We start from the raw sequence: 72,089 nt of genomic DNA, 5'->3' as shown, positions 1-72,089 counted from the left end.
TCTAAATTCTTCATCTAACAGTTCATAGATCTCCATTTCTTTAGGATCAGTTCTTGGAACTTTATTAGTTTCTGTTGGTGGTGTTATGTTTCCCTGGTTTTTAATGACCCTTGATTCCTTATGTTGGCATCTGCACATTTGAGTAAGCAGTTTCCACTTCCAGATTTTACAAGTTCACTTTGGCAAAGACAGTCCTTCACCAGTCAGCTCAGCTTGGGGTTGGGATGGGTCAGCTAGTAGTGTCCTTGGGCAGGTGTGGCTTACAATTGGGGTCTATTTTTGAAAGAGGTCATCAACTGAGTTCTGAGGTTTGGGAGGGGTGCTACTGGCATGGAAAAGTTGGATAGGATTGCTGGCCTAATTTCCTGGCCAAGCATGGCTGTAGAGTGGGCTCTGTTGTTACTCGTATTCTCTGGTCAGGCTTCCTAGTTGGGCAGAACTGGGTACTATACTCGGCAGGAGTTAGGGTTTTTAATTACCTTCACTGGCTGGGTGGGGCTGCAGAATAGGCTCAAGGCTGGAACGGCTCATTAACTGGGGACCTGAATCATGCAGAACTGCACACCAAGTTCCCTGGCCACATGGGGCCACCAGCTTTGCTCTGCAGATAAGCAGAGCCACTGGCTGGGCTCTCTGCTCAGGTGCCCCTGTATGTGGGGTTATAGAATGGGCAATTCAGCTTCCCAGGTGTTCTGGTTAAGTCTCCTGAGCAGGTAGGGCTGAAGGCTGTATTCCACAATAGGCAGGGCTATGAATTAGCTTCTCTGCCCAGGAAGCCAGGGAGAACAGGCTCAATGGCAAGCATATCTTGTTTGGGGTCCCAAATCAGGTAGAACTGTGCACCAAATTCTCTGGTCAGATGGGGCTGCAAGCTTGGTTCTGCAGATGAACAGAGCCACTGGCTAAGCTCTCCACTCAAGTGTTTCTGGTTTAGGCAGCTTCCAGGATGCTCTGGTCAGGTTTCCTGGTTGGGAAGGGCTGGGAACAGCACTCAGCAGTAGACAGAGCTATAAATTAGCCTCCTTGCCTAGACAGGGCAGCAGAACATGCTTCAAAACTGGCCAGCATCATTATTCAGGGGCCCAAATTAGGCAGCAGTGTGTACCAAGATTCCTGGATAGACAGATCCACCAGGTTGGCTATGAAGAAGGTCAAAGCCACTGAACAGGCTCTCTACTTGAATGCTTCTGGGCTATGCAGATTCCCAGGGGCTTCAGCCAAGTTTCCTTGTTGGGAAGGGCTAGGAGATACACTTGGCAGTAGGTAGAGCTATGAATTATCTTCCTCGCCTGGGTGGAGTGGCAGAATAGGCTCCAAGGCCAGCAAGGTCAGAACTCTCGTGTTTGACTTGGCATAACCATGTACACTGAGTTCCCTGGACAAATGAATCCACTGCCTGGGCTCTGCAGAAGGGTAGCACTTCTTGATAAGCTCTACACTCAAGTGATGCTGAACTACACAGTTTTGCAGGTGTTCTGACCTGGCTTCTTGGTTGGGCCAGGCTGGAGGGTTACACTCAGCACTAGACAGGGCTATAAATTTGTTCCCCTGCCTGAGTGGGGAATCAGGACAGGTTCCAAGGCCAGCAAGTCTCATCATCTGGGGTTGCAATTCAGGCAGAACTCCCTACCAAGTTCCCTGGTCTGATGGGAGCACTATCTAGGCTCTGCAGATGTGCAAAACCTCTGGTGGGGGTTTCTATCTGGATGTCACTGCAAAAAGGAACTAGTGTGCCAAAATCTGAGCCCTGGTGTCTGAAAGTCCTGCCAATCTTCTCCATCACAATCTTATTCCCAGTGGTCAAAGCCCACAGATTCCCTCATGACCTCTGGGAGTGAGACCAGAGTGGACCTCCCAAGAAGTGACCCATAATTCTGAGTGAGCTGGATATCCACCTTGGACTTCCTTTTTCCCAGTGGGGACACCATTGGCCAAGAAGGTCTCTCTTAGTATGCTACTGGATCAGCAGGTGAAAGGGGTGATGCACACAGAGTGTAGTTGCTCCTCCACTCTTCTAATATGGTCCTTCTTGGTCTCTATGTTTCAAGGGGGTGCTTCAGCACCTTCCCCATGTTCGAGGATTTTCACAATGGTATCTTGTTTATGAATAGTTGCCGGTCCTTTTCCTGATGAGGAGGATGAAAGTCAGGAATGTCCCATGTTGCCATCTTCATGATGTCAATCAGAACGAAAACTCTAAAGTCTGAATCCTTAATCACAGTACTTTGCTGTTTCTTAGGTCACAAAATATCCTAAAATTAAGACAATAGTTTGGGCCAATAGTGAGTTGTACTAGCCTCCCTTTGGAATAGTTGTCAGTCAATCTTTAAATATCTTTTAATTTTCATGAAACCTCATGAAATAATCAAGAACATGAAGCACCAAGAAGGTACTTCTTGATATTCAAGATGGAAAATTGAGGTGTTTCCATCACGACAAAGTATTTCCCCTTTTCCAGTGTTGAATGGAGGAAAAGAAATGGCACATACAATTCTTGTAATGCTATCATTTCTCCTGAATCTTGTCTGTTTTCTAATTTTAGGAGCACCAAGCCAATGATAGGGGGAGGAAATATTACAGAGATTACCCATTTCATCCTCTTGGGATTCTCAGATTTTCCCAGAATCACAGTAGTGCTCTTTGTTGTATTCCTGTTGATCTACATTACAACTCTGACGTGGAACCTGAGCCTCATCATCTTAATAAGGCTGGATTCCCACCTCCACACGCCCATGTATTTCTTCCTCAGTAATCTGTCCATCATAGATATCTGCTACGTGACCTCCACAGCCCCCAAGATGCTCTCCAACTTCTTCCAGGAGCAGCAAACTATCACCCTTGTGGGTTGTGCTGTTCAGTACTTCATCTTTTCAACCATGGGACTGAGTGAGTCTTGTCTCATGACAGCCATGGCTTATGACCGATATGCTGCCATTTGTAATCCACTTCTCTATTCATCCATCATGTCACCCACCCTCTGTGTTCAGATGGTACTGGGGTCCTATATGGCTGGACTCTCTGCTTCTATATCCCAATTGTGTGCCCTGCTTCACCTCCAATTCTGTGGGCCTAATGTAATCAACCACTTCTTCTGTGACATGCCCCAACTGTTAGTCCTGTCCTGCACTGACACTTTCTTTGTACAACTCATGACTGCTGTATTAACAATGATCTTTGGGATAATAAATGTCTCAATTATCATGATATCTTATGGCTATATTGTCATCTCCATTATGAAGATCACTTCAGCTAAAGGCAGGTCCAAGGCTTTCAACACCTGTGCTTCTCATCTGACCACAGTGGCCCTCTTCTATACCTCAGGTATGTTTGTCTACTTGAGTTCCAGCTCTGGCGGTTCCTCCAGCTTTGACAGGTTTGCATCAGTCTTCTACACTGTGGTGATTCCCATGTTGAATCCCTTGATTTATAGTCTGAGGAACAAGGAAATCAAAGATGCCTTGAAGAGGTTGCAAAAGAAGAGAAAGTATTGCTGAGGTCACAGATTATGAGATTTCTTACTGATTTGTCCTGCAGAATCACCTTGGCTGACAATAATATGCATAGATAGACTATATCAAAATTCATACGGCCTTTGGGCAAAGAATGCTTAATTTGGCAGAGATAATATGCCAAAATGAGACAACAGTTGATTTGATGCCACGCAAATACTATATCTTTAAGCCCTAGAGGTTCATCACTTTCACCCTACATGATGAGTGGCCTCATCATTTGTTAATCCATGTTCAATTATTCGTGAAACATCAAGCTTTAGAAACTTGTTGCTTCTTTTTGCTTCTTAGACTAAGCCCTGTTCAATTTCAAGCTTCTGACCCTAAAGAAGAGATACCTGACAGAGGCTCCTGGGATTAGAAACCTTGTCTCCCAAATATTTTGATGCAGCCTAATCCAGACATGGTGGTAACCAATGTTTGTTCTGTGTTTCTGACTAGAATGGGAATGAACAGAGAGAGAGGTTGCCTTTGGACAGAAAGAAAGCTATACAATTTACCTGGTTGTGCCTCTTGGGAAGACCACTCTGTGATAGCTGATGTTTTTCTAAGGCCTCTTTCAATGGAAATCATCTAATAAGTGTCAGTTACATCCTAGTCTCCACTAGCTGTAGTCTAAGGAAGGAGGAGGTGATCTGAATCATAAAAAGGAATACAAAAGATGTATGTGGTCCCTTCATTGCCATTTACTTATGAATCTGATGATTTAATTTCTTGCAACTAATTTCCAGTGGGGATTTCTGAGGAATAACAATGTTCAAACTCCATATCACAGTCAATAGAAGTTTTGCTATTCTGGGACTCAAACCTCTTTTTCTCTCTCCCATTAAATCTAGAAAATTTAACATTGATTACTATAGCCAGTGGGATCATACCATCAAAATTGTTTCTGATATTTTAAAAATCTGTTCAAGTTTAGTGTGAGGAAACTTGTGTGAGAATGCATTGTAATCATAGAGTCACTGAATATTCAATATTTCAGCGACTAAGAACAAACATGAAAAACTGCTGTATGTATTTTCTACTATCAATGTTCGTTTTACAACCTAGAGATTTATGGTTGTTTGGGATGATATAATGGTTGGAGTAGAATGGATAGAGTTACTTTAATGCTGATATTTTCCAGGTAGCCTCGAGTACCAGAAGAGGAAGTAGATACTGATAAGCAGGGTTTTCAGCTCTTCCCAGTTATCACTACCTGAAGGAGAAAATAAACCTTGTGGTTCTAGTGGTCTGGTTAAGAAGAGGAACAAGATGTGACAACATTGATGTTGATTTGACAGATTTCCCAGACTTGAACAAACTGATATAAAACAGATATCATTACATTTATATATTATCCTTGGAGGTTCCTTGAATTCTTAATGAATATTTTGGGAGTTTCAATTTCAGTGAGTCACATGAATTATTCTTTTTAATTAAAGATTGTAAGTGAAGAGGTATTTAATGCCTTTGCCAAACCTTCCATGAATTTACACATAGACAGGATTAAGAGCAGGGCAATTGTTGAATCTCTGGGAGAGAATATGAAGTCTTCCCCCACCCCAAAGACAATGTAATATGAATAAGGGATGTTTGCCTCCTACTTAGGCATAGATGTGCTCTTTGAAGCATTATCCTTTAAAAATGTTTAAGAATATATATAAGTATGTTCCTAAGTGGCCATGAGAGCTTCCTTACTAGACAGAAATTTGCTAGATATTAGTGGAGGATACTTCTATAATACTGTACAGAAGTACCTCTTTATGGGTTCAGATGAGCCAAGGGAATTGATGAGTAGGAGATGCTGATGGTAATTGGAAGTTAACTTCTGGAAGCTACTGTAGATGGATGAGGTACCTGGGAATTGCTGTCTTCCAAGAACTGCCTCCATGGCCTCTGTTGAGAACTGTTAGCTAGAGATACTGATGGGAAATGCCATTAAAGTATTATTTTCATGAAAAAAACCTAGGAAACATAAAGCACAGTTATTCAGATTTGCCCCTGAAGAATATTTAGACCAATGGTATACTCCAGATTCTACTCTTAGATGAACTACAGATTCTAAACTAGGTCAGTCTATGAGACTAAAAGGATAGTTTAACTTGCTCACAGTAATTTCACAGAGATTTGGCTATATAGTATCACAGGGGAACAGTCAATCTGCCAGCTCTCACAAGGGTTTGCTAGACAAATACATCAGGGTGGGTGGTAAGGATGAAGAGAGAAATAAGAAAGATTTCCTGCCCTCATATCTAGTTAGGAGACAGACCAATATATAAAATAATGAATTATACATTTTAGGTGTAGTTCAACGCCAAATGATTGAAAGAGACCCACAGGCAAAGACAGGTGAAAAGAATAAGAACTCACATGAATTATCAGTGGGTCAATGGAAGGTTCAGTCAAGAGGAAGTTGACCTCATTTTGCAGGAATTTTTTTGACAAAAGAGAAGAGAATTCCCAGTAGGTGGAGTAAGTAGCAAAGTGGAGTAGGCTGAATATTCAGAGGAGTATCATTGGGATCCATAGACGACAAGGATGAAAATTGGAGCATGAATTTTAGCATAAAGACTCATAATTTCACTTTGTGTTTAATCAAGTGAAAGAGCCTGAATCATTGAGATTCTAGGGATTGATTATTTTTACTCCTTCTCATAACTGACCTCTTGGCCCAAGTAACCTTCCTCAAACAATCCTAATAATATCTTTAAGGTACTGAATGCTTTTGTCTTTTTCAAATATTTTCAATGATGTTCAATATTGTACAAAGTAAATATCAAAACCATTATACATTAAAATAGTTTTAGAAAGACTCTTTAGATCAAGAGATCAGTTATGCCAATGAGTATAAATTTGCATCCCAAGAAGCTATATCATCAATTTTGAAATCTCACATGCTCACAGACACTGATAAGGTCTAAATAATAGAGAAGGAGAATCAGAGCCCTAGAAGAGAGTAGGATTGATTTGAGACACACATATGATTCATTTAATAGATCCCAATTCCCCAGACTTTTAGGTCTCCCTGAAATATGTAGCTGAGCCTTTTCTCAAGATAAGAATTTAGGTTTTAGCCCTCTGGGGGATGAATGATTGAAATTGTGCTTCCTGATAGGCAATCAAGGAGAACAAATTTGGAAGGTATTTCAATGACAACGTTGATAGGATTAGAGTTAAGAAAGTGAGTTACAGTAATGCCATTTTGAAATTTCTTTTCTTTTTTTTTTTTGAGGAAGATTAGTCTGAGCTAATATCTGCTGTCAGTCCTCCTCTTTTAGCTGAGGAAGACTGGCCCTGAGCTAACATCCATGCCCACCTTCCTCTACTTTATATGTGGGACGCCTACCGCAGCATGGCATGCCAAGCGGTGCCACGTCCGCACCGGGGATCCCAACTGGTGAACCCCAGGCCACCCAAGTGAAACGTGTGCACTTAACCACTGTGCCACTGGGCTGGCCCTCTTTTATTTTATTTTAATAGTTATTTTTAATTTTTTTCAATCCAGTTGATATATAACATTGTGTAAGTTTAGGGTGTACAATGTTTTGATTAAATACATTTATATGTTTTAATACAAAACCACTACAGCTTTGCCTAACAATTCTATCACATCATATAATTATTGTTTCCATTTTGTGGTGAGAACATTTAAGATCTGGTCTCTTGGCTACTTTGAAGTATATAATACAGTATTGTTGACTAGAGTCAATAGACTGTGCATTAGATCTCTAGAACTTATTCATCTTTTAGTAACAACTTTGTACCCTTTATGAACATCTCCCCAATTCTCCTGTCCCTAGCTCCTGGTAACCACCATTCTACTCTCAATTTGTGTGAATTGGGCATTTTTTTAGTGTATATTAGTCATATCATACAATATTCATTTTTCCCTTTCTGGCTTATCTCACTTAGCACAATGCCCTCAAGTTCCATCCATGTATTACAAATGGCAGGATTCCCTTCTTTCTCACAGCTGAATAATATTTTCTTTTATATATATATGTACACATCTTCTTCATCTATTCATTCATTGATGGACATAGATTGTTTCTATATATTAGCTCTGTGAATAATGCTGCAATAAACACGAGAGTGAAGGCATCATTTTTATATTCTGTTTTCATTTCCTTTGGGTATATACTCAGAAGTGGAGTTGCTGGTATATTTATTTATAAATGGTATATTTATTTTTAATTTTTTGAGAAACCTCCATACTGTTTTTAATAGCGGCTGAACCAATTTACATTCCCACCAACAGTACTCTAGGGTTCCCTTTTCTCCACAGACTCACCAACACTTGTTATCTCTTATCCTCTTGATGACAACCGTTATAACAGGTGTGAAGTGGTATTTCATTGTAGTTTGAATTTGCCTTTCCCTGATGATTAGTGACATGAGGCATCTTTCATGTGTCTGTTGGCCATTTGGATGCCTTCCTTGGAAAAACATCTACTCAGTTCCACTGCCCATCTTTTAATTGAATTGTTGTCTTTTTGTTATTGAGTTATAAGCTGTTTACATATTTTGGCTATTCACCCCCTAACTGATAAATGGTTTGTAAATATTTTTTCCCATTCCATAGGTTGCTTTTTCATTTTTTGTGTGTATTTGTTAACAAATTATAATAGTTATAGTTATTTTTAATACTCTCTCCCTTAACCTTTATACTGTAGTTCAGGGGTCAACACACCTCATATTGCAGAAGTAGAATGTTGCAATTCTGACTGTATATTTACCATCATCAGTGTGTCATATATTTTCAAGTGTTTTCCTGTTACTATTTAGCATCTTTTCACTTCAGCTTGAGGAGCTCCTCTCAGCATTTCCTGCAAGGCAGATCTAGTGGTGATAAGCTCCCTGAGCTCTAGTTTTTCTGTAAAAGTCTTTATTTCTTGTTCCTATCTGAAGGATAGCTTTGCTGGATAGATTATTCTTGGCTGGAAATTTTTTCTGTCAAACACAATTAATGAGATAAAACATAACATAGGAAGCATAAAAAGTAGAGTAGCCCTTAAAGAGGAGAAATTAGTGACCTTGAAGATAGAAACCTAGAAATGCTTCAGATGGAGAAGGAGAGAGAACTAAGATTAAAAAAATAATAATAAATTCGTCGAGAAATATCCTACTCAATTAAGCATAGTAACATAAGGATTAAAGTTATCCCAAAAGGAGAAAATAGGGAGAAAGGAGCAGAGAGCTTCTTCAAAGAAATAATAGCTGAGAACTTCCTAAATCTGGGGAAAGAACTGGACATAAAATTAAATGGAGCCAATAGAGATCCTAATTATATCAATGCAAAAAGACTTTCTCCAAGGCAAATAAAAGTCAAACTAACAAAAATCAATGACAAAGAAAAAATATTAACAGCAGCAGGAGATAAGAAAATAACTTACAAAGGAACTCCTATCAGGCTTTCAGCAGATTTCTTTGCAGAAACCTTACAGGCTAGGAGAGAATGGAATAATATATTCAAAATACTGAAAGACAAAAAAATATCATTCAAGAATACTCCATCTATTGAAATTATCCTTCAGATATGATGGAGAAATAAAATCTTTCCCAGATAAACAGAAGCTGAGGGAGTCATTGCCACTAGACCTGCCTTACAAGAAATGATCAAGGGAGCCTTCCTATCTGAAACAAAATGGCAAAGATTTAAAAAGCTTTGAAAAATGAGATCAATAGACAGAAAAAATCAGAAAATTGCAGCTCTTTATCAGAATAGGTCAGCAAATACAATTAAAACATGAAAGATAAAGGGAAAGAAAACATCAAAAAGTAACTATAACCATTTCAGTTTGGTCACAAAATAACAACGCAAAAGAATAATTTGTAACAACAAAAACATAGAAGGGGAAGAGGAATAAAGGTAAGAGGCTATCAGAAAATGGACTATCTCATCTATGAGATCTTTGATACAAACTACATGGTAACCAAAGTACAGAAAAAATCAGAGCAGAGACACAAATCATAAATAAAGAAAAAAATAAGAAAACAATCAGAAAAAAAACACCAAACTGAAATGGCAATGAGAACTACAAGGGAAAAGAAACACTGGAAATACAGAACGACCAGGAAACAAGAGATAAAATGGGAATGTTAAGCCCTCATATATCAATAATCACTCTAAATGTAAATGTATTGAATTCCTCAAACAAAAGACACAGAGTGGCTGGATGGATTAAAATATAAGGCCCAAAAGTATAATGCCTCCAAGAACTACATCTCAGCTCTAAAGACAAACATGGGCTCAAAGTGAAGAGATGGAATTAGGTACTCCAAGTATATGGAAAGCAAAAGAACGTGGATGTAGCCATACTTGTATCAGACAAGCTGATTCAAGGTAAAAAAGATGAGAAACAAAAATGAGCATTATACAACGGTAAAAAGGACATTCCACCAAGAATATATAACACTTAATACCATATATGCATCGAATACAGGAACACCAAAGTATATAAAGCAACAATTAATAGACCTAAAGGGTGAAAATGAAAGCAGCATAATAATAATAGGGAACCTCAACACCCCACTTACATCAATGGATAGATCATCCAGACAGAAAGTCAACAAGCAAACAATGGCCTTAAATGAAACACTAGACCATATGGACATAGCTATATATAGAACATTCCATCCAAAAATAGCAGAATACACATTCTTCTCAAGTGCACATTAAACATTCTCAAAGGTAGACCATATGTTGGGAAACAAGGCAAGCCTCAATAATTTAAGAAGACTGAAATCACATCAAGCATCTTTTTCAACCACAATGTTGAAGAAACTAGAAATCAACTACAAGAAGAAAGCTGAGAAAGTCAAAATATGTGGAGACTAAACAATATGCTACTGAACAACCATTGGATCAATGAAGAAATCAAAGAAGAAATAAACAAGAATACCTAGAGACAAATGATAATGAAAACACAACAAACCAACTCTTACGGGATGCAGCAAAAGCAGTCCTAAGAGAGAAATTTATAGCAATATAGGCCTTCCTCAACAAACAAGAAAAATCTCAAATAAGTAATCTTAAACTACACCTAAAAGAACTAGAAAAATATGAACAAACAAAGCTCAAATTCAGGTGAAGGAAGGAAAAATAAAACTGAGAGCAGAAATAAATGAAATAGAGACAGAAAAACAGTAGAAAGGACCAATGAAACTAAAAGCTAGTTCTTTGAGGAGATAAACAAAATTGACAACACCTTAGCCGGACTCACTAAGGAAAAAGAGAGAAGACTCAAATTGACAAAATTAGAAATGAAAGAGGAGAAACTACAATGGATACCACAGTAATACAAAGGATTATAAAAGAATACTAGGAAAAGCTATATTCCAACAAATTGGATAACCTAGAAGAAATGCATAAATTCTTAGACTCTTACAGAGTCCCCAAACTGAATTAAGAAGAAATAGAGAATCTGAATACACCAATCACAAGTAAAGACATTGAAACAGTAATCAAAAACCTTCCAAAAAACAAATTCCAAGACCAGATGACTTCTCTGGTGAATCCTACCAAACATTCAAAGAAGACTTAATACCTATCCTTCCCAAACTACTCCAAAAATTGATGAAGACAGGGTGTTTCCTAACTCATTCTATAAGGCCAACATTACCCTGATACCAAAACCACACAAGGACAAGAAAAAGAAGGATAATTACAGCCTGTTATCACTAATAAACACAGATGCAAAAATCCCCAACAAAATATTTGCAAATTGAATACAATACATTAAAAGGATCATAAATCACAATCTAGTGGGGTTTATTCCATGGATGCAGGGCTGTTCCAACGTCCACAAATCAATCAATGGGATACACCACAGTAACAAAACGAGGAATAAAATCACATGATCATCTCAATAGTTACAGAGACAGCATTTGACAAGATCCAACATTCATTTATGATAGAAGTTCTCAATAAAATGGGTATAGAAAGAAAGTACCTCAAGATTATAAAGGCCACATATGACAAATCCATAACCAACATCATACTTAACGGTGGAAAACTGAAAGCCATTCCTCTGAGAACATTGACAAGACAAGGATGCCCACTCTTGCCACTCCTATTCAACATAGTACTGGAAGTTTTGGCCAAAGCAATTAGGCAAGAAAAAGAAATAAAAGGGATCCAAATTGGAACAGAAGAAGTAAAACTCTCACTGAGGCTGGCATTCTACATATAGAAAACTCTAAAGAATCCACCAGAAAACTGTTAAAAGTAATCAACAACAACAACAAAGTTACAGGGTACTAAATCAACATACAAACATCGGTTATGTTTCTAGACAATAATAATGAAATAGCAGAAAGAGGAGTCAAGAATACAATTCTATTTACAATCACAATAGAAAGAATAAAATATCTAGGAATAAATTTAACCAAGGATGTAAATGACCTATACAATGAAAACTAGAAGACATTATTGAAAGAAATTGAAGAAAACATAATAAAATGGAAAGATATTCCATGCACATAGATTTAGAGAATAAACTTAGTTAAAGCAACCATATTACTTAAAGCAATTGACAGATACAATGCAATTCCAATCAGAATCCTAAGTATATTCTTCACAGAGATAGAACAAAGAATCCTAAAACATCTATGGAACAACAAAAGATTCCAAAAAGCCAAAGCAATTCTTAGGGAAAAGAAAAAAAGCTGGAGGTATCACAGTCTCTGACTTCAAAATATAATGCAAAGCTATAGTAATCAAAATAGCCTGGTACTGGCAGACAAACAGATATACAGAACTGAAAGCCCAAAAACAAACCCACTCATCTGTGGACAGCTAATCTTCAACAAGGAAGCCAAGAATATACAATGGAAAAAAGAAAGTCTCTTTGGTAAATGTTTTTGGGAAAACTGGGCAGCCATGTGCAAAAGAATTAATGTATACCATTATCTTACATCATGCATAAAAATTAATTCAAAGAAATTAAAAACTTGAATGTAAGATCTGAAACCACAAAATTCCTAGAAGAAAATATAGGTAGTACACTCTTTGACACTGGTCTTAGCAGTATCTTTTCAAATACCATGTCTACTCAGCCAAGGGGAACAAAAGAAAAAATAAACAAATGGGACTACACTAGAATGAAAAGCTTCTGTAAGGCAAAGGAAATCATGAACAAAATGAAAAGACAACCCATCATCTGGGAGAAAATATTTGCAAATCATATATCCAACAAGGGGTTAATCTCCAAAATGTATAAAGAATTCATACAGATCAACAACAAAGAAACAAACAACCTGGTCAAAAAATAGGCAAAGGATATGAACAGACATTCTCCCAGAGAGGATATACAGATGGCCAACAGGCACATGACAAGATGTTCGTCACTAATTGTTAGGGAAATGAAAATCAAAATACAATGAGATATCACCTTACACCTGTCAGAACTGCTCTAATTACCAGGACAAAAAATAGCAAATGTTGGAGAAGTTGTGAAGAAATAGGAAGCCTCATACCCTGCTGGTGGGAATGCAAACTGGTACAACCATTATGGATAACAGCATGGAGGTTTCTCAAAAAATTAAAAATAGAAGTACCATGTAATCAGTTATCCCACTACTGGATATTTATCCAAAGAATATGAAATCAGCAATTCAAAGAGATTTACACATCCCTATAGTCATCACATCGTTATTCATGATAGCCAAGATGTGGAATAACCCAGTGACTCATCAATGGATGAATGGAGAGTGAAGATGTGGTATATATATATACATATATATACAATGGAATACTACTCAGTCATTAAAGAAAGATGAAATCATCCTGTTTGCAATGACATGGATAGACCTTGAGGGCATTATGCCAAGTGAAATAAGACAGACAGAGAAAGACAAACATCAAATGATTTCACTAATATGTGGAAGATAAACACATGCATAGGGAGAACAGATTAGTGGTTATCAGAGGGAAAGCAGAAAGGGGAAGGGCAAAAGTGGTAAACAGGTACATATATATCATGACAGATAGAAACTAGACTATTGGTGGTTAACATGATGCAGTCTATAAAGAAACTGATATATATTAATGTGCACCTAAAATTACACAATGTTATAAGCCAGCATGACCTCCAGAAAACAATTTAAAAAAATAAAAAGAGATACAGCCAATGCTAAATCAGAGGTAATCTTATTTTGAAAAGAAATAAAGTAACAAAGCTCTCAGTTGAAGGAATTTAAAGAAGACTCTCAATACAAACACTAAGGAAAACAGGAGGAAAGGATAAGCAGAAATGCGTTTGGAAAGAGAGGAACAAAATTTATAACTCAATTGACAGGTCTTCAAGAATATAGATGAAATAAACCGGCTTACAGAATGTTTTGTAAGAAAACAGCATAAAAATTTAGAGAAAGGACTAAATGTGAAAGAAACTTAAGATTTTAAGAGAATGTATCCACAATGGTAATATGGACCTAATGTTTATGTCCCTCCAAAATTCATATGTTGGAACCTAACCCCCAATGTGATGGTATTTGGAGATGGAACCTTTGGAAGGTAATTATGGTTAGAGGAGTCATGAGGGTGGGGCCCATGTGAGAAAAGGAAAAGAGTGAGATCTCTCTCTCCACATGCATGAAAAGCCATGTGAGGACACAGGGAGAAGGCGTCCTTCTGCAAGCCAGGAGGAGAGCTCTCACCAGATCCTAAATATGTTTGGCACTCTTATCTCAGACTTCCACCCTACAGAACTGTGAGAAAATAAATTTCTGTTATTGAAACTGCCCAGTCTGTGGTACTTTGTTATGGCAGCCTGGGTTGACTAAGACAAATGATAAGATAATGCTTAAGATAAAAATGGAAGAAATTGAAGATATTTTTCCAGAAAATCCTGTTACCAAGATTGACTCAATTACTAGGAAACAAAAATGTACCAATAATCAGAAGATAAAATTGAAGTTATCAAATAACTTTTGCAAATAAGCTATTGGGCTGGATGATTTTCTTGGTTTTAAGGACAGCTCATGACAATGTCATGGGAAAACTCTCAGAACGTTGAAAATAATCAAAAGCTACCAATGTATTTTAAATCTGGCTTTATTTTATCCAGGAGGATTGTCCTCTCTGACAGAGTATAGATTTAGGATAAACAGTTAAGTTGTTAGAGGGGAAAGGAAATACCTGACTGGCTAACCCAATAAGTCAAATCAATCCTGGAAATATTTTTCTCTAAGTCAGAATTCCTACTCAATGAGTGGAGGTTGGAGCAGTGAACCTGGTCATCCACTTTGTGTGGGGTCTGTGGTTATAATATGCATGGTCACAAGGATAATGGTGAATGGCATGAATGGCAGGCATCTGAAAGAAAAAAAATTGGAAAATTGAGGCAAGGAAGTCAGGAGTGGAGACATTTGGATGGACATATGGGAGTGAAAATGAGTGTAACAATTTTCGTGTCATATGTGAACACCCACCAGAGTAATTCACCATAGAAGAGACACTAAACAACCATGTGGACAGACTAACTCAGTTAGTTGACTTCAGTCAGCCTTGACCATTGGCCATGTGATGGCCACATGATGGAAATGACCATGGCTGGAGACATGGAGATTATTCATGGACTCAATACCATAGGTTTTCACTTAACCATGCTGATTTTCTACTGTTGCTGCCAAATAGCATGCTTCAAAAAACTCAATGTTGTGAATATTTTGATTCTCCCCAATTAGTGTGTGGATTCAGTGAAATCCTGGTCAAAATTCCAACATATTTGTCTGTAGAAACTGATAAGTTCATTATAAAATGAATATGCAAAAGAAAAGGGAAAGCATATCCCAAGATATTCTTGCTTTATGAGATATAAATTACTAAGAAGCTATATTTTAATTACACAGAGTTGTATTGTTTCAAGGACAAAGAGATCAATGGGATAAAAGAGAAAGCCTAAAACTGACTCGCACACATAGATGCTTGATTTATATAGCAAAGTGGGTACTGCAAGTCAGTAAGGGAGGGAAAGACTTGTCAGTAAATGGTGCTCGGACAACTGGGTATCAAAGTAAAACAAAATAACATTGGATCTTTACACACACCATGCACAAAGATCATTTCCAAGTGGATTAAAAAGGTAAAAGTTACGGTAAAATGAAAACTTGAACACTAGCCATGGGGGAAAGATTTATAAATTCAGTTACACTAAAATTAAGAATCAACTTCTACCAAAAGATAGCACATAAGAGTGTAAAAACAAATCAGAATCTGGGAGAAGATACTTGAACACAAATGCTTGACAAAAGACTAGTGAGTGTCTAGAATATCTGAAGAAATACTACAAACCAACAAGAAAATATAAGACAACCCCCCCCAAAAAATGAGCAAATAGGGGCTGGCCCCGTGGCCGAGTGGTTAAGTTCGTGCTCTCCGCTGCAGGCGGCCCAGTGTTTCATTGGTTCGAATCCTGGGTGCGGACATGGCACTGCTCATCAAACCACGCTGAGGCAGTGTCCCACATGCCACAACTAGAAGGACCCACAACAAAGTAATATACAACTATGTACCAGGGGGATTTGGGGAGAAAAAGGAAAAAATAAAATTTAAAAAAAAAAGAGCAAATATTCAAACCAAGCCTGTCACAAAATAGGTAAGGTAATTCAAATTGATTTTAAATGTATGAAAAAGTGTTCAGCCTAATTAATGAGCAGAGAAATGAAATACATTACCATAATTTGATATTTCCTTAGAGAGATGAGATGGGCAAATTTCAAGCAGTCTGATGACACAAGTGTTGGTAAGGGTATGGAGCAACAGAAACTCTCATGCACCACTTCTGAAAGTGCAAAATCACACAATCACTTTGTAAAGTAAGTTAGAATTATCGAGAAAAGTTGAAGATATGCATTCAGTCCAACCCGGCGATTGAACTCCTGTATGCACACAGTGGGAAAACTTATATACATGTGCAAGAAAGGCACAAAAATGAATGTTTATAGCAGCATTATTAATGATAGCCCTATAATGTAAACAGTAAATGTCAAGTAACAGTAGAGAGGATAAGTTGGCATGCAATCACATAATGGAATAATACACAGCAAGAAAAAATGAGTGAATTACAGATGCACACATAGCAACACGGATGAAGCAAAGAATATTTAGGGCAAGAAGGCAGACACAAAAGAATACATACTAAAGACTTATATTTATATTAGATTTCATTTATTTAAGGTACATTATATAAAGTATATGTTCAATGTAAATGCATCATAAAATTATTAAGAAAATCAAGAATATGATTTTCACTAATGTCAGGATGGTAGTTTCCTCTGGATGATGGGGATTATGTTAAGGGAGAGGTTCAGAGTGTTTCTGGGTCATTGGCAATGTTCTGTTTCTTGACCTGGTATTAGCTTTAAAAATATTTTTTAAATAGTACATATATATTTTTTTTGTACTTTGTGCACTCATCTGTATTTTTATTTACAATAAAACTGAAGGCATAAATAAACAAAAGTGGTGCAATATTTCTGAAAAGGCAACTTTGTAACAAGAGCCTTTAAAATACTCTGATCCTTTTGTCACATTAATATCCATTCAAGGAAATATATCCTTATAAAATGCATGTACAAAGCTTACACACTAGGTTAAAAACCAGACTCTAGAGTCAAACTGCCTGACTTTGAGCCCTGGCTCTGCCACTGATTAGTGAGGGGGCCTTGGTCAAGTTACTTAACCTCTCTATGTCTCAGTTTTCACATCTGTGAAAAGAGCATAACAGTTCCCATCACCCAGGCTGTTGTGAGCCTTAAGTTAATATTTGTGGGTATTAAGTTATATATCCTGAGAGCTCAGAATAGTATCTGTGCATGGAAAACACTATAAAAATTATAACTCTTACTTGGATCATGAGGGGCCCTTGAAAGTATTGAGAAATAAGACCAGCTGAAAAAATTTCCCACGAGTTTTCTTCATCAAAAACTCTTAAGAATATCTTGTCTTCTGTTAGTTGTCTCTTCTCCTTCCTCAATGGACCCTAAGAAAACATTTAAGAGAATCCCTAGTTGGAAGCACCTCTCTTGAAAGAACCCTATGCTTTCCTAAGGATGAAGGGTGAAGCTGCAACACAGGACCAAGGGAAGACAGCAGTGTGGGCAGCACCATAGATTTCACCCAGGCACAGAACTGTGAAGACTATTTGGGTAAGAAACATTGCCAGGGATATTCTAGAACAGTTTGTCTTCAGTGCTCAAATTCACCATCGCCACTTGCCTTACCCTATTCTGTAGTTTTCCTCCTTCCTCTCACTGATCTGCTATCCTAACCCACCAGTGGGCTCCAAGTAAAAATGTTTTGCTCCTCCCTCCATCATCATCTAACCCTCTTCCCCTCCCAAATACCTATTATTATACTCCATTGTTTCATATTACCTCCACTTCTCCCAACACAAGATGACTTGTATTTTAACAGAAACCAAGATCTTTCAGCTAAAAGCAAAACATCTTGCACAGAATATTAAGCATTAACCATTTTGTGGAGTGGGGATGGAGGATGGACATTTCCTGAGATCACGGCATGTGGGGCCATTGGTTCCAAATTCACATTACCAATGACCTGCCTTTGTTGCTTTTATTAGGTTTAAAAGATTTACCTATCAAACTGTTTTTAAATAATAATGATAATAACAATAATAGTAGTAAAAGTAAAATAATAAACTTTTGCTATAATAACAACTATTAGTCAAGAGCCTGCTGTGTGGCAAGTACTGATTGTTCCATATCTTAACTAAGCTCTAACATCTCTACAAGTTATGTATTATTACCACTTTATACAGGATGAAAATAAAGCTCAGAGAGATTAAGAAATTTAGTCATCAGGCTGGCCCAGTGGCATAGTGGTTAAGTTCACCCACTCCACTTTGGCAGCCTTGGGTTTGCAGGTTTGGATCCCCGGCACAGACCTACACACGGCTTAAAAAGCCATGTTATGGTGGCATTCCACATACAAAATAGAGGAAAATTGGCAACAGATGCTAGCTTACGGCCAATCTTCCTCACCAAAAAAAAAAAAAAAGTGAAAAAGAAATTTAGTCAAAAGTTGCATTATGGACAAGTGTTGTAGTTTCTCATTTCTCTTAATAATTAATTTCCCCATTTTTATTAAAGGAAATCAAATCTTCTTCTTAGTTTGAAATATAGTCATGCGTCACTTAATGACAGGAGTACATTCTGAGAAATGCATCATTAGGCCATTCTGTTGTGAGAACATCATAGAGTGTACTTACACAAACCTTGGTGGTATTGCCTACTACACACCTATGCTATATGGTGCCAATATTTTGCGACCACAGTCACATATGCAGTCCATCTTTGACCGAAAAGTTGTTGTGCAGAACATGACTGTAGAGAAGCCACAGTAAATTGCTACTGTTACTATACAAAGCAAAGCAATTTGGTGGTTTAAAATCTGTGTGTCACGTAATTTTAAAATACACACATTTTTATTAGCTTTTGAAATATTGCTAATGGATTTCTATTGCCATTTTTGTAGGAACTAGCAATTGGTGACCTTTCTGATTCTTGATGTAGGATAATTAACTAGTTAATTATCCTACATCATAATCAATTAATATTGGACCGTCATGTCTCTGACCCCTTACATTATTTTTTAATTAAAATCAATATCTCAGATATTATTTGGTCTCAGACATGTCTAATGTGTATATTTCTCCAGAAAAATCTTGGATGGTGCTAATTTAAGTCTATTTAAAGGCAGGAAGATGGACAAAATAGAATCTGAAAATTCCCACTTAGTACCAGGAATGTGATATTACTTTCCAGCAATAAGAAAACCCAATTGTTCCATTTAGGTTGGAAGGGTTCACTTTACTCTTAGGCTCGGACAGAAGCTGTTTATTCCTACAGGAAACTCATGCCCTCTCCTCTAGAGCTGGAAGTGTTCATAAAAGCAACAGGAGTGAATATGGTTCCATTTTGGAATGAATTGGGCTACTTGGTGGGATTTTCAGTTTCAAAACAGGTCTCTGTACAATGAGGAAATCATGTCACTTAAATCATTTATTTGAAATTTTTTTCTCGTTTTTACTTTTTATTGTAAAGCTATCACATGTATACAAAAAATACATACAGCATAAATGTACACTATGATGGTATAGAGAGATCAGTAGTGTAACCACAAGTGACGTCAGGAAACACAGCATTATCATCATCTGAGAAGCTAATAGTACCTTTGAGAATCAGAAAAGCCTCTGTCTTCCCCAGATATAACAATTTCATTGCTTTGCTTTATAATTTTACCAATTGTGTATATATCACTAAACAATGTAGTTTAGTTTTGCCTGTTCCTAAACCTTTGATTTTTGAAATCCTGTTGAAGTGTTATTTTGTGTATTGCCTCTTTTACTTCCTGTTATATTTGAAAATTTCTTCCATGTAATTGTGCAACTATACTTGGTTTTTTTTCATTTTGATCTAGCATTACAGTATATGATTCGACCACAATTTACTTATCCACTACACATTGACGGAGATTTGGGTAGTTTCCAATTTGAGGCTGATACAATGTTGTCATGGGCAAATTCACGTGTGTCCAGCGCATATGTGAATCTATTTCTTTAGGATATAGATCCAGAAGTGGAACTACTGGATCATAGAGAATTGGTGTGCTGTTGAGTATATCTCCACCTTTCCTACTTTTAAAGCGATTGTCTCAAGTTGAGATCCTTAGGAAACAAGCTGTGAGGCTAAGATTTGTCTACAAGAAATGTATTGGGGGATGCTTTCAGGATCAATACTTAAAGGACCTTAAAGTAGAACTGGGCAAAGGGAGGAGTTAAATTACGATGCAAGACCTCAGCTGATCCTGTAGGCCTGTGGAGATCTGGAGACTCAAGGTGTCCCGCCTTGAGATAAGGCATGACCTTCAGGGAAATCTTATGAAACTCCTGGAGAGGCACTCAGGTGAATCATCAGCTATCAAAATCTGTCTAGATGGCAAGATGAATGCCTTAGTCCTGAAGGTGGAATCTGGGCAGCACACCACAGTATCCACTACAAATCTATCACTTCTACACTCAGATGTACTTGCTTGTATAATAGCTTTGGGGAACAGTTCTTCTAAATTTTTGTTAATGTCTTCTCCTGGAGAAAATGACAAGATTAGTGGGATAAACGACAGCTGCAACACTGCATCAGGTATTGAGTCTGTAACTGATACTCATTATTGGCTCCTTTATTGACCATTCTAGATTCCTCTAAACCTCAGTGGCTGCTGTTTTAAGTGATTTACATGTTGAGTTGACCCAGACTCTCATCCCTGAGGATTCTGAGATATCACTTTACACCTGTTAGAATGGCTGTAATTATCAAGACAAAAAATAGCAAATGTTGGAGAGGATATGGAGAAAAGCAAAGCCTCATACTCTGCTGGTGGGAATGGAAACTGGTGCAGCCACTATGGAAAACAGTATGGAGATTTCTCAAAAAACTAAAAATAGAAATATCATACGACCCAGATATACAACTACTAGGTATTTATCCAAAGAACTTGAAATCAATAATTCAAAGAGACTTCTGCACCCTTATGTTCATTACACAAAATATGTTCATTATTCAAAATAGCCAAGATGTGGAAGCAACCCAAGTGCTCATTGACTGATGAATGGATAAAAAAGATGTGGTGTATATATATATATATATGTATATACAATAGAATACTACTCAGCCATAAAAAATACAAAATTGTCCCTTTGGCAACAATATGGATGGATTATTGAGGGTATTATGTTAAGTGAGATAAGCCAGACAGAGAAAGACAAACACTGTGTGATTTCACTTATAGGTGGAAGATAAACAAATACATAGACAAAGAGAACAGATTAGTGATTACCAGAGTGGAAGGGGGTTGGGGAGTGAGCATAAGGGGTAAAGGGGCACATATATATGTGACTGAAAACAATGTACAACTGAAATTTCGCAGTTATAAATTATTATGACATCAATAAACAAATTTTAATGACAATAATAACATGTATAAGTCTTATAATATATTGTGTAGCTTTTCATAAATATCTGCTTCCCCTCTAATCACTGGGAGAGGATTTACTTCTTAATTGCTTTGAATTATGGCTCAACCTTATTACTTCTTCAAGCAAATGAAATGTGAGCAGATGTGACATATCTCATTTCAGTCAAAGTCTTTATATGTATGTGCTTTTTCATCTCTCCTTTCCCAATGCTCCCACACTGACTCATAAGGGATAAGATGATTATGTAGGAGAGGAGCCCCCAGCTGACCCAAGATGGACATATAATGTTAGCAAGACATCAATATGTTTTGGATTATTTGCTACTGTACCATAGTCAGTCTATCATAACTGTTATAAAAATTTATACAGATAGTGGAGTGCTATTTTAAACATTCAAAACATTAACATTTGTGAGTTTCTTTGTGGCCAGGAAGTAGGTGTCAAGGAATCTGTTATTGCCGACTGGAAGCATAGCAATTTATGTTTGGCACAATAAAAGATGAGAACAGATGTTAGTTCGGGGTCAATCTTCCTCAGCACGTAGAGGATTGGTGGCGGATCTTAGCTAAGGGCTAATCTTCCTCAAAATAAAAACAAAACAAAACAAAACAAAAAAATAACTCAGCCTTGCATCAAGGACCAAATGAAGGATGTGGTCATCCCATCCCATTAATCCTACTATTATAAATTGAAGGTCATACTCAGTAAATATTCTAATTTGAAAAAATGGTTTATGTAAAAGAAATTTAGGGAGTTAAGATGTGACTCTTGCAGAAAAGCCTGAGAGGCCTAAGATATTTTACATAGTAAGATATTTTACATACATATGCATGTAGAGACAGAGGCAGAGATTTAAAAAAGAATTATAAATGTGGCTGTTGATCTGTGAGGCTGACTTGAACAAGTAGATAAGAAGTCAATTATTAATCTGGGTGACGAGAAATCTGACTATTTGAGACTTAAAAGAGTCATCGGGCCATCAACCTTCAATGGCCCGGAAGCAGACTGCATCCTCCTTCACACCCCAAAGGAGGAGGCATCTTTGATTTCCTTTTCATATGTGGTCAGGAAGAGTAAATGTCAAAGTAAGGACTTTACAAATGGTGGAACTTAGTGTTATGGAAACTAATGGACTGGGGAGAATGAAAATAGTCCCTGATCATGGAATAGTTCACACTCCCAGTGTGGAGATTCCTCATAAGATCTGCCTGGCTTGATTTTGGGATTGCTATAGACCAGTGAGTGTTATATGTCTTCTTTTCTTTCACTTTCAAAGAGGTATGTTTATTGCTATTATCCTATCCATGTTCTACCATTGAATATTGGATGTGTGGAAAAGAGATAACTTGTCATTTAGTTCACGTGTTTCCAAACTGAGAAGAAACATACAGACATTATTAAGAGTCTGCTAGGAATTTCTCAGGGATCCAGTTCCAACTGGAGAAGATATTCATACAAATATGACTGACAAAATATTAGTATCTAGAATATATAATGGACTCCTACGAACAAAAAAGGCAAATGTCTGAGTTAAAATGGGCTAAGTAAATTAATAGGAATTTCATGAGGAAGTACAAATAATCTTGAACCACATCAAAGGATGTTAAACCTCATTAATAATAGAGCAATACAGTCTCACACCTACCATTTAGGTGAAAACTAAATAGGACAATATCAAGTGTTGATTACAGCGTGTAGTAAGAGAATCCTCATCCTCTGCTGATGAGAGGGTACAGTGGTACATCTACTTTAGAAAGCAGTTTGTCACCATCTAATAAAGTGGCCCTAGAGTACAGTGGTAAAGGGAAATCCTCCTTGTGGTCAGAGTTCCAAGTACCACACTTGATTGTCCTGTTTGCATTAAGGGAGAAGGCACAGCACTTGGGTTAAGAATTTACATGGACTCCTAAGCAGTGTCAGATAGCTTGGCTGGCTGGTCAGGAGCCTGGAAGGAGTAAGATTGGAATACTGGGGACAAGAATATCCGAGGAAGAAGTATATGGATGGACTTATGAAAATGGGCACAAAGCACACAGATTCTTTTGTCAGTTGTTAATGTCCACCTGAAAGCAACCATTGTAGGGAAAGTTCTCAGCCCTTAGAAGGGCAGGTTGACAAATACTGTGAACATCATGAAGCCTCTCTCCTTGTGTGCATACTACAATTCATGACCACATGAACAGAGAGTGACCATGGTAGAAGGGTTGAAGGCAATGTTTGAGCTCCTTCTTATCGAGACCAAACTACTGACACTACTGAATGTCCAATGTGCTAGCAGATAAGCCAAACCTGAACCTTTAAAAGGGTACCATGACTCAAGTACACCAGCCAACGATTTGGTGGTATGTGTATTTTAGTGAACTCTACCACCCTGAAGAGGAGAGTGATTTTGCTACTTGAATTGACACGTACTATAACTATAGGTCTGCCTTCCATGCCTGCAGTATCTCTGCAGGTATCACCATATGATGGCTTAAAGAACATCAAATCTATCACATAAAACATTGCCTCAGCTCAAGGAACCTAGTTTATGGCAAAGGATGGAGCCAGTGGGAATACGACCATGGGATCTACTGATTTTATATTGTATATCATTATGCAGAAGCATCTGGCTTAATAGCTAAATTAAAGTGTCAGCTAGAGAAAAATACATTGCAGCTAAGGCATTACCTTTCAGGAAGCTGTATATGCACTAAACAAGCAGTTAATATATGGCATTTTTCCCCCAGTAATTTGAATATGTGACTCCAGGAACCAAAGAATAGAAGCAGGATTTTTACCCCTTCACCGTCATTCCCAGTGACCCACTTTTATAATTTGTGCTTTCTTTCCCCATAAACTTAGGTTCTAGAAAGTAAGAGGTCCTAGATCCCAGGGATAAACACTTCTGTAGGGGTACAGAAGGGTTCCATTGAACTTGAAACTGAGACTTCCACCTGCTGCAAATAGACCAGCAGGCAAAGAAAGGGCTTACATATATGTACATATATGTATAATGGGGACAATTGACCTGATTATCATGAAGAGTTAGGATTATGGCTGCACAGCAGGGTTTGGAAGAAGTATTTCTGGAATCCAGGAGATTCACTGGGCCATCGCTTATGATTCTCTACCTGAGAGAACAGTTAATAGGCAATTGCAGCAACCAAGATCTACCAAGAGCAAGGCACTAAAGGCTCAGACTCTTCAGGGTTGTAGGTGTGGGTTAACCCACCAGCCAAGGAACCTAGACCTGATGAAATAATGGCTAACAGTGAGAGAAATCTGAAATAAGTGATGGGGGGATAAAGTTCATCAGCTGGGACCTCAGAACTAGCTGCTGTGGCAAGGACAGTAACTTGCTTCGCTAACGCTATTGACTGTACCTCCCCTCTTGGAGGAAGTGAAGGCATCTAGTTCCCACAAATATGGAGCCTCCATATCGTAGTTTTGGAGCTCATGTAATAGGAGGGCATGAACAGATCTAAGTAACACAAAGGGTTATCTGTATCAGATACTTCTTATCCTCTCAGCCTCACCTGTTTCTGGGGCTTTTTATTACAGCCCTGATTGTTGCTGTCACAACCAATCTGTGAGACATCTACCCCATTTCACTTGGGCACTACCTGAAAGTATCTTGCTTCATGCTCACTCCCTATTCCACACAAAATATTAACTATATCTTTGATCTGCTTTTTTCTTTTTCTGTTATATTCTTCTGAAATATTTGAACAGATATGTACACATTCTCTAACAGGAGCCATCTCAACTCACTGCATTGGACACTATTAGGGTAAGGAGAGAGAGGAAAACCATCATTCACATGAAAGATGTATGAATTTAAAGCTAGAAGTTATGTTGTATAATCAGAATAAATCTCTGTGAAATTTACTTGGAAAGGAAAATAGAAGCAGAGAAAGGCTTTTAAAAATCCACTGAGGTGACATGGAACAACCAGGATGAATCTGTAGGACATGTAACCATTTTTCGTGGCTTCCTATATGTACTTGGAGAGGGGAGCCAGGTGAAGTGACACAGGATGGATAAATGTGACTTCTAATTTTGATGTTAAAAACAAACGGTTAATTTTCAAAATATACAAGGAACTCACACCATTCAACAACAAAAATCCAAACAATCCAACCAAAAAATGGGCAAAGGATAAGAACAGACATTTTTCCAAAGAAGATTTACAGATGGCCAACATGCACATGAAAAGATGTTCAATATCACTAATGATTAGGGAAATGCAAATCAAAACTACAATGAGATATCACCTCACACCAACCAGAATGGCTATAGCTACAAAGACAAGAAATAACAAATGTTAAAGAGGATGTGGAGAAAAGAGAACCCTCATACACTGCTGGTGGGAATGCAAACTGGTACAGCCACTATGGAAAACATTATGGAGATTTCTCAAAAAATTAATAGAAATACCATATCATTCAGCAATTCCACTTCTGGGTATTTATCCAAAGAACATGACAACAGTAATTTGAAAAGACATAAGCACCCCTATCTTCTTTACAGCATTATTCACAATAACCAAGACTTGGAAGCAACCTAAGTGCCCACCAACAGATGAATGGATAAAGATGTGGTATATACACACAGTAAAATACTACTCAGCCATAAAAAAAAAAGATGAACTCATGCCATTTACGAAAAAATGGATGGACCTTGAGGGTATTATGCTAAGTGAATTGAGTTAGAGAAAGACAAACACTGTATGATTTCACTCATATGTGGAAGTGAACAAATAAATACATAGATACAGAGAACAGATTGGTGGTTACCAGAGGCGAAGGGGGTGAGGGGAAGGTGAAAGGGGTAAAGGAGCACATATGTATGGTGATGGATGGAAACTAGACTTTTGATGTTAAATACAATGCAGTCTATACAGAAGCCAAAATATAATGATGTACACCTGAAATTTACACAATTATAAACCAACGTGACCTCAGTAAAATTAAAAAAAGTGTGTAATATTACCTATGGGATAATTTTCCTAAAACTACAAAAGCTGAATCATAAGCTCCTATATCCAACTAAAAATTTACATGAAAAACACAGAACAGAAAAACATATTAAACTACACTATGAGGAGTCAATTAGCAAAACAGACTGTGAGAAGTTCCAAAAGAAAAAAAAAATTTTATACGTATGGAGAGAGAGAGAGAAATGACACTTTTGAAGAAAAGCCAAAACTCATCTTAGCATTTAGGTATGCACTCTTGAGTGATAAAACTATAAAGAAAAGTAAAGACGTCGTTAGAATTAAATCAGAATAGTGGCTACCCTTAGGTGGGAAGGAGGAGGCTATGACTGGGAAGGAGCATGTGGGAGACTTCTGAGGTAGGCAGCAGTGTCACCTTCTCACATGAATGGTAGCTACAAGGGTGTTCTTATGTAATTCATTAATCTGTATGTTTTTATGTTGTTTCTGTATTTGATTATTTTTAACAATAAAGTTAAAGATTTTTCAAATAAAAAGCAAGTATGATATTATAGTTAAGGTTTATAAGATTATATCTAGGTTGTTTTTATATTATTAAAAATAAAACAAAATACAAGGTAAAGATCCAATATAGTAAGAAAGCCATTAACTAAATTAAAAATTTTAAGGGGGCCAGCCCCGTGGCCAAGTGGTTAACCTTCCTCATGCCCATTTCAGCAGCCAAGGTTCACGGGTTCAGATCCGGGGTGTGGACTTAATCCTCTCATCAGCCATGCTTGGAGTCATTCCATGTGCAGAAAGTGGAGGAGGATTGGCACAGATGTTAGCTAAGGGTGAATCTTCCTCACTCACACACAAACATTAATAGTATATTATACAGTCATTAAAACCAAATTTACAAATTTTTAAAAACATGAGAGTAATGTGTAGCAAAACTTGAATACGGACTTGTATATGTACTATGACCTCAGTATTGTAAAAGTATGAACAGAAAAAATGGGGAAATCACAATGATGATAATACTAACAATAATTAAATTTCTAACATTTATTGAGTTCGTCGAAGCACTGCACAGGTATTATTTCATTTAAGTTCACCACAATCCTTTTAGGTAGTTGTTCTGTTATCACCTCCATTTTACTGATTAAGTAACTGAGGCACGGTGAGATTGAGTAAAAGCATCAAGTGCACAGAACTCATAAATAATTAAGTCAGAAGTCAACCCAAGCAGGTCCATCCAGAACCTGAGCACATAATCACCAAAACCACAGTGAATGATAGTTCTGATAAAGACTTCAAATGTTGGCTGACCATAAAACCTGGTTTACCTTGGTTTATGCTTTCTGTCTTGACGTGATTATTAATAACTCTCCTTTTCATGACCAAAGCTGTCCAATTTGGAAAATAAATAATATGGATCACCCTACCTTGAAGTCCCTCCCAGATCTCATGATTCTAAAAGTCTGGAAAGGAAAATTGGAACTTGATTCAATTATGTCATGAGGGGCACATGATAGTGCAGAGAAATGGAATCAGCGGGGAATAACTCTTCATTGTTTTTCTCCATCTATGATTCGAGAGAATAATTAACTGAAAATGATGCCTTTTGTTAATTGCCTCTTCTCTGTCCACACTGGACCATAAGGAAAAATTTAAGAGAATCTTTGGTTGAAAGTATCTCTCTTGTAGCAACCTGCTAGTAGGAGCCATGGCTGAAAGCAGAGCCTAGGGGAAGTAAATATCTCCATCCTGAATGCTTATAGTATGATGTTTGTGTCCTATAATTCCTGAAAGAATGCTATGCACATCTGGGCATCTAGAGTATGGTCAAGATACAGGTCCAGAGAAAGCAGTTGTGGCAGCAACACCTCCCAGATTTCACCAAGACACACCTGTAAGAATATATTCAAGAACATCTGGGTGGGTAAAACTGAAATAGGACAATTTGCTTTCTTTCTTCTTCTTGCAACCTTGCTGTCCTATGCATTCAACCCAGAGTCCTCACGCATCCAGTTTCAACAACTATTTTTACTTTTTTATTTTCTCTCAATAACCATTCTCCTTATCCTCTATTCCAAAGAGAATATTTGAGTTCTAACAGAAACCAAGGTGTTTGAACCCAAACAAAAACATCTAATGTGGAATTTCAGGCATTAGCAAGCAGGTAGAGTGAGGAATGGAGGACATGGAGGTTTTCTAACGGTTCACCATTTGGGCCAAGGAGTCCCCACTTTTTACCACCAAATAATGCCATTTTTTCCCTCTAAAAGATTTTTAGTTAGCAAAATACTTTTATGATATAATCATTATTATTATTCATTATTAATATAAAACTCCCATTTTTTGAGAGCTTACTATGCGACCAGCACTCTATCACACACTGTACATACCATAATTAAATGGGTCTTCACAACAACCCTGTGAAGTTAATGATCATTCCTCCCTTACTGATGAACAAATGGAGGCACATAAAGATGAAGTGATTTGCCAGAAATCATGAAGTTGACAAATGGTGAAGCCCAATATATTCCACTTCTCAGTAATTAATTTAATTTCCTATTTACAATGGGCCCTCTGTATCCTCAGGTTCTACGTCTCACATCAACCAGCCAGAGGCAAAAGGCCTATGATGAGCTGTTGCAGTACTGAATATATACAGACTGTTTTTTCTTGTCATTATTCCCTAAACAATATAACAATTGTTTACATAACATTTACCTTGTATTAGGTATTATAAATAATCTAGAAATGATATAAAGTACACAGGAGGATGTGTGTTATGTTGTATGCAAACACTATGCCATTTATATATAAGGGAGTTGAGGACCCACAGATTTTCATATCTGCAGGGGTCCTGGAACCAATCCCCAAGGCATACCGAGGGACAACTATATATTCATCAGAAACTGTTGAAACTTTTGCTTAGTCTGAAATAGAGTAGCCAGAAAGAATTGATGTAATTTTCTCTCTAAAGCAAGTTGATGGTATTATTTTGCATAAATATACAATTTTAATAGCTTTTTGAAATATTAAAAATTGTTTTCAATTACTATCTTTGCAGACCCGGAGGATATTAATCATAATAACTGATGTGAGGGTGACTTACTCTAGCTACAACTGACGCTGAGCCAATGTGACCTTTGGACCCTACCTACTCTGACTTGTTTATACAGTCCTTTAAAAATAATCTTCCAACTGTAAATGACTTATAAATCTAATTAAATGGTAAATGCTAATGACTAGGAAAATAAATATGAAAGAGACACAAACTTTTAATGTAAACTTGCAGAACAATGTAATTGTTAAATGCCCAACCCTGGAGCCAGGCTACCTAAGTGGGTTCCCAAGTCTGCCACTTATTTCATTGGAACTTTGGGCAAATTCCCTAACTTCATGTGCCTTATATTAAAATAGGGTTGTTGTGAGTATTAAATGAGTTAATATATGTATTAGAAGAATGACTAGGACATAAGTGCTCAATATGTCTTTTTATTATTATTATTACTATTATTATTAAGGAAGACAGAGATAAACAAAAGGGTAGACATTTACAATACTGTACCCTAAAAGTTACAGTTGATTTGTCTGTTTGATGTTCAAAGACTGGCAATTTGCAAGCTCTTTTTATGATAAAATTAGCAAACCTCATTTCATAATGCCTAAAGATTTCAATAAGAATCAACATTTATTTCACAATTTGTAGCCTCATTTCTGATTAAATTCATTTAAGGGTCTGGTTAGTACTTAAAGATTACTACATACAAGTGAATAAGCTCACCCCTTACCTCAAATCCTGAAATATGAAGAACTTTAAGAATCAGTGAGCTAAATGTCTAGGAATAAATTTGACAAAAGATAGGAAACATCCAGATGGACAAAATTATAAACCTCTATGAAAATGTCAAAGAATGCCTAAATAAATGGAAAGATAAACCATGTTCGTGGTTTGGGTATTATTTAAAATGGTATCTTTTTCTTAAAATCTCCAGCCATTTTTGCTGGAGTTTAAACATTAAAGTGATTTTGAACAATATTTTTTGTATGTGTTGATTTTGCTAAACTCTCATTAATTCTAATGATTTATCAGCATATTCTTTTGGATTTTCTACATAGACATTCAGACCATCTGGGAATAATTATTAATGTTAATAATTGTTATGTTGTTTCTTTTGGGTTTATCTACTTAGGTGATTATATTACTTTCTTCCTTAATCTTTTAATGTGATGAATTACATTAACTGACTTTCTAGCACTAAACCAACCTTGCTTTTCTGGAACTTGTTCATGATGTATTATTTTTATATACTATTGGATTCAGTTTGCTAAAATTTTGTTTTAGATGTTTCTAATCTATGTTCCTAAGTGAGTACAGCTGTTATTTCCTTTATTATTCTATCCTTGTCAGGTTTTGGTATTAAGTTGTGATAGTCCCACAAAATGAGTTGGAAATTGCTCCAAATTTCCATTCTCTGGAAAATTTTGTGTATGATTGGGACTATTGTTTTCCTTTAATTCTTAGTCCACCTTGCTGATAAAACAGTTTGGGCTTAGAGTTTTCTTCACGGGAAAATTTTTACTTCCTAGTCTGTTATTACTATAGAGTCATCTTTGTTCTCCACCTTCACTGTGTAACTAGAAGAAAGAATCAGAAATTGGCACTCTGCTGATGAGGTGATCTAGTGCCTGATTTTGACACCTCCAACGTCTTCGTGCTACTTTTCTTATTTTTGGTATTTTAAGTAAAACGAGTCTCCATTAGAAAGTTGTTTTTCCAATAATTAACAAACGGTAAGTAGATGGTAAAATCAGCTTGAGAAGCTGAACTTCCAGTTCATAAGAAAGTATAGATTTGGCTGTTTTCCTTGTAAGCTTGGTTGGAATTACTACAAGGCCTAGAGAAATACTGCAGAGTTGAGGCTGGGACATAAAGCACATTTCCGTTGTTTATTTTCTGATAGGATTCTGATATCCCTAATCCTAGGATAGAAATAAGAGATATATTAAAGAGATTCTTCCTGGTAAAAGGCATTGTGTACATTTCTTCCTTTGTATTTGAAAGGGAAAATTCAAAATCTCCACGAGTACTCATGTGGTAAGATCTTAAAGCAAACCTTTTGAATAATTGTAGGTGCTATAACTTTGAAGTTCCTGCTTCTAAGACATATCCCTCAGGTAAAATCTAACTTTATAGAGCTTGGAGGCGAAAGAGAACATTTTGGGAGGGGCTGGCCTGGTGGAGCAGCAGTTAAGTTAGCACACTCTGCTTCAGTGGCCCAGGGTTCACCAGGTCAGATCTCAGGAATGATGTGGCAGGCATTCCACATATAAAGTAGAGAAAGGTGGGCACAGATGTTAGCTCAGGGACAACCTTCATCAGCAACAGGAGGAGGATTGGTGGCGAATGATAGCTCAGGGCTAATCTTCTTCTTCGAACAAAAAAGAGAGAACTCTTTTTGGACAATAGCTGAGTTGTAGTTATGGGATAGGATTTTGTCAACAGAAGTTAGATATGGGGCTGTAGACCTAGATTTCACCTAATGTCTTTTTTAGCACTGACATCTGTTAGTCATCCCATCCAGATCTCACTCAGCTTGAGCCTAATAAACAAGGACATCAGGTGAAGACTGGACTGGAGTTGAGAAAGAGAAAGAACTTCTTAAGTACCATAGATTTTGCTTGGTTGGATCGTTAATATTTTTATGGTCAGAGATACTTAAGACCTCCAAAGAGAAGTACTGCTTGGAGTCAATGTCATAGCCATTGACATAGTCAATGTCATAATGAAGAAAAACTTCATTATGTAAAATTAAAAATCTCCTCAATTATAAAAAAACATCGTCCTCAGAAAAGAGTCATATGGCCCTTAAATCAAAGGGGCCTATTTCCAGAGAAGACCTGCATCCCTTTTATTCTGATCTTTAAATCATCTGCAAGATACAGATGTATAGGACACATATTCCTGTGCGGGAGTTTCTCATGAATGACAAAGGTTCAGAGATTAATTAATCATACAGAGATAGTAATTAGACTGACTTATGGACAGTACTGTGTGTTTTTCTCTTTTTGTAAGTATAAATGTGATTAACATTTTTGTCCTGATGATCTTTTGAAAGAAGTAAGTGTAGTTTATGTGATGTTGTACTAGGGGAAACATGACCTGCATCTATTAATTATATCATACAATGATTTCTGGGCTTCTAGGCTGCTTCAAGAATTTAGTACCATGACTGAGAGCAGAAGTGCTCTGAAATTTGGAGAAGTAAATCCTGTGTTCTAAGAAGCTGTATTTTCCTTGCTGTGTTAACAGAAGACAATGAGATTTGGTAGCTTCTAGGACTGTGGGTATAGGCTAAACGATCCTAATTCAGCACTGATTGCTGACTGGTTGTTCTGCTCATCACTATACATCTGAATTATTATTTTTTTTTTTTAAGATTTTATTTTTTCCTTTTTCTCCCCAAAGCCCCCCGGTACATAGTTGTGTATTCTTCGTTGTGGGTTCTTCTAGTTGTGGCATGTGGGATGCTGCCTCAGCGTGGTCTGCCGAGCAGTGCCATGTCCGCGCCCAGGATTCGAACCAACGAAACACTGGGCTGCCTGCAGCAGAGCGCGCGAACTTAACCACTCGGCCACGGGGCCAGCCCCACATCTGAATTATTTTATATTCTAAATTTGGGAAATAATGTTACGTATACCTATATCCTATTTTTCATAAGTGCTCTACTGCTTTATTCTTGGTGAACAAAAGTAGATGTCTGAAAGCGAAGAAAAAAGTGGAGTTTGGAAAAGTTTTCAAAGTTTCCTAAGTGGAGACACATCCAGGGAGTGGATCAATGGATTGCTAAACCTATGCAAGGGCAGCTTCAGGAAGGTTAACATTCACCTGGCAGTCAGAGAGTCCTTAGACCTGTTTTCGTCTGAGGGCATGACTCCCATGTGCTCTGTAATTCGAGAATTTAAAAAATGAGTAAGGCAATGAACAGCAAATGGGATATTTCAGAAAACCAAGCGTTAGACTGAAGATCTACCCTGAGATCTTTCCTAAGAATTCGGAGACAGAGCACAAAGAGACGAATATGATCAATGAGATGATGAGGCATGAAGGATTGCTTCAGGAGATCCAACATAATATAATAAGTTCAAAAGGCAATAATTTAACAGATGAAGAAAACAAGATTGATGAATTTTAAGAAAAGATAATTCTCTTGATCTGAAGAAAGAATATTGAAAACTTGCCCGTTTTAATCAGGTAATTTGTTTGTTAAAATTAATTCCAATCCAAATCCCCACAGCATTTGGTGGGGGTAGGGGGTAATGGAAAGAACTTTGTAAAATGATAACAATGTTTAACTTGTGGAATAAAGGTTGGCAATAACAAGAATATTTTGAAAAAGTACTTAATAAGTAGTGACTTGTCTCTCTAGTTATTCAACTCAAACAATAATTTAAACTATGAGGAAACTGTGCAAAGGCTAAAAAATAGAACAAAAATTTATTTCAGATGAAAAGTAAAATTTTTCATAAAAGAATCATCTATAGCAATACAAATTATTGATAAAAATAGTGAATTCATAATTCTGAGATTAGTTAAATATTTCAGAATATAAAAATAAATTTGTATTTATTTCACAATACATAAAATATAGCTGCCATGTCTATTGAAGAATAATGAATAAAACACATTTAAACCACAAGTGAATACTAGAAAAAATATATGAATAAAATTGATAAATATCTCTAAGAAAATATAAATAAAAGTGATTTGTTAGTGATAAAGAGTTTAACAAGCTTAAAAAATCAGTGAAAGAAATCACAAAGGAAAATAAGTTGGTACTCTAAAGGCTTTAAATTTCTTTTCAACCAATGACACAAATAAAATTCAAGGAAAAAAGGAAATTTGAAGAAAGTAAAGCAACAAATGATGATCTATAAAGGGTTAACATTTTGATGGACGTTTCATTCACTCTACTTAAAGTAATCAGATTATTACAAACCGTATAAAAAGCTGAATTACAAAAGAGAAAATGAGTCTAAACAAATACATGAAAAATAGCTCAAACTCATAGTCAGATAAATGCAAATTACAAGTAAATGTGCCACATTTCATCTGTTAAATTAACAAAAGTAATTTAAAATATCTCTAAATTCCTCTAGTTATTTAAGTTTAGTTTAGTTATTCTGAAAGAGCCTTAATCTAGTATTCCATATTTAGGACTAGAGATCCCTAAAACTCACCCTAGAGGTAAAATTGAAAATTGTGATTATTAAGTGAATTTTACTGTTGTGCTCATTTTTCAGATGATCTATTTCATTTGTAACAAAATGACTGTGCCATATTTAAGAAATCTCTCTGTCAAAAAAAATATGATAGTAGAAATAGAGACATCTTCCCCACCATGGAGAATATCTGCTTACCTTCCATGATAACAAAGATAATGTCTCTCTCTGGAGAGGAGGATGGGCAGGCTGCCAACAGCCTTTAATAAGATTGTGGTATCCTAAGGTCAGTGTTCCTCAGCTGTGACAGACTCACAGTGTGTGCATGATCTTCCTGTGTCTGCCTCCACATTGCCACCATGGGACTTGAGAGACTAGAGGAATTGTTGCAAACATAAAGCTCATGCTGCCTCCTTTCTAATTCCGTTTGGGCTCATTATCTTCTCACCAGCCAAAGCAATTGAAGTGTGAAAAGCCAACGAAGCAGATGCCACCACTCTGCTGCTTAGAAACTGCTTGATGGTTTGACACCAGATAAACACCAACCTATCATAATGAAAGACATCAATAAACTACAAGTATGGCCATGCCAATGCATACTAATAAAATACCAGTCCTGCATATTGGCAATAATGATAATCCATAATGCTTCTTGAGCCTTTACTAAGTGCCAGGCACTGTTCATGTGCTTTATATGTACTTACTCACTTAATCCTTATGATCCCGTGAGAGATGTGTTATTATTGTGTACTCATTTTTAACATGAAAAAACTGGGACACAAAGGTTTAAGTAACTTTCCCAATGTTTGATGGCTCGTGAGTGGTAGAGACAAGGTTGAAACCTGGGAAATTTGACCAAGATTAACCATTCACTACACTGAGAGTTTCATGTTTACACCTTTTTATATGGTGGCAGGAGGATATTTACCAATGTATATTTATCACTTTGTGCTTCATTGAATTTTTTGCTTGAATCTTGAAAGTCTTTCCCCAAGCTGGAAAGTCAGGCATTAGTCACCCATGAGGGGAAATTTTGCCAGAGTAGAACCAGGGAACAAATGGTGAAAATTCCTGTTTGTTAAATTAAAAAGCTTTGGTTCAAGTGTAAGAGAAAAAGTTTCAGAAGGTGACAAACTTAATAAAACCAAATACAGATCCTCCTTGCTGGTGAAGAGAGGAAGCCAAGTGATGGAGGTGAATCAGGAAAGTTTGGATGCGTTAGTTTGAGGTCTTGTCCCATGCTCCCTGATCACTTGGGGTTAAGTTCAGTGTCTAGAAAGATATAGAAGCTCTTTGAAGAATCCAAAGGAGAAGGCACTCATGGATGCTCCTTGACTGGGGCGTGGAAAGCAACACAGGTCCTAGAGTTCTCCTATTTACCACATAAATATAAAATGGCAACCTAGAGTACACAGAGCAGCAAGAAAAGCCCAGGCTGAGAAAGGCCTTAAGAAAGTCACCCTGAGGGGCCAGCACCGTGGCACAGTGGTTAAGTTCACATGTTCCGCTTCTCAGCCGCCCGGGGTTCGCCGGTTCAGATCCCAGTGAGGACATGGCACCACTTGGCACACCATGCTGTGGTAGGTGTCCCACATATAAAGTAGAGGAAGATGGGTACGGATGTTAGCTCAGGGCCAGTCTTCCTCAGCAAAAAGAGGAGGACTGGCAGTAGTTAGCTCAGGGCTAGTCTTCCTCAAAAAAGAAAAAAAGGAAGAAAAAAAGAAAGTCAGCCTGAGTTTTCTGTGGCTGCAGAGAGGCATGGAAGAGGATCATAAAGTTTCTCATGCACCCCAAGAGGAGTGGGAAAGGGCTGGTGGACCAAAAGAGCCGGATGGTCAGGAGGAGGAATATACAAAACATCCGAACCAATAATCAGCCCACCAGGACCACATACAGCTCAAACACACCCTCTAACTTGTGGCCAGCATGTAATTGCCTCATTTATACTTTCAGTGACAATTGCTGTGGAAGGTTGCCAAAGCAGTACCAGACTCTATTTCCCAGTCCAAATTTAGAAATCTGGATTTAGTATCATCTTTGAGCTTGCCTATGTTTCTAATTCATTGCTATCTACTCAGTCTTTCCAAATACGGAACAGAGCCTGGCATGAAGTCCCTCTGGACAGTAGCCCCCTTTCACAGTATCCCTCTTTTCTTTTGACCAGATTCCTATAGTCTCAGTGAAAAAAATCTGGAAGTTTGTGAGAATAACACACACAGCCATCTCAGATTTTGGGGAAGCTGACCATGGCAGGATTTAAAATTTGTGAGATTTAGACCCTTATAGTCTCTGCTTAGTCCAGTACCTTAGGCATGTGCTCCCTAAAGAGAACTTTACAACCACTTTGTCCAGCACTTCTCTTTGGTGAATAAGTGCAAAGTCCCACAAAGTCTTAGGGAATGAACAAGTGGGAGATAAGTCTTGAGCTCCTCTAAAGAGTCAACAATGTTATCAGTACTTATTTCTGAGTGGCAAGATTATGGGTGACTTTTTTTTATTATGCTGTTCTGTATTCTTCAAGCTCCCCATGTATTCATTTTAAATTAAATTTTAAAGAATCAAAGGCAGAGAAGAACCTGAGTGAAGTAGTATAGAGTGAAGATGGTAAAACACGCACCTGAAGTCCTGTCTACGCTCCAACTGTTGTGTTGCTCTAGCTTCCTTAGACAAGATGTTCAGATTCATTTTGGCCATTCAAAAGTTACTAAGAACATCTTCCGAACATCTCTTATGAAATCACCAGAGATATTTATATCTGGAGTTGATGACAGTAATCATTGACATACAGCTGGGTGCAGAAATGCCTCCAAACTATACAAGGCAGGGAACACAAAGGCTCGTTCCATGAGTGAATGTGCCTTGTGATTGTAGTGATAGACATTCTCTTGCTTAGAGCATTCTCTCTGCTCTTACCATTGTGGAAGAGGGTTGTTCCCACATAAAATGAGTGGATGAGGGAGCAAGGGAGTCAGTGACTCAGGTGTATTCACAGGCGGATACAAGAAGGACTTGACAAGTAGCCTTGGAAAATGAATAATAGAAAATGAATTGCTGATGGATCCAAGCCTCAATGGGACTACAGGTGAACAGCTTTACCCTTGGAAAGGAGGAGAGCAATTCTTTATTTTACATACACATGAGAAATGTAAGGATGAACACAGGTGCTGATAAACAAGAGCTGAGCCAGGATAAGCCTGAGAGGCTCTATCATCATGGCAAAATAAAAACAAAGGCATCTACTAAAAAGAAGTAATATGCTACACTCTAAAACTACAGAATTAAAGATGCCACACATAATTTGCAGCCATTCTTGGTTTTTCAGTTTTCTTTGATATTATCTCTGTCACCACAGGTATTTGGGGGAAAAAATACAAACCTGTAAACCCCATAGACACATGTCACTCTTCTTTATTCTCCATAGCTTTGATACTTGCATCTTTCTTTTAGGATCAAGGACTCATGCCATCCCAAATAATAGATGAAAGGCTGACACTTAGACAAAATTACAGTGGGAACGCAAGTACACTGCCAGTGGGCCTGAGGGATCTATTTTTGGGTGACAAAAATATTCTAAAATTGGATTGTGGTGGTACTTGCACAACTCTGTAAATCTCCTAAAAATCATTGTACACTTAAAATGGGTGGATTTATGATATGTAAGTTATACTTCAATAAAACTCTTAAAAATAAAAATAACATTAGAAGAAGAAGCAAAAATGTCTCCAAGCAAGACCTGGCTAAAAAAGCATGAAATTGTCCTATTATACTCTGAACCATAGAAGTAAACTTATAAAATTCTTCAATTATCAAACCTGACTGATATTCACTCATTGTTTCATTGACATCAATATTTAGTGGGCAGCTACTAGTAGGCCAAGTGCTGAGATAGAAAGGTTAATAACAAAAAGATCCTTTCCTAGAAACCTCAAGTCTGGTAGGGGAGATGACGTAAAAATAAACAACTTCAATGCAATGTGATAAAATGCAAAATTAAAAGTATATGCAAAGTAAGTGACAGTTTTGAATCCTACATATAATGTTCAAGGTAGAGACAGACCATTATAATCAAATTGGCTCATAAACTTTAAATATAGTGTATGATTAAGTATTTACCACAAATCATTGTAAAACCTAATTGTTTTTTCAATTAAATGGTAAAATACTTAAGAAAAAAATTAACTTCTCGCACCATTAATTAAAATTAAATCCTGATCGTTTAAGTAGGTTAAAGATGCTAAACCAAGAAAAACTCAAAAACAAAAAATAGGTAAATATTTATCTGGGCTCTGAACAGGGAAGAACATTGATTAAAATCAATGGAAGAAATTAGAGCAATAAGATTCACTGTGAAAAAATGAGTTTTTTTAATGTTAGGAAATTATAAATAAAATTAGATAAAAATGGAAAACTAAGAAAATGCACTTGCCACAATGGAGAAGTGCTCCTTTCTAGAAGTTTATTTTACAGAAATTACCTGAAGTATTGAAACTTTGAACATTGACTTCAGAATTATTTTTCATTGAAAAAACTCAGATTCCACTTAAAATGCAACAGAGGAAAAAATCCAGCGGAGATGAATTGTTTAAAGTGGAGTATTATATAATCACTAATATTCAAGTTTATGATGATGTTTATGAATCATTTAAACATGTTATTATAACATGTTGAGTGAAACGCATACATTATAACATTCCATATGTAAATAAAAGACTGAAAAACTCAATCTGTAATGAAAGGTTTTAAATTAAGATGAAATATAAGATGCATTCTTATTCTAGTGATTCGTTGGTCTAAAGTAGTTTTCTAAACTTGAAGGTCCTTAAAGTGAAAATGGAATCAGCAAGGGGAATCTCTCATGTTTTCCTGCTGTCATTACACTAAAGAACAATTACCCAGACAGTTAATTAGCTATCCTCTCTCTACTTTGGATCCTAAGGAGGCATTTAAATGAACCTCAGGTAGACATGGCTTTCTTGTCATGGCTTGCCAGGAGATTGCATGGCCAAAGCAGAATTTGGAGGAGGAAGTTCCTCCGATAGGAATGTTCCTCTAGAAGATGGTTGAAAGTAAGTGTTCAATGACTTTCCCAGGAATCTGGGGCATGACAAAAATCCACACCAGGAGTGGAGAGTTGATGCTGCTGGCTTTCCCAGACTCCAGTGGAGTAAACAACCATCAGTGGCTGACTTTCCTCACAAACATCTCGGTGATATTTGTGGCCAATGGCAGCATAGGGCAGCATAATAATGGTATTCAACGACCCTGACTCCCGATTTGGGAGCCTCCCTGCTCCACATAGCTATGTCATCCCACTCTTATCCTGTCTTCTTTCCATGCCTCAGATTTGCTCAGAGCTCAGGTCGTCTCTACTGGGAAGTAACGTTTCCTCTCAGTGGAGAATTTTAACAGAAACAAAAATATGCAGTCAAGTGAATATTATTTTGAATTTAGGAACTTGCTACTGTATGGAGAGTTTGGTGTAATTTCTTTTACTACCTCACATCTACGCCCTGGCCAGTGTCAGGTTTTGAAAAGACTGTGTTTATTGAGCTGCATTTATTAAGTAATAATTAATTAATTTAATATAATTAAAACAATATTTTAGTTTCCATTCCCTTAGGATTGTGCTCAGTAGCAAGAATTTTTGAGTTTACAAGACCTGGTCCAAAATCTCAGTACTGCCACTCACTAGCTGCTTGAACTTGGACAAGTTACTTAGCTTCCCCATGCCTCAGTTTCCTCATATGTATATTAAAGAAAACAAGGCCCATAGAGTTATGTGAGGATAAATAAGGTATATGTGAATTGTTGAGAACTGTGCCTGGCACAAAATACATGATCAATAAACAGCAATGATTTAACGCAATAAAAAGTAAACTTTATTACAGTACTGCATTAATATAATTCTAACCCAAAGAAAGGTTCTTGGCATTTTAATGATCCTATATTATTCTTATTCTGTATAAAATACATCCTCACTCACTATTACGAGTTTGAGAATAGCTGTGCATTCCTATTCTCCAAGATCCCATAGTATTTCCAGTATGTTTGGAAATAATTGATGTAAGAAGTGGCTTCCTATATTCTTAAGCATCCTTTTAGTTCTTACTTCTTCAGAACCTCTGCTTAGCACTTTAGCTGGAAAAATTCCTTTGCGTTTCTAATTTGACAGTATTAGCCACTTCTCTCCATGCACTTAGGACTCTTAGGAAACTGATCACTTCTTGACCAATCACCATTTCTTAAGATACCTGCTTAGCGAGATCAACTTTCATGTATCTCAGACAACTTTTTACATTATCTAATTTCTTCTAGCTGTTTAGAACAGGAAAAAGAATAAGGGAAGTGACCGTGTTATATAACATTTATCTCTACTCTAAGACAAAATATTTAAGAAATAAAATTTTTAAGTAATTTGATTATGATTAACAAGAACTACAGCCTCAATTTTAAATAATAGTTACATACAATAGCTTTTACCACAACTCTCTAAATCACGCTACAAAGCCTAGTGGAAAAATAAAATGGCTTAGACAATTAAAATTAATCCACAATGATACCAAATACTTAATTTGCTTGATTTCTTTTTCCAGAATAGACCAATTGTCTTGAGTTTTTAGAAAAATGGCTTCAAAGTTCCAAAATGTTTTCATCAACTCTATTTAGCTTTTGGAAAATTCTGGTAAATTTTTATTGGAAGCATTTGATTATGGGTGGATGCTTAGAGAGATCAAGACTTCCAAACTCACCCAATGATAATAGAAGTGAGAGAAGAAATTAAATATTTGTTGATGGACTCAGAAGATTTTCATACTCAAGAAAAGATAATGCCTAAATCATTCAAAATACTTATTAAGAACATTTTATGAGTTTAAAATGTATGTAATCATAAAACAGTAGAAAAATTCAACCACATCAGTTTCTGCATGTTCAGAGTCATTGTCTAGGGACTAGTGTTCATGGTTAGGGAGTAGAGAGCTCAACCAGAGGTATATGAAGATGTCTCTGGCCTTCAGGAAATTAAAACTTAGCTGGGGAAATCATCGTATCTCATGTATTTGTCATGAGAACAATGTAAAGTAAAACTCCCTACAGTTTTCATATAAATCCAGTCATGGAGAGGAGGTCAATAATGGAACATTTATTGAAAACCTATTCTGTCTCAGATAATTTTGTAATATTAGTAACCATTATAAACCCTGTGTCAGGAATTGTGTGAGGTCTCTTATGCTTATGATCTCATGGTTTCCTTACCATGACCTACAAATAATCATGATATCCCTGTTTCATGAGTGAAGAAACTGAGGTTCAGAAAGATTAAAGTAATTTGGTCAAGGTCACATGATAAGTGCTGTTGACCCAAGACTCTAACACTCAAGTTCTTCCTCCTTTTCCAAGTCTATTCTGAGGTTCATATTTATTCAGGATCATACTTAGAATCCCTTTTTGGAAAAGTCTTCTCTTTATTAAGAGTTCCTGGTAACTGGTGTTATCTCTCAATGAACAAGTACACTCTTGACATTAGCTTATGACTGAGGGTAAAGTTGAAAGTGTAATTGGCATCTTTCTGTAATCAGGATAACCATGCAAGATATTGGAGTTATGTTTTTAAGTATATTTTTGTGAAATTATTATAGGAAATTACCTTTTGCAAACTTACAAGTAGGTTTTGAGTGGTAGACAACCAAATATAAAAGGAAGTTACTAGCAATGTGACCATTTTACTGATGAGGAAACTGAGACTTGAAGGAGTTAAGTGGCTTGTTCAGAACTATACAAGTAGCAGAGCTGGGATTTGAAACCATATCTATCTGACTTGAATGTCATTAAGCTATACTGTGTATAATTATAAATAGTAACACTCTCCTTCACTTCCCACCTCTATTAATAAACAATCTTGAATAGCACTACTTGGAGATCTTTAGATGAAAATTTTATTTTGATGTTCCTACTATTAACACTTATCTCTCTTCAAAGTAATTATTTGTTTAGGTGTCTGCCTTCTCTGAGATGCTGTATGCTCTTTTATGATAAAGTTTATATGTTATTCATTGCTATATTATCAGAAGTCTTGTGTTTGCACATACTGGACACTTACTAATTATTTGAGAAAGGGGGAAGGGGAAGGGATGAGCAAGGGAGCAAGACAAGTCACATAGATCCACTATGTTCCTCTCCATGATATCATATAAAAGAGAGGGACTCAGCTTATGCTGTTGGAGTTGGGTGTGCTTCAGATGCATTCCACAAATGGTCTGTAGATAATCATTCACAGCATCCTTATTCCTGATTTGGGACAATACATAGGAAATATATATAATCAATCTGCCAATGGATTCAGGAGAAATTTTCAACAGATGTACTTGGTGGATTTTTAAATGATTTGTGTTTAACCAAAAGGTTAAATTTTTACCTGAATATGTGTGGAATTCAAGAAGTTGTTTTAGCCTCAATTTCTGTACTTTCATGTATATTCAAAAGCAAATAACAAATTTTCCAACACTTTCAGCTTCTTCATCTTAACTGCATTATTTTTCTTAGTTTATTACTAAAACATACGCAATGACTACTTTTAGATCTATCATTAATAATAAAAACAACTTAACTATCATTTGTTTGACACTTACCAAGGCTTTATACAACACCAGACATTTCTCTATATATTCAAAACTATTCTTCGAGGTGAGAAATATTATTTCCATTTAGTAATAAGAGTTGCTAAAAGGGAGTAAACAACTTGCCAAAGCCACACAATTGGTGAGAGCAAACCTGAAATTTGAACCCTAGATCTGTCTGCTCTAAAAGCCTGTACTTTGTGACCTTCTACTATTTTGAGTTTTCTACATTAAAACCTAAACAAAGACTGTATCTTTTTGACATCTGTGGTAGACGGAAAATGGCCCTCCAAAAGATAACAGGTCGTAATCCCTAGAACCTATAAATATTACCTTATATGGAAAAATCTTTACTGATGTGATTAAGTTAAAAATCTTGAGTTGAGGAGCTTAGCCTGATTATCTGAGTGGGCCCTGAATGCAATCACATGGATCCACATAAGACAGAGGCAGAGGGAGATTCTACACACACAGAGGAGAAGCCGGTGTGAGGTGGAACACAGAAAGAATGAAGATGCTGCCTTCAGAGACTGGAGTGAGGTGGCTACAAAACAAGGAATTCCAGCAGCCATAAGGAGCTGGAAAGGCAGGGAATGCATTCTACCCTGGAGCCTCTGGAGTGAATGTAGCTCTGTCAACACCTTAATTTAGGTCCAGTGATACCGATTTTGAACTTCTGGACTCCGAAACTGTGAGAGAATAACCTTTTGTTGTTTTAAGCCACTAAATTTGTGGTAGTGTGTTACAGCAGTCTTAGGAAACTAATACAACATCAAAATATTTGGATACAAAGGGAAAATGCAGTTAAAGAAAGAAAGATTTTTATAGTGGTTGTTGGTCTATAGCCTTCTTCCTTTCCCCTCCCTTCCTCTCTCTTTCTGTTTCCTGTTTTTTTTTCTTCTTCTTCTCCCCAAAGCCCCCCAGTACATAGTTGTATGCTTTAGTTGTGAGTGCCTCTGGTTGTGCTATGTGGGATGCCACCTCAGCATGGCCTGATAAGCGGTGCCATCTCCGCGTCTGGAATCTGAACTGATGAAATCCAGGCCGCCAAAGCAGAGCGCAAACTTAACAATTCAGCCACGGGGACAGTCCCTCTTTCTTTTTATTTCCTCTTTTATGCTGTCTTTGTGTGCTTTTGGTATCAGGATAATACAATTTTCATAAAGTGAATTGGAAAGTGTTCCATCCTTTTCTATTTTCTGGAATAAATTGAGTAGAATTGCTGTTAATTCTTCTGTAAACATTTGGCAGAATTCTCCAGTAAAACAATCTGGTCTTAGAGATTTTATTTTTGGAAGTTATAAAATTATAAATTCAATTTCTTTAATTATTATGGGGTCTTCAAATTATCTATTTCATGTTGGGTGAATTATAGTAGTTTGTGTTTTCGTTTTTTCTATTTTTTTATTGTGGTAGTATTCGTTTATAACATCATATGCATTTCAAGTGCACATCATTATATTTCAATTCCTGTGTAGATTACATCAGGTTCACCACCCAAAGACTAGTTACAATCCATCACCACACACATGTGGTTCATTTCACTTAAACTGTCAAATGTATGTGTGTTGACTTGTTCATAGCATTCGTTTACATCTATTTGATGTCTACTGCTTTTACATTTTTCTTTCTTTCCTTCTGCTTGCTTGAGTTTTATTTTACTTATTTATTTATTTTTTCTTCTTTTATTCTACATTCTTCACTGGGAGCATAGTTTATCAATCTGAGATTTTTCCTCTTTTCTAAGGTAAGCATTTAGTGGTCTCCACATGGTTTCCACTGACATCATGGTACTGTGAGACTTGTTACCAGCCAGTGGGTATGAAAGTCCTGACTCCCTACTTTGCCTTTTCTGACATCACCTCCACAGGGCTACTGGGGTGCTGTGTTATAAGCTTATGTGCATAGAAGTCTACACTCCCCATGTGGCCATTGTGGCTTAGGAGTTGGTAGGGCCACACATCATGGCAACCCTATGGTATTCATGCTTGGATTTTTTTTTTTTTTTTTGATGAGAAAGATTGATCCTGAGCTAAAATGTATTGCCAATCTTCCTCTTTTTGCTGGAGGAAGATTGTCCCTGAGTTAACATCTGTGCCAACCTTTCTCTATTTTTTTAAGCCAAGCTGCCACAGCATGGCTTGATGAGTGGTGAGTGGGTCTGCGCCTGGGATACAAACTCATGAACTCTGGGCTACCAAAGTGGAGCATGCAAACTTAACCACTAACCACTAAGCCACTGGGCTGGCCCCCTAAAATTATTTTTTAAATAACATCTTCTTAAAATATTTTAGACTATTTCCTAAATAGATATTTCTAAAAAAGTTATTGCATCAAAAAATATGAATACTTTTTTGACTCAATTTCCTTATTGCTGGAAAGAAGTATTTATAAATCTTTAAGAAAATAATGTTTTAAAATATTTTAAATATTGGAGAAATAAATTGTAGTTTCTACTTGATGAGCATCTAGGATTTGGCATAATTTTGATGCTTGTGATCTATTATGAGTTTTCAGATAATTACTCTCATGAAGTTTACTATAGTGTGAACATTAATGTATCATAATTCACTTAACTATTTAGCATTGTTGTTTGTTTATGTGTATTTGAATCTGAAACAAAACTAATGTAGGCATGTAAAATTAAGGTTGTAACATTTGCCTTTTTGTTAACTGATTTAGATGGCAAATGATGGCTTAGGTCTATTTCACACAAAAGTGGGTATAAAAATCTCGTGGATAATGTCTACCCAAACATGAATAGTTGCTAGTACATTATCAATTAACCACTGCTTCTTGGTGTATTGTCTCCTTTCAGATCCTCTAAACGGTAAGATATGTTGGATTCTCCCATTTCAGGAGCCAAGAACTGGGCTCTGTCTACTCTAGAGACATTGCCTCATTCCCCTTCTGATCGAAGACACATCGTAGTTTTGTGGGGTTTTTTGTTTAGAAAGATTAGCCCTGAGCTAACATCTGTTATCAATCCTCCTCTTTTTGCTTGAGGAAGATTGCTGCTAGCTAACATCTATGCCAGTCTTCTTCTATTTTGTATGTGGGATGCTGCCACAGCATAGTTTGATGAGCAATACGTAGGCCTATGCCCAGGATCTGAACCCATGAACCCTGGGCCACCAAAGCAGAGTGTGTGAACTTAACCACCATGCCACTGGGCTGACACCACATCTTAGCTTTTTGCGTGGAGAATATTATTTTCTTTTCAGAGAGTTAGTACTTTCTTTACACTGTTCCAGAAGACATAGATGAATAAATTACAATTCCACAAATATTTATTTCATACTGACATTGTTCAGTTCAGCCATTGAACTAAACCTCGGTGTGGTACGTTGTTACATTAATGGACACCAAGGAATCACATCTCCCTATATCTCTGACCTGGTATATTTCCCTTCCACATTTATTCTTTGCTTGACTATGTGACTTGCTTTGGCCAATGAGATGTCAGCACATGTGATGCAAGCAGTGGCCTGATAAGCACTTCTCAGTGAGGCTTGCTCTCTTGGAACCCTGAGATCACACTTAGAAGAATCTAGGATGAAGGGCCATATGGAGAGTGAATCTCAGCCATCTTAGCCGTTTCAGCCATTCTAGATTAGGCTCAAAACAAGGAGTGAGGTCAGCTTAGACCATCCAGCCCCATCCAAGCCACCAGAAGAATCAGCCACATCCAGGTTCTAAGTGAACCTAATGTGAGGTCATCAGACAAACTATCCAGTCAACTAAGAGAAACATGAGAAATGATAAATTATTGGTGTTTTAAGCCAGTAAGTTTGAAGTGGTTTGTTACACAGCAATTCATAACTGATATATTAAGTCTTAAAAATATAAAAATATATTAACTCTTGGCTAAAAGCCATCACTAGGTTCTAATGGGAAAACTCATAAAAGTAAAATAAGAACAGTGAGATTCTTACCATACAGGAAAAATATTCAGTTGCAGTGGGAGCGTGGAAGAAGGAGTTTCACATTCATGATAGTGAAAGCTTTCCAGGGCAGGCAAGAAAATATGCCTTCCTTTGTACATTACGTATTTCCCTCTTCATGTTAAATTGCCTCTTTTCTTTGCCTTCCTTTCTGAAAATGTATGAAAATCAATAAAGAGTTGTCCCAGGAGCCATTTGAAATACTTCTTTAACCTTCTTTCTACTGCTTCCCAAATGATAGCAGATGGCAGATATTCAACAACATCAAATTATTTGCTGAACAACAGAGAAACATTTTCTGTGACTCACAAATAGTGATTTAATTTGGGCTTTATTATTAAAGAGAAATAAATGCAAACCATTTAGCTCATGGGATATGAAATTTTATTTAGGAAGTAAAACATTTTATCATATTAAATTAAGAAAGGAAGATAGAAAGCAAGAATAGGAGAATGATTCTTTGTTTCTTAACCAAATGTTAAACTACTCTTGATACCTTATACTGCTGTAAGCATATGAATAATCTATTACTGCTGTTTTTCTCCAAAACCTTAGACACGGTGTTTCCATGATGAGCAACTGCTCGCCTGCTTTTATTTTCAAACTTCTAAATCTATTTTTACATAAATTTTATTTTTATATGGGATTCTAAAAACATTGTGCCTGCAGTAAATTTCCATAATAAAAAATTCTAGAAGAATGGTAAGTTTGCGCCTTAAAATGTTCAGTCTGTGTACTGCTCTCGCTATTGTCCCCTTTGCTATCACAGGTGACAAGATTGCACTGGTGCCTCTGGGCCAGCCCACCCATTTCATATGCCTGAAGAAAAGAGAGGAAGCAGTATCTATTCTACTATGCTGGGCCTCCTATTTTTAACCACAGCCAATGATTTCGATTGTTTCATGTTTGGTCTTGAACGGACAATGAGAAGTGAAAACAGAAAACAAAAGGAAACGAAGTAAAAATAACTTTAAAAATCTATCTGAAATATTCTTTCTATTTTTCTAGTTATATAATCTTTACTACTGGGAGTTTTAATCATCATCATCATTATCTAAACACTTTATTTCATTTTCTCTTATCAGCAAATTAGAAAAAATATATTACAATGTATATTTTACCATTTCTACTGTCATTAAAAAAAACCTTTTTATTTAAAATATGTCAAGGGATATAAGGATCAAAAACAAGTCAGATTCACTGAAAGCATTTTCTAAAATTTGAAAAATAATCTTATGGCCTCAGGATCTCCAGAGTTCATGTATCCTCACGACATACATGACAAAATATACCATAGATCTACTATGACACTTAGTGTTTCGAAAGAACGCTTTGTTTAATTTCTTGAAATATAAATTCATTGTAAATTCAACTGATAGAATCTTTCTATCCCTATTGAAGGTGTTCTAAGCATATAAACATATGCTTCAGATCTTACTGTAGAAACATAGTGTGGATCTTGTGGCCTCACTGGGGACATTGATAGATAGAATTGAATCAGTAAAATTTTCCCTTTTCAAGTAGTTAAATACTTCTCTTTTTTGGGTGTTAAAATAGTGTCTTACAGTATTAGATCACTCTTCTTTCACTGTGTTTTTTCTACCATGATTATTGCTCCTTTAAGTGTAAAAAAAGTCCCTATGATAAAAGGAGAATAACTATAATTGTCTCATTCTACAGATGAGGAAACTGAAGACACAGAGAAATTAGAACAATGCAGGGACAAAGCTTGGAATATAGAGTATATATCACTAGACCCAAATGCTGCAGTCAAGTTTGATAGTCTTAATATTAAAATATTTTGAAAATTTTAGTGTTATCTCTTCTATAACTTCATACACCAACTTAGCAAAGAGAAAATTATTGGTTATTTTTCCCCAAATTAGCCTAAGAATGAAATCAATAAAAATGCTATTTTATTTACCTGAGTTCACCATAAAGGTCTTCTGAAGACATAAATATAAAAACTATCAAAATAATCTCAGAGTGGAAATACAATTTATTAATAAAATATAATTGTGAGTAATTATAAAGTATTACACAGGACTGGACAGATGACACATGGACTGATAAATTAAAAATGGAGCAGAATAGGGAATCCATAAACATCTTCATTATAGAATTGACTTTAATAAATGGAGAAATCATTCAATTAATTTTGTTGGGACAAGTGGCAATCAGTTTGGAAAAACAAAACCAAATAATCTCAGATTTATACCTCACACTATGCACTAAAATGTTCCAGAAATTTTAAATGTAAATGTAAAAATACAAATGAACTAAAAGAAAATATAGGAAAGAGTCTTATGGATTGTGTAAAGACATCTTTTCCAGTGTAATACCAAGGCCAGGAACCATAAATATCACAAAAAATTGAGCACTTAAAAATAAAATAAATCTGTGTAGCCAAATACAACATAAATAATATTGATAATAAATGTAAACTTGGAAAATATTTAGCAAAATGTATGAGGGAGAAAGAGTTATCTTCCTTCATATATAAAGAGCTCCTACAAATCAGTGATAAACAACCTGCTAGAAAGATGGGCAAAAATATATGTGAGCAAATCAGTAAAGTAAATGCAAATAAAAAAACAATGAAATAATGTTTTTCCTGTAAGATTGTCAAAGATTAAAGCAAAATAATTATGGGCAGTGTTGATAATGAGATTGTAAGGTATATTCTCATAAAATCTTGATACTTGTGTAAATTAGTACCAATTTTTAGACAACTATTTGGCAACATCTGTGTATGTGCATCTGTATGTGTAAAAAAGTTTGCAAGAATATATCACAAACTATTAAGAGTAGTTGGGAAACGGGATTCCCAATGGTTTTTAAAAACATTTATATAATGTTTTATATTGTTAAACAAGTTATCTTGACTATGGATAATTTTTTATCCAAAAACAAGAAACTATATTCAAAACAAGTAAGCTTCATAATATTAAAATAGTCCATCATTAACCTAAGGGTCCTTTTGCAGATTGAAGAAACTTCAAGACAATGGCTGGAGGAAGGAACAACACAACAGTTACCAAATTCATCCTTTTGGGATTCTCAGATTTTCCCAAGCTCAAGATTGCTCTCTTTACAGTATTCCTGGGGACTTATCTCTTGACAGTGGCCTGGAACCTGAGCCTCATCATCCTGATTAAGATGGACTCCTCCCTACATACACCCATGTACTTCTTCCTCAGCAACTTATCCTTTATAGATTTATGCTATGTTACCTCCACAACCCCCAAAATGCTCTCAGACTTCTTCCGGAAGACTAAATTCATCTCCTTTGTGGGGTGCGCCATACAATACTTCTTCTTCTCTAGCCTAGGTCTGACTGAGTGCTGTCTCCTAGCAGCCATGGCTTATGATCGATATGCTGCCATTTGTAATCCTCTTCTCTACACAACCATCATGTCCCCCACCCTCTGTGAGCAGATGGTGGTTGCAGCCTATATAACTGGTATCTTTGGCTCATCTATCCAACTGTGTGCTTTACTTCAGCTCGATTTCTGTGGACCAAATATTATCAACCATTTCTTCTGTGACCTGCCTCAATTATTAGTCCTATCGTGCTCTGAAACTTTTTTCCTACATGTTATAAAGTTTGTGATAGCAGTGATTTTTGGTCTGACATCTGTCATAATCATCATGATATCTTATGGTTATATTGTTGCCACCATCCTGAAGATCAGCTCGCTTGAAGGCAGGTCTAAGGCCTTCAACACCTGTGCTTCTCACCTGACAGCAGTGACCTTTTATTTTGGATCAGGACTCTTTGTCTATATGCACTCCAGCACTGATAGTTCTCTGGGTTATGACAAGATGGCATCAGTCTTCTATACAGTGGTGATCCCCATGTTGAATCCTTTGATTTATTGTCTCAGGAACCAGGAAATCAAAGATGCCCTTACTAGGTGTAAGAAGAAGAGAATATTTTCCCTTTGTCACAGTTAATTAAACGTCTGGTAGGCTAGTGACTCTGGTGACTGGAAGTTTCTAGACTATGCAAGGGAAATGTATTTAACACTATTCAACCTCATTGAAGCTCTGGCAGGATTGCAAGTGAGTCAACCCATCTAAATCCCGGACTGGCTTAATGCCATGTAAATCCTGTGTCTTCTTTGAGTCTTGACAGTTGACGCTCCTCTCTTACGTCAGCAACGACCTCGCAGAGCAGTTAATATATTAATTTTTATATTTCATTTTCTCAGTGTTTGATCCTTACATACTTTTTCAGAACTTCAGACTATAGGCTACAGAGAATGCGACCAAACACAAGGCCAACAATCTTTCTCATACACAACATTGCAGGCAGAACAATGACTGCTTTGTCTTGGACTTCAAACTCTCTGGGTGCTTAGGCAAAATTCACTTGATTGAAGTGTAGATGTGGAGAGAAGTATAACTTTAGACTTTGACCTAACTTCCCTGCCAAGGAAATCTGTCATAAGAAGTTTGATCTAGGGTTTGTTTTCTAGGTTTTTATTTTTAGAACTCAACATCAATAATTTGTAAGTGAATGAACAAGAGGATTTCTATGATACTATCCTGACCTGGAAGAGCTAAAATACAAAGGAAAGAAGTGATCATTTGGATTCTAAAACATTTTGGAAAGACCACATCTCTCTTATTATGGCAGACTGTATAGCATAGATGTAACCACTACTGCAAAACAACTAAAGACGTTGGCCAAAACATTTTTTTAGAAAATATCTTTAAATACATTTCTGGGCAGACAAGAAAAGAAAAGAAATCTCCAGCATCCAAATATAAAATAAAATCAAGGATCCTAAGAGTGAAGGCAGCTCTGAAGAGGACATTCACATTGCAGGAATCTGCTGAACACTAGTAACATCAGGCCCATATTCTGACAGGCACACGAGCCTTGGGGAAAGGGAGACCAAGCCTAGGGCTGCCTGAGAGTTTGACAGGAGATCCACACATTCCAGTGTTAGAGGAAATTAAGGAAAAATGTCCGATCTCACAAAAAGGAAATCTTGACTCTCTCAGGCTTCATGCTGGGTATGGGGAAAAGTAAAGTGAGAATTTGTAACCACACACCCTAATGGAGGCTTTTGGTCTGAATTCACACTAACTATGCAGTTCAAGGAATCTTTCACTGAGAATTTATTTTAAAGTAGTCCCAGGTTGGTAGTACCCTCAAGTACCAATGAGAAGTAAATGCAAATTCTCTCTTAAGATTCTTAGGAAAGAATCTGAAACCCAGACTCAAATAATTCCCCCAAATAACTTTCTTTCTTTCTTTTTTATTGGAGTAACATTGGTTTATAGCATTATATAAATTGCAGGTGTATATCATTATATTTCAACTTTGTATAGACTACGTCGTGTTCACCACTAAAAGTAGTTTCCATCTGTCACCTTGCAAATGTCCTTATTTACCCCTTTTGCCCTCCCCCCACCCCACTACTCCTCTGGTAACCACTAATCTGTTCTCTGCATCTATGTGTCAAATAACTTTCTAAAGGAAATCAGGTTACCTAATTCCCAAAATACACAAGGAAACAAGATCTTATAGGTGAAAGCCAAGAAGACACAGCCATGTCAAACTTATAAAAATGTCAAGAATGGCAATTGTCTCAATACAAACATAAAACAGGTGTGACTGATATGTTCAAAAATAAGAAGAGGAATTGAAAACACCTTCAAAGACCAGGAGAATGAAGTTTACTGAGGATGTATGCCTCTGGCAATATGGTGAATTATATATACCTAAAAGAACCTCCTAACAGAAATACTTTATTTGAAATAAAATCACTTTTTAAAAGCATTTCCACTTCACTTAATGCAAAGGTTGAAAAAGCTAAGCCCCAAAATGAAGTGAAACCAGGAATGTGGGGAAGTAAACTAGTGCTAAAAATGGCTTTCATCTTGGAGAGTCCTGCTGAAAACTGGAGACCCTGAGCTTCTACTATGTGGACTGCATCGGCTCAGAAGACAAACTCAAGGCATGCTCCAAGTGGTCTTGACGAATAAGTGAAAGGCAATAGGATATAATGGAGTATATGAGGAAACAATTTGGTTCAAAACCAATTCGGCCTGGCCTTGTTTTTCCAAAAAGGCCTGATGTGGCCTGTTGAGCATGCATTGTACATCTGTTTTAAACATTTTTGATATCTCGAAGACAAGAATGATGCCCTTAAAGATAGGGATGTAGCTTCCCTCCATATAGGCATTTCTTTAGGGATAAGCATCTCTTCCTGGAAAGTAAAGTTTAATTACCAACCTGCTGTGCTCACCTTGTGACCAGCTAAGCACCTTGTGACAGTAGGAAAAGAGATATTCCTGTCATATGTGATGTACGCTCTTTGTTCTAAGATGGTATATAACCACTCTGTACACCCCACTTCTTTGGTGTACTTCCTTCCTTGAGGAAGGAAGCCCCTGGGCTATAGTCCTCAGACCTGGTTCATATAATAAACACATCCCAAATTTGACTTATAGATTGATTAAGGATTATTTGCCTTGGCAGTCTGGAAGGAGATCTGCCCATAAAGCCAGAGGGCTGACTCTGAGGGTAAACAAGGAAGAATTCCCACAGATCATGTTCAAGAACAGAGAAAGCAGTTTATAGTAATAAATACATAAATAAAAGTACCAACCTCCATACAGAGTCAATCTCCCATAACTGAGAACCAGCAAGGAGAAAAATCATCCTTATAAACAGACCTGCAAAATCTTCAGATATTGGAATTATCAGTAAAAGGATAAAGCAGATAGGACTAGCTATGGTGAAACACAGATTAAATCACCTCAGGAAAGAGATATTCTCTCCTCAGAGGAAGGAATACTGAGAATATGTCAGACACCTGGTGAGTTAGAGCATTGAAAACTGGGGAATCAAAAGGAAGAGGCTTTACCATTTGCAACAGCTTGGATGGACCTTACAGGCATTTTGCTAAGTGAGATGAGTCAGACAGAGAAAGACAAGTACTATCTGACCTCACTTATATGTGGAATCTAAAAACAAACAGACACATAGATACAGAGAACAGATTGGTAGTTGTCAGAGGTGAGGGGTGAGGCGTGGGCAAAATGGGTAAATTGGTCAAAAGATACAAATTTTCACTAGTAAAATAAATTAGCCATGGAGATGTAATGTACGGTATGGCAATTATAGTTACTAATACTGTATTGTATGTTTGAAAGTTGCTAAGAGAGTAAATCTTAAAAGGTCTCATCACAAGAAAAAAATCTGTAAATATGCATGGTAATGAATGTTAACTAGACTTATTGTAGTGAGCATTTCACAATATAAACAAATATGGAATCCTGTTGTACACCTGAAATTAATATAATGTTGTATATCAATTATATCTCAATTAAAAAAAAGCAGAAGGAAGAAGCTTGGTATATCCATAGAGTGGAATATTATTCAGCCTTAAAAAGGAATGAAGTACTGATGCATGCTACGATATGGATGAACCTTTAAAATATCATGCTAAGTGAAAGAGCCAGTCACAAAGGACCATATATGGCATGAGTCCATGTTAATGAAATCTTCAGAATCAGAATAGGCAGACCTACAGAGAGAGAAAGCAGATTAGTGGCTGCCTAGTGGTGGGATGAGGGGTTGGAGAGGAATAAGGAGGGACTACTAATGGAGATGGAGTTTCTTTTGATGAAAATATTCTAAGATTAGATTGTGGTAATGGATGCAAAACTCTGTGAATACACTAAAAGTCACTGAATTGCACACTTTAAGTGGGTGAATGTTATAATATGTGAAGTATATCTCGATAAAGCTATTTAACAAAAAAGAAGCTGAAAAGTGCACAGCACCAAAGGCAACACTCTTGGGAAGGTATCATTTCTGTGGTGGGTACTCCTTAGAGATTTAGTAATGAAAGAGAAAAGGAAGTGAGCCATGGAAATTAAAGCTTCTGAGAAAATAAAAAGTCAAGTGAAACAGTAACCCATCTCTGTTCCTGAGTAAAGTGACCATATATGAAAGAAACTGCCCTTCCTTAAACCAACAGAAGAGGACACATTTAAACTAAGAAATCCTTAAACTTATGAACTTGTTTGATTCCTGCATAGCCCTGCACAGTCGCAGACCTCAGGCTCTGGTAGAACCATAATTGACCAATACTACCAGGATTCCAGCAATTCCCCCACCTGTAGTGCTGTGGCATGGTCTAGATATATCACTCACCAACAAGACATATACTGGACAACTCAATGTTCTTGGGACAGAACTGAACCAAATTAGGAATTAAGGAGAAGAGCGGCAGCCCCTTTGGTCACAAGTGGAAATGAGATTTGCCGTAGGTGTCCTTGAAATAGCCATTTCGTTTTGTGCATTTAAAATATGGCTTGACTTGTACCAATTAGACTTACACATGAATTGTCAGAAATATATTACATGGCAATGGAGATGACCAAACTAACCAATGAATTTGAAGTGGCAAAAAATGGAACATTATAAACGGAACGGTCTGTCTACTGAGACACCAAAATGTGAAATCCTGTTAGACTTTTATTAACCAGTAGAGGGAGATCCATCACAAGACTCTACAGTAACTGAGAAATTAACACAGACAAGGAGGGCAGTGGGCAGATCTGACTAGTGATAGTGATGATACTGACGTTAGTATGTGTAACACTGTGCAGTTTATAGCCTCAAACATTTGGTCTTTGTGGCAGCTTGACTATGAGCCCCTCATCTTATACATGAAGAAGAAGAACCTCAGCCAGGTCTTGCTGAGGTGACCTAGTAAATGAGCAGCAGATGAGGGACAAGGCATGCATCTTATCAGCGACACTCAAAGGGATAGAATATTCACAACTCTCCCACAGTGGTCCACATAGGATACTCTTTTTCCCAAATCATTGCCACTTTAGCTGGGATTATCCCTTCGTATATCGTGGCATGCATGTCTGAGAAAGGCTGAAAACCTCCATTTCTGCTTTGTGCCAAGGAGATACGAATACTTCTCTTAAAAGACTTCTTTTTATCCTGAGGGTTCACAACCTCTTAGTCAGTCCCTTTTATCTTTGGATTAAGATAAGAAAATTCTGTCTTAGAAAATTTCTCCTTGAACTAAGCAACAAGTTCTTTCCAAGTAACTTCAACCTATTACTTCTTATCTTCAAAGAGGACATTAAAATGTCCTCCCTCCCTACTTTGTGAGATGCAAGAAAGAGGTGACATTCTATTTGAAGAGGTAGGTGGAGCTAATCAACTCCAATATCCCCTCTTGCCCTGTTTAGGAGGAAGCCAGTAAGCAGAAAACCCAGCTACACTGTGCTCAGATATCTGACCTACAGAGCTGTGAGATAATGTATATCTACTGTTTTATGCTGCTAAATTTGTGTTAATTCATTATACAGCAATAGGAAACTAATATCCTCATTGCGTATTTTAGTTTCCTCTCTGTAATACTACCCCTCCAAACTTTGCAGTTGATATCCTGATGAAGCTGTTTTTTTTTAAAGTTCCTTTGTAGAAAACCTGTCCTATTCAATTCAGGAAACAGACACTGAGCATCTATTGGATGCCAGGCACTGGAATTCAAAGATAAATAAGAAGTTAAAACCCTAAAAGATCTCAAAGAGAAATAATGCAAGTAGACACATAACTGTTATCTGAGTGGGAAAGTGATGGAAGTCACAAGGAATAACAAGTACAAGCTATGAGTGTTCAGAAGACAGAGAAATCATACCCAGTTGAAGATGTCAAGAAAGGTTATCTTGAGACAACTGTGGGGAATTTGGGCATGAAGAAGAGGTTCAGGAAGGATTTTATGCAGCAGAGAATGTCTTTGTGGGGTTGGAGGCCACATTTAAATAGCTGATATCATCAGCGAGCTAAGTCTGAGAATAGTACTAGGAAAAGAAGAAAATAGTGAAGGATGGTAATACAAACCACTTGAGCGAGGGTGGTGGACTCATGAACTTGGGAGAGTCAGAGGAACAAGTGGTTATGAAAACCAAGAACAGATTCACTTAGAGTTGCAGAGTAAAAACAGGAAGTTTTGGTAAAGGGAAATATTAGAGTTTGAGATTTTAGAATTAGCAGTTTCTCATGGTAGTGAGGTCTAGAATGGGGCTGCCAAATCATGTGACTGAGATGACATAGAGTTTGAAGTCAGTGGTATAGAGGTCAAGCCAGTGCACAGCTAGGTAATTTGGAGAAACATCAAACTTGAAACCATCTTACTTATCTTCTGATTGCCCTTAAACATAGAGAGCTAAAACAATGTTGACTTGAGAAGCATGCAGAAGAATGAGATGATCACAGTGAGGTGAGGTCAGCTCAGAAATATTTCTTGCATTATTGAACTGAAAAGTTGGTCTTGAGGAGAGGCAATAAATGGGTAAATAATGGGTCATTCCTTGGCGTTCCTTGTCATATGGGGTTGCCCATTAGCTGATTACCCAAACCCATTGGTAATCAACTTGAGAAGAGTAATGTCTTGAGAACTCAACCAAACGTATAACATAGGCAGCGCACAGAGGGATGCTATTGCATTGTTTTTTTCCCTATCTCTCTGTCTGCCACATCTGATATAATTTCAAAACTAATTTTAGATTTTTAAGAATAATCAATGAACAGATGTAAAATAAACAGAAAATTGACAACCCATTGTTGTCTTCTCATCTCTTCCTCTCTTGCCTCCCCAAACCATCAACATCCACATAAACTGAAGTGTCCCCTATTCTTCTGACTTTTTGTGGTCTCTTGTAGACAATGCTTTTCCCACCATCTGGGATCCAGCTGGATATCCCTTTCCAGTGAACATTCATCATTCCTACGGCCTGCCGCCAATCACAGCTGCCTCTCCTTGAAGTTGATCCTTACTGACAAAATGCTACTTTTAGGATCAAGCAAGTTCAAGGTGGTTGTGCATTTCTCAGGTCACATCAGCTCTGGATCATTTTCAGGTCTATTTTAAGGGACAACTTAATGTTGCAATGCATGACAGTTAATTGGATGCATGATTCCTAATGTCTCCATGTTTGTCCGTGTTTCTGGTCTCAGAAAAGCTTCTTTAGGAAAGGCTTAGGCTTTCTCAGCAGCAGACACCACAGCAGTGTGGCTTCCCAGAAAAGGACCTACCCCTCCCATCACTCCAAACAGGACTAAAGGATCAGAGTCTCTTTAAAGAATACATAATAAACACTGTGTGTGGAGGGCCACATCTGCCTAACACATGTGGTTAGGCAACTATTTTCTAGGTTTTACTATGCTGGTTTATAGATCTATTCTAAGACTGAAAACAGATTTCAGAGAACAGTTTCTCCATTTACTCTGGATTCAGAAAAATAAATAAACTTCTATGTTATTTTCAGTGAGCTAAAAGAACTATTTACAAAGGCAGACAAGACCAGCTTCCTATAACTTTGTCCTCTGTGCCACCCTCTTGCCATTACCACTTGCCTCTGTGTTCTCACGCAGGCTTCCTTCATCTTTCGTGATTGGTGCAGGTTTAAATTCTGGCTTTGCCAATGACTGGTTTTGATCTGGTGAGCAGCCATGACCGAGAAGGACTGCTGCAGGATAGCCCTCTCCATGGCCTTTCCTTCAGTCTCCAAATTGTTCCAGTTTCCCCAATCTTAAGCATTATTTCACTTGACATTTCCAGCCACTGTACCTACTTTTGCATTTCATTCTCCTCTTTCACTGCTAAACTGGCATCTCAGTTTCTTCACCACCTGGCTGTACTCAAATCCCCCCTTCACCCCCCACTCCAGACACCCCATCTGAGATTGATGGGCTTCTATTGAAACTGTGCTAGGAAGATCACCTTCCTTCCTTCTTGCCACATCCAATGACCTTTTGTTCATGTTTTCTCCTGATTTCCATGCCATGTTCACGAAGCATCGCTGGGTGCTGAGGGCTTTGACGGTCAGGATAAGGAATCTGGATGTCATCAGGCTATTGATGAACAGTAACCAACTAGTGAATATTCTTGAGGAAGGAATCACATGATTGGATCTGTGCTTCAGCGAAGTCCCTCTGCAGGTTAAGGAGGAAGGATTGAATTGAAGTGAACCTAAAGGCAAAAAGACCAGTTAGAAGATAGTGGCAGATCATGAACAATCAGGTTAAAACTGCCTGACAAATAGGGACTGGAATGGCGATGTCACAAAAGAAGGACTTGATTTTATTGTTGACATTTTTATTATGCAAATATCAAAGAAAGGGAGTCCTTTCTGAAATTTTGCCTGAGGAAGGAAGGAAGGAAGGAAGGATATGGGGAAGAAGAGAGGCAGGAATTTTTTAAAACACCACAGTCATCCATCACCTTATCCTTACACCCTTCACTCTGCAGTAAGGAGTAAGAAACAAGACGTTTGTTTTGTTTTTATTATGATTTTTTTAATCTAGAAAAGATTAATTACATACAAACTACTGCATTGGCCACGGTGATCCTTTCCCCAATAACAAGCCTTGAGAGACCTCAAGAATGTAGGCGTAAGGGCAAGAGCTGGGAATTTGAGGAAGGGGTAGAATATGTTTAGCTTCCCAGTAGGAGACTATGGCCCTGGTAGAAGAGAAGTGGGTGGGATTTGGGAGTGGAGCATGGAAACCGCAGCAGAGTTTTCTCATCTGGATGCAAGTTGAAGAGCTGCCAATATAAGCAGGGCGGCGGCCTGCATCTTCACAAATCCTTGAAAGAAGCCACAGTGTCCTGTGGGTTTGCACAATGCCCACTTCCTTCTGTTTCTTGCATGTCCGTCCCTAAGACACACAAATAGGCTTCAAGTCTTTTCAAGTTGGAGACTTGATAAATTATAAACAAAACATATACCCGAGGGGAATCTGGCCCTAGTCAAACAGCGAAAGGTTGTTTAGTTTTTTAACTCACTGTACATAGATCTTTTGAAAAATGAGGTCTATCAGGTGATTTTTTTCACCATTGCCATCCATTTTTCCTGTCCTTATGGAGGCAGTGGGGTGTAGAGGACTGAGTGTGGACTTTAGATTCTGGAATACCTGAGTACAAATTCCAGCTTTGCCACAATCTCTCTGTGTGACCTTTGGCAAGCACTTCTCCAAAATTCCATTTTCTCATCTGAAAATGTGCTTTAAGAATGCCTTCCTTTGGGAGCTACTTTCCTCTGTGAGGATATTATGAAATAAAGTATGAAAAGGCCCAATCCACACAACCAAAACTGGTAGTACCTCTCTATCTTCTTTCCTTTCTCTCAATTTCACAGAATCATAGAATCTGAGAATTTTACGGAAACCATGAGGTCAACTAATTGAGACTTTCTTTTTTTTATAGCCTATTTCTTTTATTTTTTCCAATTTTATTGAGATATAATTGACAGATAACATTGTATTAGTTTAAGGTGTACAACATAATGATTTGATATATGCATATATTGTGAAATGATTACCACAGTTAACATCCATCACCTCACATAGTTACAAATTTTTTTCTTGTGATGAGATCTTTTAAGATCTACTTTCTTAGCATCTTTCAAATATTCAATACAGTATTGTTAACTATGGTTGCTATGCTGTACATTATATCCCAAGAACTTATATTAACTAGAAGTTTATGCCTTTCGACTACCTTCACCTGTTTCCCTCATCCCCTACCTCACTGCCTCTGGCAACCACCAATCTATTCTCTGTTTCTGTGAGTTTGTATTTTTCTTTTTTTTTAGATTCCACATATAAATGAGATCGTCATTGTCAAGTATACTATCTTCTTACTTACTTCCAGTGATGGAGAATTTGCTCCCTTCCAGGACATCCATTCTACCTTTGGACTACCCTGTTGTTTTCCTATAATGCCTCTCCGTCTCTCTGTCTCTCTCTCTCTCGCCTACTTAGTCCTAGTTTCAACTCTTACAGTTATAGTTATCCAAAAGATATTCTTACATTGAAGAGGTCCTGTGAAATATCCAACGTTTTATGAAGGTAACTGCTGTTGATGAAATAGTTATGTATTTTGAAGCCAAAACCACTCGTGACTTTTACTGCCTCTAGGGGTATGTTATTGGAAGCAGACCAGGGATTTGGAATATAATGGAAGCAGGGCCAATGGAAATCAACTCCCCCCAGCCAAAGCTGGCATTCTCTTTACTCCCTAGCCCAGACAGCCAGCCAAGTTGCCGATAGGAACTCTCTGGGACACACCATTTCCCACTACCTAGAGAGATCCAATGGTACCTAGGAGTGAACTGACCTTCTGCATAACCTCATCAAGTTTCTCCTTTGGTGACCGATTTAAAGTACCTATGCAAATTTTATTTATTTTTTTGGCCAAGACCAGTGATCCAGGTGATAGCAGCGATGGGTTTTGTTCTAGCTCCAAGCATCTGGTGTTAGCCATCTGATTGAAACCCAGAGTTTAAGGAGTTGTAGGTGAGTTTGCCCTTTGCCCTTCTTTAGGAACAGGTACTGGTAGATCCTAGAATCATAAAATGGGAGAGTCGGAAAGACCCTTGAAGGAGGGGAAGGTGGAACAGGTAAGATGCTGGGATCCTTTCTCCCTAATGCTCTGACTTTAATAAGAGGAGCTGGACTTGACCTATTTTATATTCTGGAATTCTGCAGAAGATTTTGTTTTTAAAAAGGTTCTGCTATTTACATATGGAAATAAGGAAGGAAAGAAAGAAGGAAGGAAAGTGGACTAGAAAACATTGATCTAAACTTCTCTATTTATTGTTTACAGTAGATGAGAAGTTAGGATTCAGAAAAGCAAATAATTTTTCCCAAGGTCACACAGCAAACAGGTAGGAGGAACTGGAATTGAATCAGAACTTTTTTTTTTTTTTTACCTTCAGGCTAGTGCTTTTTATGCTATTATAAACTCATGAATGCATGCATGTGTGAGTGTGTCTGCAATAAAAAAATCCCCTGGTTTCCTCAGATCCTCTTTAGCTACCATTGAGCCTCCAGGTTTTGGAATAAGGCACAGCAGAAAAGGCTACTCCTGGAGAATGAGGTACAGGATCTAATTTCACCTCTCGTATTAACCAACTGTGCAGACAATCCACTCTCTCTCTTTTAGCTTTAGTTTTATTATCTATAATGGAGAAAGTCTAAGATAACTGGTTTCTACCTATGATATTCTATTATTTTATTATTTTAGGTACATCCCAAGAGTTTTCTGAACATCCATGCAGTATTTAAAAATAGGACGGGTCCAATGGTCTTGGGATTAGGGCAAGTTTACCGTGTCTATATATTAAATATTTTATAACCCTTTATTGAGCCAGTCCACAAGTATCCATTGGGAACCTATCACATGCCAAGAATTGTAACAGATGAGAATAAAGAATTGATGAAAATAGAAAACATATTTGTTTTCTTACATGCTAGTCTTTCTAGCTTTTCTTTATCCTACCCTACAAAGCCATCTGAACTGCAAATATCCTCTGCACCTCAAATATATCATTCATTTTGGAATTACCACATAAGAACTTCACCTCTTTATCTTGGTGTGTAGCTTCAACTTTGTTAAAATGTAAATGGACCTGCCCAGGTTGAGGAGAAGAAAATTCTTTACAATGATATTCAGAATTCAGGTTCCACATAACCGCTCTTGTCTGATCAGTTGGGATGGGTAAAGGATCGCATCTGTTGAAGTTACACCTATAATATAGTCCTATGGATTGCCCAGACTCATGGCCAGTTTCTTTTATAGCATTTGGGAAGAACAGACTCTGGAGTCAAAGAATCCTGGGTTTAAATCTTGGCTTAGTCACTATAACTCCTTGAGCTGTCATAACCTCAGTGAGCTCCTGGTCTATAATATGTGTCTTTTGGAATTATTGTAAATTGAATTCATTCAACAAACATTATTTTACGTCTAGTATGTGCCAGACACTGTATGAGGCACTGAGGTTATAATGACTTCCCAGACTTTATAGCTAAGGATACAGATAGAACAAGTCAGCAAACAAAAGTAAATACAAAGTGTGCTAATTGTTATGAAATAAGCCAAGATGTTGCTATAAATACTGGCAATAACGTAAGTAAAGGGCATATGGCCAATGTAGCCATTATTATCATGTATAACTACATGCACCTGTGTTGAGGTAGCAGGCGCTGTAGAGAGCAGATTTTGGGTTAGAGATGAAGAGACCTGGGTTCAAATCCTTACAGTGCTGATCATTTGTTAAGGAATAAAAATTATTTTTCTCTCCCAAACTTGATTTAGGTTATTTCATTTAATTCTCACAATCTATGTGGTAGTCCTATTACTGCCTCTGTTTTACAGTTGAGAAAAATCAAACGGAGATTTAAGAGTGATGTGTCAGCTTGACCAAGACCACACAGCTAGTGGCAAGGATATAAGGATTAGAGACCAGCTCTGTTTGACATCAAAGCCCCACTCTGGATGATGACAAATAACACAATGGATGTGAAAATGCTGCATAAACTCAAACACACTGTAAAAATAAGTGTTGGTGGTTCTCAGACCATGGAAACTAAAATATATATGTGTGTATATATGTATATGTATATGGACATGTACATGTATATATGTATATTTAATATGAAATATATTAATTCAATATATTATATACAATTATTACAAGAAAATCTAATGTGTGTCATACTCTATTTCTATATCTTTACCACCACATAATCCAGGTCAAACTAAACAGATTATTGATATAAAATAATTGATAATTAGCTTTTATCACACTCTAAAAATGCAATAGATTATATATCATAGACTCTTGGGATTCAAATAGAAAAGAATCATGATGAATCTTGCTAAAATATACCTTTGATGATTACTGCAAATGTAAGAAATAAGAGTGACAGGGACTAATTGTCTGGCCATGTATGGTTTCTCTTCCCTGCTACTGAAGAATGAATGCTGCTGTTACATCTCCGGGGAGCATTTGTTTCTAAATCTGTCTCAGTTCAAATCATTAATAGCTTTCTTCCTGGCATTTGAAGCAACTATCTAGTCTTCCTTCTCAGTCTGTTTTCACTCCCGTCCATCTTTCACACTGCTTCTACACTTCCACACTGCTCTCAGTTATATTATTAAACACATATTTGACAACCAGTTCCCTGTTTACAAAGAAAACAAGTAAAATTAAAAAAAAAAACTTTCATGTATTTCCTCTTGCCCATAAGAGAAAGGTCAAACTCCTTAACATGATATTTATTCAGCAAACATTTATTGAGCATCTACTATGTGCCATGCACTGGTCTAGGTGCTTGGGATACTTCAATAAAAAAAAGAGACAAAAATTCCTAAAAATCCTGGTCTTTGTTAAGCTTACATTCTAGTGGAGGGAGACAGACAATCAATAATCAGCAAACCAATCAATTCTATGCCATGGCAGAGGTGATAAGTACTATCAAGAAAACAGAGCAGAGAAAAGGGGGGGCATAAGTCCAGAAGTGGAGAGAAGGTTGAAATGAAATATGAATGTGCACACACATATATGTAATTATATATACAGCATATGCAATTATATATACAGTATATGCAATTATATATATATATATATGAAACAAATATCCTTGCCATCTTTGCTTTTGAAGGTTTTTCACTATTTCTCCACATCCCATTGTCTCTCAAAACTAGACTTCTATTAGCTTCCCTTAACCCCGTTGATTCTGTGCTCCTGCCATGCTGATTTTTTTTCCCCCTGAGGAAGATTCACCCTGAGCTAACATCTGTGACCAATCTTCCTCTATTTTGTATGTGGGTCACTACCACAGCATGGCTGATGAGTGGTTTGGTCCTGGCCCAAGATCCAAACCCACAATCCAAGGCCTCCGACGTGGAGCATACAGAATTTAACCACTACACCATCAGGCCAGCACCCACACTGACATTTTAAGTTTCCTCAAACCCTGTGCTCTCCTGTGATTTTCCCATCTTTAATATAAACCTCTCTGAACCAACTGCCTCCCAACACCCTCACACAACAAATTTTTATCTTGTTAGCCCCTTATTCATTGTTGGACTCCTCCTCAAACACATCTCCCTTCAGAAGCCTCCACTTTCTATCTCCAAGATCCAGGGCATTGTGCAAATACTTCTCCTAGAGGACCTGTCACATTGCTCTGTGATTTATCCGTTTCCTGTCTGTCCTATGCGTTACATTGAATATTTTGAACTTAATAATACTGTTTTATTACTTTCTATATTGTCCACATTTAGCTCTGTCAAAAACATGGTGCGAGGTGTTTGATCAGTTGATAATATTTGTGCAAAATGAGTAGTAGCATTTCAGTGTTAAACCTTTGTATTTTTTTTAATCCTTTCTTTAATCTCTAAAGGGGATGCCAGTTTTTCACATCTCTATGTGCTTTACTCCACTGCTTTCAAGACAAAGAACACTTTGACCCCATAAAACCTGATCAGAACAAACTATGATGATAAGAAACACAAAATTGCCTCTCTGGGCATTTCAACTTTTAACGTATTTATTTTCTTAAAAAAAAGACTAGAGTATCTAGTATAAATTTGAGTGGCTCAATAATCCAACCACAATGCGTGGAGCAACTGAAAAAAAAGGGGGGGGACATTTCGTCCTAGAACTATTAATAACTACCTCCAGTAAAGTGGTGACATTGACAGTAAAGGTGATGATTCAGATAATGCAAAAATTCCAGTCTATTCTGGTGCATATCACTTTTGCATAAACAAATGCATCTATTCAGGGTGACAATGGTCTCATAAAAGACCCAATAAATGCTGTAAAGGGAAATTCTCCATCAGATGGAGGTAGGACATTTGCCTTCCAGTGTCTCTTCTGACTCTGGAGTCTATGATTCCTTGACAGAACAAAAAGTTTTCTTCACCTGGATTTTCATTGTCCCAGGAATCTCCCTTTGGGGCTCTGAAGGCAGCAGAGAGAAGATATATAGCTATGGGAAGGAATACCAGCATGATGACCAATTTTATCCTTTTGGGATTTTCAGAGCATCTAGAGCTAAAGGTTATCCTCTTTGTGTTGTTTCTGGGGATCTATTTCATGACTCTGGCTTGGAACCTGAGCCTCATTATCCTGATCAGGATGGAGTCACACCTCCACTCCCCCATGTATTTCTTCCTCTGTAACTTGTCCTTTGTTGATATTTTATACACCTCCTCCATCACTCCTAGGATGCTCTGCGACTTCTTCAAGCAGCAGAAGATTATCTCCTTTGTGGGTTGTGTTGCTCAGTTTTTCTTCTTCATTGGGATGGGAGCCACTGAGTGTTTTCTTCTAGCAGCCATGGCATATGACCAGTATGCTGCTATCTCCAACCCTCTGCTCTACACAACCCTCATGTCGCCAACCATCTGTGTAGGTATGGCCATGACAGCATACGTTGGAGGATTCCTCACTGGATTAGTCCAAACCAGCTCCATATTCTGGCTCCATTTCTGTGGGCCTCTAGTCAGTAACCACTTTTTCTGTGACCTGCTGCCTCTGCTGATCTTGTCTTGTTCCAGTACCTTCTTCAGCCAGGTAGTGAACTCTTTTGCTGTGTGTGCAGTTGGTGGGACATCAGCTCTTATTATCCTGATTTCCTATGACTACGTTATTGCTGCTGTCATGAAGATCCATTCAACCCAAGGATGGATGAAGGATTTCAACACCTGTGCCTCTCATCTGACCACAGTGATTCTCTTCTATGGCTCTGGTCTCTTCTCATATCTCCATTCTAGTACTGGCTCCTCATGGGACCAAGATAAAATGGTGTCCATGTTCTATGGAGCTGTGATTCCCATGCTGAACTCCATCATATATAGTCTGAGAAACAAGGAAATCAAAGACGCATTGAAAAAACTCAAGGAGAGAAAGAAGCAGATGCCCTCTCTTTGTCTTAGAGTTCCTTGAGTTAAGAAAAATATTAAGTTCTGCTATATGTAAACAGGCATGATAATAAGCAGCTCACAGAATCTGAGTAATAAATTAAAGAAGCTATTTTAAATAAGATCCCCAACCTACATGGCTATTGTACAATTAGGCTTAACAAAGGTTTGCTTTCTTCCCTTTACTTTTCTTGCCATAAACTGATAAAGTTTCAGTTTTGTTCATTTGCAATAGAAAATAAATATGCTTTTCCATGGCGTTCCTTAGCTTTATGGTCTCAGGTGTTGTGTCCAGGTTATCACACCTCAGAGACAACTGATGCATGGCCCCAGGACCATGAGCGTCCAATAGAGACCTCTCTACAGTAACACTGCTCATACTAATCCATTCACTCTTTTGACAAATTTTCTGTTCCCCTTGCCTTGGATTCTTACCTATCCAAGGGTTGATACTGACCAGGAAGGATTAGGGACCTGAGAACCCCAACTGAGCTGGGTTCAGCAATGGTTGCTCAGAGCCAGGAGAGAAATAGGGTATCTGTAAACCATGTGTGAGAAGAGCCAAGGGCCACCATTTTGGGGTCATGGGGTCCCGTAGGGCCAGACATAGGGGCCCAAACCAACAAATCCAAAGCTGTGAAGTCACAGTGAGCAAACAGCAGGGATAGGGTAAGTGAGAAGCCCTAAAGGAGAGTAGAGTACCATATGGTTAACCTTCATGGCTGAAACTTCCTAGTGACTGGCTAGAACCACCTGATTTAAGGGACAAGGTCAGGGAAGAGAGGCTTCTCTGGAAGCTCTGATTCCATGTCTGCTCTCTAAACTAGTTCTCACTCACGGCCTTGTGTGGATATTTGACTCACTCTCTGTCCTCACCCCACCTGCAGTTTACTTCTACTTCATGTATTAGAGTTGTATCCTGTCTACTGTCTTCCTGGAATGTGATCTCAGCCTGTCCCATGATTCTGACATCCCTGCTTTCATTTTCATGCATTATCTTAGAAGGGACCCCATTCCATAACATCATCTGAGATAGGACAACAAAGTAAGTGAGTTGCAGCAGAATTTAATGTGGATTTTTAGTGATCTTGGATCCTATTTTACAAGATGGTTATTGAGCAAAGGACAAATATTTCTGAAGTCCTGCTTCTTTAATGATTATGTATATAAATCATGGAAAATCATGACAGCCAACCCTAAGTCACATCAGCTCTGTCTGTAACTATTCTGCCTCAATCTTCCTTTCAATTCATGCTGTTATTTGATCTAGCCTCTGACCACTTGGATTATTGGCAGTTTCTCTATGGGAGAGGCTATGACTTAGACTGAAGTTTCCTTTGTAAAATGCTCCTTGATCCTTTACTCCTCTAAACCGTGTTAAAAGTTATTGCACATGTTCCCATAACATCCTTTATTCATCTATCAGTACCTATGAGACTATATTATTTTTTCTTGTTTAGTTATCTTTCTTCTTCCCAAGTTGTTAATATCCTTGTCTAAACTGCTCTCTATGGTTTCCTCAAAGCATAGGATATTTATTCATTTATTAAACAAATATTTGTTAAGCACAGAGAATAAATATACCCAAATTCACTTCACAGACAACTTAGAGATTTTATACCAAAGGAAGGGATTAACATTTATTAGATGCTTTTTGTAAGCCAAGCATTGCTCCCAGCAGCTTTTAAAAATTGTTTTTCAATTCTATAGCATATGCACAGATTCCTTGTTAAAAAGGAAAATTAAAACACTATAGGTAAGAAAACATCTCCTTTAAGCTATAACCCTCAATTTTAATTCCTTTCTGTACTCCCAAAGAGGTAACAATTATTTATGTTGGTATGTAAATTTATACTTTTTCTGCATATTAATATTCATGTATGTACAAAAAAAATCATGCAATATTGCTTTATGTAGCTCTGTGTGTATTTGCATAAATGGAATCATACTGAATGATCATTCCAGACCTTGATTTTTTTTCATTCAATCATTATTTCTTGGAGCTCTCTCCATGTTATACACATAAACCTACCTCAGTCTTTTTAATTGTTTCATAAAATTGATATACTAAAGTTTATGTTCTTACTCCTCTATTGATAGACATTTAGGCAGTTTCCAGTTTTTGCTACTTTGTTACAAACTGTGTTGCAATATACACATTTGTACATTCTTCTTGTTGCTAATATGCATTTGTTATGGTAGAAATTAAGTTGAATTGCTACTTATAGGGCATATGTATTTTTAAATTTTAATAGATTCTGCTAAATTCTCTCTAGAGTGACTACCAATGGGTGTTCCTGTGAGCAATGTAATAGGGCACCTATCTCCCATACCCTTGCCAAAGGATGATATTATCAAACAATTTTGTCTACTTGACAGCTTCAATACATATTCTTTTAATGCTTGAAATGACCCTGTTAGATAGGATTGTTTATTGTTTTCACTTACGTACAATGTACTACATACTATGGAAAGTCTCTATATACACTACTTTTTTAGTTCTCACAACCACACCATGAGACAGAGGTTTTAATTATTTTTATCTAAGAGATGAGATGTGTAAGGCTCAGGAAGGAGGTTAAGGAACTTACACAAAGGCACACACTAACACGTTAGGGAAATCTTAAGTGTGTATCTACATGACACCAAGACTATTAATTGAAAATACATATTCTTACATGTGTGCTTGGCATCATCCAGAGATGAAGAAGAAAACATTAAAGCAAATTCTGTCAAAAATTGGCTATTTTCTCAAGTCAGGCATGATTTAAATGCAGAAAGAGAAAAGAGAACTGACTTCTGTCAAATAGTTAAGGTTAGCTTCAGTAAGATCATCACTTAAGTTATACGCCAGGAATGATGAGCTTTATTTAAAATAGTATTATTCAAAAATGGATTTCTCAATGGAACAATTTTATAAATGATTTTATTCCCATACGACCATGAAACAAGGGAGAAACCAAAATGTTAAAACAAAAATAGAGTTGAATGAATATGCTCTGCAAAGTTAACAAAAGTAATGAGGGCCCATCCCAGCTATAGTATTTTCATCTGCATGCAGATTAAAGAAATGATCAGTTGGACTGTGGGCTCCGGTGAAGGAAAACAGTCTTGAGTGGCAATGCATCAAGATATTGGGGTTAGGGGGATAATAAGGGATGGGGATTGATGTGTTAAAGTCTACTCCTGGATTAAGCCAGATAAGAAGAGTGTTTAGCAGACAACATTGTATCAGCACCCACGATGAATTGTTTATACTGAAGGACTCTAGAAGAAATCCACTCTCTAACTGCCTTCTTATGAACACTTTTTCTGTATTTGTCCTATCAACATTGTGAATTGTATCACTGAACATGGAAACAGGAACTCTTTCCACATTGGCCGCTGAGAAGTTTTGAGTAAAATTTGTGGCCTATCTGTAGCAAGAATTTAGGTCACTTTGGTGTGCACTTTTATTCTTATTCTTGGCTCTACTCTGCATCTTACATTTTTTCTTTCACCATTTTTTTGTAGATTATCTTGTATATTTTATACATCTTTGCAAGCTGCTTGCTCAAACATTTTGGAGCATAATAGAATATAAAAATGACCAAGAGTTTGCTTTACCCATCAGGTTGGTATATTAGAAAGTGAATTAGTCATAGTTCTTTTGGTCACTGATATCTCTACCTGCTGTTCAAATCACACCCATCTCCCTAATCTGTAGTCATACAGATTCCTTCCCCATCATTCTCCCCATTCTCTCTTGATCTCTCTCTCTGTATCTCTCTCTGTCTCTGTCTCTCTCTGTCTGTGTGTGTGTGTGTCTCTCTGTCTCTTCCTTTCTGTCTGGAGGACCACTCTGACCCCTGGTCCAAGTTGAGACCCTCTTCTATGTTCCCCTTCTATGAGCACCCTCTACTTCCAATGATAATGCATCATTGTTTAGTGTCTGTCTTCTTGTTGGACTATAATCTCCTTGACAGAGCAAGTGATCCCTGACACACAGTATTTGCATGACAAATTTTTGTGAGTAAATTAATAATTTAACTATATCTCAGAACATTTTTAGAGCTATACGTGACCTCCTAGTGACCAGTCTATTTTATTCCCCTCTTTTCACAAATAAAAATTTGAGGCTCTGAGTGGTGAAATAATTTGCTAATGACTCACAGCTGGTTATGAAAGCACTCCTTTCCAGCCCAGTAATCTTTCCATGTGCAACACAACAGCTAGCCGTTGCCTGCCAACAATTCATCTAAAAGGAGGTGAAAGGTTCTATAAGGACAAATGCAGTATGGTCTGAAAACTCTTGCTTTGCAGTTTGACAATCCTGACTTCCTGTTTTCAGGGAAATTATGCTACTTCAGCTCTGTTTCATGAATTTTACAACTAAGGAAACTTTTTTCCATATCATCATGATTATAATCCCTCAATTAGAAAAAACTGTAGAAAATACACGGGGACTGGCAGTTTTCAAAAGATGTTCCAAGGATCCTAGGGATCTGCTGCTCCAAAAGGTGAGGAGGAAAGGAAGCCACTCGGCTTTGGGGCCCTGAGTCCTGTTCAACCCAGGCAGCTCCTCTTTTACATGTTGCATATATTAGTCTCCACGTAAGCTTGCATTTGAAAATAAAGATTCCGCTAAGATCATGTTTATAATCTATAATTTAATACAATCATCTAATTTTCTCAATGTGGAAATGAAAGCCCAAAGAAGAGAAACAACTTGCAAGAGCGTGAGGAAGCTTGCATGCAACCTGAGTTCTCTGGACTCCTGGTGAATTGACCATGCACTTTTCTCTACACACAAACTCACGCACATACACACACTCACCCTCTTACACACACCAGCTCATACACACACTTGCCCACTTACACACACCAACTCATGCACACACTCACATGCATGCACACTCACACACATATACCCACTCACAAATACACACTCACAAACACATGAAAGTAAAGGGGAAGGGTGAATGAATTGATTCTTGTTTACGTCCTACTGCCAGCAAGGTTAGTCTCAGACCTTTCTCCATCCCAGGACCTCGGCTCTCTTCGTCTTTCCTTCTCTCTATCTCACTTGAACAGTAACTAGCTGCTCTCTTTCCCTCTCCGTGCCCTCAGGAAATGTTC

At 37.3% G+C, this 72,089-nt stretch overlaps 3 protein-coding genes across 3 annotated transcripts; all 3 read left to right on the top strand.

Annotated features, from left to right (window-relative positions):
- The first annotated feature begins 2,555 nt into the window (after positions 1-2,555).
- LOC106825168 (olfactory receptor 5AN1) lies at positions 2,556-3,494 on the top strand. Its single transcript, XM_014831817.2, has one exon. It carries the CDS (start codon positions 2,556-2,558, stop codon positions 3,492-3,494), a length of 939 nt encoding a protein of 312 aa, XP_014687303.2.
- A 45,761-nt stretch (positions 3,495-49,255) lies between these two features.
- Positions 49,256-52,412, top strand: LOC106825129 (olfactory receptor 5AN6-like). Its single transcript, XM_044750511.2, has one exon. It carries the CDS (start codon positions 50,209-50,211, stop codon positions 51,157-51,159), a length of 951 nt encoding a protein of 316 aa, XP_044606446.1. The 5' UTR covers positions 49,256-50,208; the 3' UTR covers positions 51,160-52,412.
- Positions 52,413-65,666: 13,254 nt separating this feature from the next.
- LOC106825128 (olfactory receptor 5A1-like) lies at positions 65,667-66,996 on the top strand. The gene has a single exon (XM_014831749.3). The coding sequence runs from the start codon at positions 66,040-66,042 to the stop codon at positions 66,994-66,996; it is 957 nt and encodes a 318-aa protein (XP_014687235.3). The 5' UTR covers positions 65,667-66,039.
- The last annotated feature ends 5,093 nt before the right edge of the window (positions 66,997-72,089 follow it).

This window comes from Equus asinus, chromosome 17 (genome assembly GCF_041296235.1).
Source record: "Equus asinus isolate D_3611 breed Donkey chromosome 17, EquAss-T2T_v2, whole genome shotgun sequence".
NCBI lineage: Eukaryota > Metazoa > Chordata > Mammalia > Perissodactyla > Equidae > Equus > Equus asinus.
Note: the sequence above shows the minus strand (reverse complement) of the source record. Positions and strands in the feature narration are given on the sequence as shown.

Bases quoted from the DNA above. Each gene is read 5' to 3' on its own strand.
- LOC106825168 (XM_014831817.2), top strand. From the start codon at position 2,556: ATGATAGGGGGAGGAAATATTACAGAGATTACCCATTTCATCCTCTTG.
- LOC106825129 (XM_044750511.2), top strand. From the start codon at position 50,209: ATGGCTGGAGGAAGGAACAACACAACAGTTACCAAATTCATCCTTTTG.
- LOC106825128 (XM_014831749.3), top strand. From the start codon at position 66,040: ATGGGAAGGAATACCAGCATGATGACCAATTTTATCCTTTTGGGATTT.